Genomic DNA, 56,768 nt, shown 5'->3' on the forward strand with positions numbered 1-56,768 from the left:
GAGAAAGGATCGTTCGATTTTGCCCCACTTTGCTAATCCCAATATTTGCATCAGCGCTAGGTCAGGGCCGAAATTGGACAATATTCCCCCACAAAGGATCAAAATTTTGAATAATTATAACTTTTATAGAATGTGATGTAAGAGTCCGATTGCCTTCAAATTACACACATCACAATATTTTCATTAACCCATGGTCTGATGTGAAGATGGAATATATCGGTTCACTCCTTCTGGTACCTTCCCCACAAAGGATCAAAATTTGGAATAACCATGAGGCTCAGAAAACGCGAAATTTACATTTGATTCCATTCAGACTTTGTACATCTCAATATTTCCATCAACACAAGATCTGTTATAAAGATGGCAGAGATCGGACCTTTTAAGTTGTTTTAATAATCTTTACAGAGTCGATCAAATGATTCACCTAGGTGACGATGTTCCTCGGCAAAATAAGGAGAACAAATGTTTTGATTTTTGTGTTCAATCGAGTTTGCCTATTTTTATACCCTACACCACATAGTGGTGGGTGTATTATGTCTTTGTAAGTTAGTGAAGAAGGAAGCGAAATAGAACCACAGTTACTTTTAAGGATCTTCGTAGAATTACTTTCTGAGTCGATTTATACATGTCCGTCTGTTCGTACATGTATTCTTATGAACAAAATGCAGATCGCACTTATTATCCGATTGAGATGAAATTTTCCAAACCGCATTTGTTTGGCCCAAGGACGAACCCTATTGAAATTGGTGATAATCGGACCCGATTTAGATATAGCTCACATGTATATTAAACCGATTTCGGGTTAATTGTACAACAAATGTTCAATAAAAGTCTAAATTACAAGAATTTTAGCACATCCAACCGAATTCAGTCTAGAAGCAAGTGCATCAAATTTGGTGAAAAGCGGTTCAGATATAGCTGTAGCTCCCATATATATGTTTGATCCGATTTGGTGTTTAAGTCCCTCAAGATCAGTTCAGATTTGGATATAGTTCCCATATATGTCTTCAACCGATTTAGGGTTAATTGTGCAGCAAATGGCCAATATCACTCCAAAATTGAATTGAAATGAATTTTGGTACATCCAACCGAATTCAGTCTAGAAGCAAGTACAATGAATTCGGATAAAATCGGTTCCGATATAGCTATAGCTTCCACATATAGGTTTCATACGATTTGACTAATCCACATCCGTAATATGCACATCACAAGAATGATGTTTGGTATCGGATATTAGATACAGCCCAGAAATACCTCTGCTAAATTGTATCACGATCGGGAAAAAGACTCTACCATTGAAATCCCAAAAAGTGCAAGAACTTACACCGCTTCACTTGGCCGAAAGTGGTGAGCTGCCGAATTTGGTTTTCTCCGGTGAGAAAGCATTCGTTGTCCAGCAATTTGTAAAAAAAAAATGATCGTGTTTACTTCAGCTGAAAATGTGCACCCTCGGTTGGCCACCAGAACTCAAGCGCCGGCCCTGGTGTGGGCCGCCATAATAGGTCGCTCTCCGCTTGTATTACCCATGAATGGTTACAATATGAGGTTCCTTGATTCATTTCCAGCGCACAATGGCCACCAAATCTCCGGATACCAATCCGTTGGAGTACTGTGTCGAGTATTTTGGAAAGCAAGGTTGGTACTATAAAATACCAAAGTGTCGATCACCTCAAACAAGCGCTTCGCTGGGAATTTGCCAAAATGCCGCAGTGACCGTTTGAAGGCCATAATTCGTGACAAAGGTGACCGATTCAAACAAATCTGAAGTTATTCTATAATTTGATGCTGTTTCCGACATTTTTTGCTTTCATTCAATATCATTCGATATGGCTCATCGAAATGACGGGTTCATACTATAGGTCTCTGTGGACTAAATCCGTTTCAGGATATTTGGAGTCGATCTAACAATGTTCGTCCATCTGTCTGGCTGGCTGGGGCGCACGATAACTCTCGAAGGGAGTATCCGGTTTGGTACAACGTAATATTATTATCAACTTTAGATCGAGTTCGGAGATGTGCAATATCGGTCGAAATTTAACAGCACAACAAAAGGAAGGGTCATTCGATTTTTCTCTAACTTTGCACCAGGTTCGAAAATGGACAATATCGGGTCACTCCATCAAGTACCTCCCCCACAAGCTGTCAATATTTGTCCGATTGACTTCAAATTACACACATCGCAATATTTTATTTATTAACACAAAATCTGCTGTGAATATGGAATATATCGGTCCACTCTTTCCGATACCTCCCTCACAAAGGGTCAAAATCAGCTCATAAAACGCGAAATTAACATCTGATTCCATTTAGACTTGGTACATTTCAATTAATCAATCAACACAAGAAAATTTGGAGAAAATCGTTTGAGATATAGCTATGGGTCCCATATATTTTTGGTGTTAAGTCCCTCACATTCGTAATATGCATTCGACAGCAATGATATTTGGTGCCAGATATCTTATAGAGCTTGGAAATGCATTTGCCAAATTTTATTGAGAACGGCTAAAATTTGGATATAGCTCCCATGTATATCCCTAATCCGATTTCAGATTTTTTGTGCAAATAATGGCTAACATCAGCCCAAATGAAGGGATTTTAAGGCCGTGAAAATCGATTCAGAATTGAATATGCCTCCTATATATTAGTTCCCTCTGAAACCAAACTATAACTGCTCTAAAACCTAATGTTGATGTGTGGTTCAAATTCTAATAAATTATTTTATTACGGGAGCTCTATGCATAGTGGTGCAGGGTATTATATAGTCGGCCACGCCCGACTTTTGACTTTTCCTTACTGGTTTCACATGTATTTTGTCTGGTCCCATTTGGTCAACCCAATTTGGTCCGGGGCATTCACCCTTTTTAAAAATCACCCACACCCAACAATTTCAAAGGCAAAAAATACACTCGGAACTTGTTTATTTATTTGTAACACATTTCTTTCAATGTTTAAATGGACCAATGGCAACAGCAACAAAAAAAGCTTTTAACATGAAAATCTTACAGCAAAGTTACATCGGTTTACTTATATAAGTGTAAGTTTGTGTGTATGATCGTGCCATTGTAGCTCATAAACTGCATAAATGAACCGGCAAACATTTATTCATTCATTAATTTGTGAATTTGGGGCTTTTTATGTATTAATCCAATGTGGATTTTTCCGTACCACAACGAAGAGATTTTGTTATGTGGTAGTGGTTCCAGGGGCGGGGGCGGTGCGCTCGTAGGAAACAAGTGTTTGATCAACCCGATGGAATTAATATTTCCTTCGTTGTGGCTAATGTAGCAGCTATGGCTGAATGCTGGTGAATAATCCAAACATGCTCTCCGTTTGTGGCGTGGGCCCCTAGGATTTTGTAGAAAAATCCACTCAAATCTAAGCGAAAATTTGTTTTGAGCTTTTAAGATAAAGTAGTCATGTAAATACTACAAAAAAATGTTTTCATGCTCCATGAACGTGGATCTGTAGGTATGCACATACATACATACATACATATGTATCTATGCATGCATGTATGGTCGAAGAGCAGAAAATATAAACAACACAGACAGGTACAATTAAGAGACAACTCGGTCGGCGGAGATTAATATGACCAGCATTTTGTATCTCGCGCGAACGTGTCGACTCCATAAGTTTGCTGGCATTCGTCGAGCCACAGATCATTTGAAAACTTTGTGGCGTTTGAACGACTTAATAAAAAGAATGTTAGAATCGGTAAACGGTTGGTCGGACGGTCTGTGCTAAGCGTTGAGTACCAAAAATAAAAAACAAAAACAACAACTAAAACCCATTAATAGAAGTTAAATTGGAACGGTACACAAAAAAATTATAGTTAACAATTAAATACAACAATTACTGAATGAATGGTGTGCGAAATAAAAACAAAATTGGAGCGTTTTTTATTTTTTTCTAAAAAAAACCAAATCAAGGTAGACAATGAATGGTGAACTTTATTCGAATGTCTATGGCATAATTGCTAAATGATACAAAGGAACAAAAGTAAATGAGCTGCAAAAAATATGATCAGTGTTCGAGTAAATAACCCTGGATCGCAATGCAATTTATTTGGTGTTCAAAATAAAATAAAAGATCGAAAAAATGTTCCATGTGTCGCAAACTTTGTAAAACTCAAAATGTGTCGGCGATATTGTTTGTGAATTATGTGTTTCATAAATTCCTCCAGATACGGTGTCACAACATATTTCCTTCGTAAATTCTCTTGGCTCATGGACTTGTCCTTGTTCGGTATATTTCCAGTATTATGGTTCCGAAATTTTATTATTAATTGTCCCCTATGAGGGTGAATTGATGCATATTTTTTTGGCGAATTGGAAAATGCATTACACAGTTGACGTCGTCACAACTTGGGTCCTATGGCGAATTGTAATGCTACCAACGAAAAACTCACATCCTATCAACCCGGGAAATCAGTTTTGTGTCTGCCTCCATGCTTTGCGATTACATTTTTATACCCTACACCACATAGTGGTAAAGGTATTATGTCTTTGTGCATTTGTTTGTAACATAGAGAGGGAAGCGAGATAGACACATTGTAACAAAATGCAGGTCGCATTTTTTCATTCGATTGAGATGACATTTTCCAAAAAATATTTCTTTGGTCCAAGGACGAACCCTATTGTAATTGGTGATAATTGGATCAGATTTAGCTCCCATATATCTTCAACCGAGTTCGGGTTAAATTTGCACCAAGTGGCCAATATAAGTCCAAATGACCAGGATTTTGGCACATCCAACCTAATTCAGTCTAGAAGCTAGTACATGATATTTGGAAAAAATCGGTTGAGATATAACTATAGCTACCATATATATGTTTCTTCCGATTTGGGGTTTGAAGTCCCTCACATTCGTAATATGCATTCGACAACAAGGATATTTGGTACCAGATATCTTATAGAGCTCGGAAATACCTTTGCCAAATTTTGTTAAGATCGGCTAAGATTTGGACATAGCTTCCATAAATATCCATAATCCGATTTCAGTATTGTTCAAATAATGGCTATTATCAGCCCAAATGGAGTGAATTTTGAGACGTATGTTTCCATTTTGTGGAACTCGGCTCCGATATATATTTTTATACTCTCCACCATAGTATGGAGGGTATATTAAGTTTGTCATTCTGTTTGTAACACCTCGAAATATACATTTTAGACCCCACAAAGTATATATATATTCTTAATCAGCATAAAATTCTATGTCGATTTAGCAATGTCCGTCCGTCTATCCGTCTGTGGAAATCACTCTAGCTTCCGAACGAATTGAAGTAGCTTGATAAAATTTTACTCAAACGTGCAGGACTTTTGGCATTGAAAATCGGTCATGTAGGCCCACGTTTTGGTATAGCCCCCATATAATGGTACCTCTCTCTTTTTCGGTATTTTGGAGATTTTAGCGAAATTATTCATCGGAATTTTTTCAAATTTGGTATTTGAAATTTGTAATGGATAGTACAGCCTAAGACAGAAATATTCTAATGGCTTTAGAATACGTCGTCGTATAGATCCGAATATAACGGCTACATTGGGTATTTTTAAGATTTTAAAAGAAATTTTAACGGATTTTATTTTTTTGAAAATTGTCAAATTCTTTCCCAATGGTGGAGGGTATTCAAAGACAGGCCTGGCCGAACTTACAGATTTTTTACTTGCTATAAATACAAAATCTAAAGTGAAGACTATAGATATCTGCCTAGCTCTTCTGGAACCTGCCACACAAAGCATAACTATTTTTATACCCTCCACCATACACGGTATGGAGGGTATATTAAGTTCGTCATTCCGTTTGTTACTCATCGAAATAATAACAGTCCGTTCGTCTGTTATAATCACGCTAGAGTCAAAACGAATTAAGATAGGAAGCTAAAATTGTGCACAGATCAGTCTTTTGTGTGCAGACAGGTCAAGTTCGAAGATAGCATTTTAGGCACATTTTCCAATGGAATTGTCTGAAATTGTACACAAGAAGTCCTTCTTGGGTACTTTACCGCTTGGAAGAGAATAGTCTATATAGGTCCACGAAATCGTATATCCCAGATATAAGGGTACGTCTCGATATTCGGTATTTTGATGATTGTAGCCATATTTTTCAATAAAATTGTCTGAAAATCCTAACAAGTAGGTACTTCTGCGTACTTTACCCCCTGTAAGAGAATTTGCTATATCGTATTTTGATGATTTTAGCGACATTTTTGACCGGAAATGTTTCCAATTTGATAATGTGATATGAAAATGTTCACCTCCAATCATTTGACCTATTTAAAGGATATTGTAAAATTCCATTCAATTTATTTCGATTCGCTAAATAACCGGTCGAAAATGCCTCATTAAACACAAGCCAGAACATTTATCTATAATGTATTTTCCAGATTTTGTTAAGTATGACAAAAAAACCGGACGTTATTATTGTTGTTTTTATTTATGTTGTATTGAAATTATTTACAAAAATAAATTCATTGACATTTATGGCTTATCTGGGCAATCTTGTGACCGCATTCAATGGTACAATTTATCATAGAGAGCCACAAAATCTCAATTCGTGTCATTGACTTTGTGTGCGTGTTTTTGCCTTTTTTGTATTTAAACCGAAAACAAGATATCGAATTTGACTTTTTGGTTTCTTATCTCTGGAAATATTTATTTTTTGTTGTTGTATAGTTAAAAGAAATGAAAAAACAGAGTTCTTAGATTGTAAGATTTTCCATGAAGCTTAAAGAAAAAATTCAAGAAATACACGTAAACGGATTTTCTTAACCAGCAGAGGAATTATCTTAATAGTTTTGTGAGTTACTGACAAAAATCTGTATAATCAAAATGCTCATAATTTCGGTAATTAACGAAATTTTTCGACAAGGTAGCGATGAGAACAGTGCTGCGAATTTTAATTTAGAGTTTTTTCATAATTTTGAGTTTTAGCTTTACTGTCATTTGTCGTTAATTCAAAAATACGCTAGAGAAATGAATGTCTTGAAATCCATAAAATTTGGGGCTTGATCAGATGTCTAAATCTGTAAAAAAGTCAAAAATCTTCAAAATATCGAAATTAGGGTTCGCCTCCTGGACGTCTTTATAAAAAGTCTTTGGTTAGAAAATTTCCCGATAATATTACTCCCAATATTCCCAATGCAAATATCAATACCAATTGTTCCGCTGATAACTCTATCACTGTCTTTACACGGTGCAATTTTTAGCTGGCATTTTTATCAATTCTCTTTTAAAATTTCTGCGTAAATCTTCGCGCCTTTACACGGTGGCATTTTACGATAATAGTGCTTGCCATTTTTTCTGACATTTTATTTTATTCAGTATTTCGTATAGAGCTAATTGTTTGTAACAGATATTTATAAAGAAGTGATTTAAAATTAAATGTGTGAAACTAAAGAAGAAATGATGGAAAAAGTTATTGAGGTGTTAAATATAGCATTATTAACTTTTATTTTAACTTTCTTTTTTTACTTGTTAATACTTCCGATTAATTTTCATATAATTCACTATACAATTCAATCACTAAAAACATCACATCACAATAAAAGAAAGGCATCAAAAATATGAAATGTCAAAATCATAAAAAATTCAGAAGAAGCAAAAAGAGAAATGCAAAGAAAATGGCATGTAACCCTGTGCGGTGGCTTATCGTGCCATTTTTTCTTCTATCCTTGTCTCTCTACACCTTTTACCAACAAAAAAAATGGCATGGTTAAAAAATGTCACCGTGTAAAGGCAGTGTATCACACCTCATTGTGGAGTTTCATAGATTCATACATACCATACATATGCATAAACAATTTGCATTGCCACTGCTTTCCAGATAACGATAATGATGATGATGCCCATCAACATCGTCATCGGAGAGTATCAAATATAAACATTGGTTCCGCTGTAATTGAATTGTGCCTGGCACGAAATGTGCGACTTTTCAGTCACTTTGCGTCGCACCCCATGCCATCAATTGTTGATGCTGTCCATGACAGCTGACTATCGGTCGGTTGTTATTGTATGGTTTGACTTAACGTCACTACTGAACACTACTACTACTACTAATACGATAAAAATTAATGATCATTGATTGCAAAAAATGCACTGAGAAAAACAATGTGCGAGAAAAGAAAAATAGTGAAGATAGAGATATGTTTATGATAAAAATTGAAATTAGACACGGTCTCCACTTGACATTCTAAAACACCTGGATTGTCATACGCACGTTAAAATATGTAATTTTGGTTCGATATCAAAATCAAAACCGTGACTCATATGTCCTTTTCCAAGAATCTACAAGATTTTCCGATATTATAAGGGAAAAATCGTTTATCGTAGTAAAAGGTTTTACTTTCTTGCAGTTCTGGAACAGACCTTTAATGATTGGTCTGTTCAAAAATTTCAAGAATGTAAAACTTTTTACTAGGATACTCGATTTTCTGTTTATGATGTCGAAAAAAGAAAACAAGTAAGCAAAGGCTATAGTCGTGCGGGGTCGACTATGTCATACCATACAACACTACAATATGTTAGAAGCCTCCTTATGTCCAAATCCATATTGGAAGATTTCGCTTTTGAAATCAAGATTTTGACTAGGGACATTCGCCCAATATTTCTGCACTCCGTCGGGCTATTAGTTGTTGTAGTCCATTTTACAGCTAAATATAATCCAATGGTCATCCAAAATGCTAGAATTCTTCCTTGTCCTTAACTCTTTTCACAGGCGTGTCGATTGGCTTCAATTGTGTGATCGGAGAAACATTTATGTTTTTGGTTAATTTGAACCCCTAAATATTTTGCAATCATCTCCAAAAGCAAGAAGCAAGTATCTCCAAATTTAGACTCATCTATATGATTAGCTTGTCTACGATATTTGGTCTATTTCACCAGCTAAATATTACCCGATGACCATCAAAATTGGAAGACTTCTGCCCAGTCCTGAGCTCTAGCCCCATGCTAACTTCCGCTCTGATTGGTCTATAATTGCGACCTGTAGAGAAACTGCAAAATCAGGAATTTTTTCAGTTTTTGGTCCATTTCAACCCCTAAATATCATGCAATCATCTCCAAAAGAAATAGGGTTCTATTCTGGCCCTACCCCCACTTCCATTCTAAATTTCGTGAAGATCGGACCATAAACCAATATTTCGTGGTGTTACATAATTTTTGGCCCAATCAAACTTATAATACCCCCAACACATAGTGTTGTAGGGTATAACTAGAACACATCAGATATTATTATTATTATTTTCGTTCAATACGAAGTGCCAAGTTACAAACTAGAACCTGAAATGCCAACTGAGCTACAAAATCCAATCGACAGTGTCTACATATATGGAAATCTGGACTTACATTAAATATATATTTGGAGGAGATCTTGTTCCCCTTTTTAAGTTACGAACCCATTATTTGGTAATGAGTTATTTTCCTAGGTCCTTTCTTTATGTATAAAAGAGCAGTGTAATAACTGCTGAGTAACTGTTCAACAATCAACGCCCAGACGAAAAGGGCTGAAGCTAGAATTTGACATTTTGCACGAGGATCAGTCTTGGTGCGTAGGCGTGTGACAAGGCTGGGTTTTTCGAAATTTGTACAATTCGGTATTGGTTGAAGTGACAGTTCTTGAAATCTGAAATTTGATACTAGGGTCGCTTATCATGTATAGCCTCGACACATGAATGTTCTTTCGAAAATGTACACTATATTTGTGCGAAAAGTACTAAATTTGGTATTGGGGTGAAGGGATAGAGATATAATTCCAAATTTTGGTATGAGAATCAAAGTTGGAAAGCACGTTTGAAGTTGATTTTGGAAATGTGTTCAAAGTGTAAGAACTGTACTAAATAGTACTAAATTTGGCACAATTTCAATTTGGGTGAACGGGTGAAGCTGGAATTTTGAAATTTCGTATTGGGGTCCCTGTTGATGGTAGGTTTGCGTTTAAAAGGTTGTTTTGGAAACGGGATCTACAAGTGCACGAAAAGTACTAAATAGTACTATATTTGGCACAATTTGGTATTGGGTAAACGGATAGTGGTTTCGGAAATGTGTACCATAGTTGTACGAAACTACTGAATGAGACTATATGGTGGTGTTGGGTGAAGGTATAGAGATAAAATTCTGAAATTTTATGTTTAGATTACTGATGGTATCTGTGTTTCTGATTTGGCGGTTGTTTGGAGATGTGCCTTATATTTGTACGAAGTACTAGTACTAAATTTGGTATTGGGTGAAGGGATAGGGCTGGAATCCTCAAATTTGATATGGATGTCACAGTTGGTGTCTGTGGTTGAGAGAAGGAGCTGGTTTTAGATATGCGTACTATGTTTGTACTAAATGGTACCAAATTTGGTAATGGGGAAATTACAGAGCAGAAATCATAAAATTTGATATAGATGTCACAGTTGGTGTCTGCGGCTAAGACTTGGAGGTGGTTTTGAAAATGTGTACTATAATTGTTCGAAAAGTACTAAGTGGTACTAAATTAGATATTGAGAAAGGGAAATTTTTACGAAATTTTATTTTTAGATTTCTGATGATATCTGTGTTTGAGATTTGGTGGTGATTTGGAAATGCATACTATATATTGGTACGAAAAGTTCTAAATGGTACTAAATTTCGTATTGAGTGAATGGATAGGGCTGGAATCCTAAAATTTTATATTGAGGTCTTTGTTTGTATTTGGAATTGAGATATGGGTACGGTTTTGGAAGTGTATACTATAATTGTACGAAATGTACTAAATAGTACTCAATTTAGTATTGGGTGAAGCGATAGAAATAAAATTCCGAAAAATATTTAGATTACTGATGAGATCTGTATGAGATTTAGAAATGCGTACGATATTTGTACGAAAGGTACTAAATGGTACTGAATTTGGTTTTGAGTGAAGGGATAGAGCTGGAATCCTCAAATTTGATATTAAGGTCTCTGTTGGTATCTGATATTTAAAATATGGAGGTTGATAATTGATATTAAGGTCTCTGCTGGTATCTGAGATTGAAATATGGAGGTGGTTTTGGATTTTTTTTGGTATTGAGTGAAGGAATAGAGTTGGAATCCCGAAATTTGTTATTAAGGTCTTTGTTGGTATCTGGGATTGAAATGTAGAGGTGGTTTTGTAAGTGTGTATTGTAGTTACACGAGAAGTACTAAATTGTACTAATTTCGGATCGCTGATAATGTCTAGGATGGCGAGATGTAGGCTGTTTTGGAGATTTGTACTAAATGTTATAAAATTTGGTGTTAGGTGAAGGGAGAGCAGAAATTCAGAAATTTGATATTTAAATCACTGTTGGTTTCTAAGGTTTACGGAGATGTTGAAATAGTTTTGGACAGAAAAGTTGGATGTGGATCCATTGCGCAATTGGTTTTACTAATATCCTCCTCGGTAAACTTCAAAATCAAAGATTTTGAGGTCCTTTTGGTGTAAAAAGTAAACATTTTTTTATTATTCTTTTAGAAAAGGAGAGAACTTGAATAATATATAAAACCTTTAAAGTCCGAAAAATTAGTACAATGTATGAAGCACTACAAAGGCCTAGCGCGAACTTTTGAAACTAATCTGAATATTTAAGGTGGAATTTCGTGGAATGAAGTACCGGGACTTGCTAGTTTTGTATATTTTCTTCAGCAGTTTTCCAACTAATGTCAAAAACTAAAAGTCAGAATCACCTGAACACAGTGAGATGTATACAACAACACTTCATTTTCAAAATTCAAAATCCAAATAAGGTCAATAAAAATCTTTCAGTGTACCCCTATACATATGTGTGTTTCCCTCTACAATGTATTACGTTCGTGCATACAATTAAATTGCCAAATAGTGTAACGAATCGCCTGCCTTCCTCCGTCCCCTACGTCTGAAGCTAATCATTGTTTTGTCTACCTCAATAGACAAACATTACTTCGCTGTATTTTAAAATAGAAATGGCAGCGAAGAAAATACGCGAAAAAATATGGAAACATGAAACGTAGACAATAATGAAGCCATTGTCATAGCTTTAATCTTTTTGAATGCAAAAATTTATGTTTTCATTTCATGTCTTTTGCATTTTCATCATCATGACGTTGATGGTTTATTTATTTCTTTTGTTGTTGTTGTGGTGGCTGTTTGTGTGCATAGCAATGGAAGAAAGTATGAAAATAATATTCCGACATCTCATGCCAGTACGAAGGAAAGATCATTGAGCAGCCGGCGTTAACGTCACAGTCAAGTACACATGTTATTGCTTACAATTGAAAGTCTTTTCCGATCATCGGTTGGGTTATAAATGGATGCGCAATCATATGAGTTGATAGGGTGGGACATCAGTGGTGTTACACAAATTGAGGCTTAGATGTGTTTTCTATAATCGAGAAAAGGCTAGTTTACACATAATGTTTTTTGAAATGTGCTTTTTCAAATGTTTATTTAGCATTTTTAGAGCAAATGAAACCACTTCTTAAAGCTGATTTACAAATCAAGTAGAAGTCATATGTAAATAGACTAGTTCTACATTTATCTTTAGCATTTTTATAGCATATATTTAGGCTCTCTCTCCACAATAATAAATTGAATTAACAGCCAGTTGCAGTTTAGCAACTGTAGATCAACATCAACATTTGATAAATCCAAAAAGTGTCTCATCAAAAAAGCGATTTTGGACCCTGGGTCGCTTTGGACTAAATGCATTTCGGGACATTTGGCGACGAATTAGGGGTGTCCGTCCAAACATCTGGCAACTGCGCATGATAACTCTCGTAGGGAGTATCTGATTTGGTGCAAACTTGGTACATCGCAATATTATTATCAAACTAAGATCGAGTTCGGAAATGGGCAATATCGATCCATTCCTTTGGTACCTCCCTAACAAAAGGTCAACATTTTTATAGAAAATAATTTACCTAATAGATCAAGAAAAAATCATCCAAATTCGTCAAACCTTGTAAATCCCAATATTGGTATCTGCGCTAGGTCATGTGCGAAAATGGACAATATTGGTCCATTTCCTCAAGTACCTACCCCCACTAAAGATCAACATTTTTAACCATTTCTTCTGGTAACTCCCACACAACGGGTCAAAATTTTGAAGAACTATCTATTATAATGCCAAATAAATTCTCGAAAATTCTCTTTAAATTTCACACATTCCAAAAGATATGGTCTGTCGATGGGATGTTTCGGTCTACTCGGATCAAATTTTTGATTAGTTATATATCTCATAAAAAGTCAACGATTTCATGGTGCGTCTTAATATTTTTCTCAACTAGAGATCTGATGTGAATATAGAATTTATCGAAAATCTCCTTCTTGACCTCATGAAAATACCTTTCCCAATATATTTTAATTGGGCGCCATAATATATAGAAATTATGTCCAACGGTTTCGAAATTATGCCCAACGTTTATTTTTTCACGGCCTGTAAAATTTTATATATGGCTTTAATTTATTATTATTGTCATGCCCAATAGCTTACCCTTTCTTGCGGCTTTTTCCACTGATTATGCATTTGAGTTATTTGTGATCGGCGACCTCCAGTTGTAAGCGCCAGAGATGTCGCCGCAGTCTTTATAGCCATCATTGAGAAATGCAATGCGCCGCTTATCAGCTGAACTTCAGCCTTTTTTTCTCCCAATTCTTGTTTTGTTTTCGTTGACAATGTGATGTGCACACACATACAGACATAGAGATGCGCGAATTATTATTATGGGCTTAATACCCTACACAAATCGCAAATATTGACTTGGTAATGGTAGCTTGTGAAGATTCCAGCAACTATTGATGTAAACCTAAAGCATGTGGGAGGTTATTATTATTATTATTATTATTATTATTATTATTATTATTATTATTATTATTATTATTATTATTATTATTATTATTATTATTATTATTATATTATTATTATTATTTTATTATTATTGTTATTATTATTATTATTATTATTATTATTATTATTATTATTATTATTATTATTATTATTATTATTATTATTATAATTAGTACTATATTATTATTATTATTATTATAATTATTACTATTATTATTATTATTATTATTATTATTATTATTATTATTATTATTATTATTATTATTATTATTATTATTATTATTATTATTATTATTATTAGTATTATTATTATTATATTATTATTATTATTATTATTATTATTATTATTATTATTATTATTATTATTATTATTATTATTATTATTATTATTATTATAATTAGTACTATATTATTATTATTATTATTATTATTATTATTATTATTATTATTATTATTATTATTATTATTAGTATTATTATTATTATAATTATTATTATTATTATTATTATTATTATTATTATTATTATTATTATTATTATTATTATTATTATTATTATTATAATTAGTACTATATTATTATTATTATTATAATTATTATTATTATTATTATTATTATTATTATTATTATTATTATTATTATTATTATTATTATTATTATTATTATTATTATTATTATTATTATTATTATTATTATTATTATTATTATTATTATAATTAGTACTATATTATTATTATTATTATAATTATTATTATTATTATTATTATTATTATTATTATTATTATTATTATTATTATTATTATTATTATTATTATTATTATTATTATTATTATTATTATTATTATTATTATTATTATTATTATAATTAGTATATATTATTATTATTATTATTATTATATTATTATTATTATTATTATTATATTATTATTATTATTATTATTATTATTATTATTATTATTATTATTATTAGTATTATTATTATTATTATTATTATTATTATTATTATTATTATTATTATTATTATTATTATTATTATTATTATTATTATTATTATTATTATAATTAGTACTATATTATTATTATTATTATAATTATTATTATTATTATTATTATTATTATTATTATTATTATTATTATTATTATTATTATTATTATTATTATTATTATTATTATTATTATTATTATTATTATTATTATTATTATAATTAGTACTATATTATTATTATTATAATTATTATTATTATTATTATTATTATTATTATTATATTATTATTATTATTATTATTATTATTATATTATTATTATTATTATTATTATTATTATTATATTATTATTATTATTATTATTATTATTATTATTATTATTATTATTATTATTATTATTATTATTATTAGTATTATTATTATTATTATTATTATTATTATTATTATTATTATTGTTATTATTATTATTATAATTAGTACTATATTATTATTATTATTATTATAATTATTACTATTATTATTATTATTATTATTATTATTATTATTTGTACTATTTAGGCTATTAGATGATCAAAATATCGGATGAATAAAGAAAAATGACATACAGCCGCAACATCAACAATAACATAAAACAATTTCAGGTCAACAATGTGTAATAATATTATATTTATTATCGCTATTATTATTTTTATTATTATTATGTTTTGGAAGACAATTTTGTAAGACCTCGAAACGTGGATCGTAAAATGCATTTAAATATATCACAATTTGAAACTATATTCAAGCATGATAGGGGAAATCTAATGGAACTGGACGAACGAAAAAACTAGTTTGTTCTGGAAAGACAGTAGTCTACATTTCATTGTCTTGAACCTTTATTTAAAGATTAATTTGATCTGTCGTAATTTAGAAATTAGTCTACGTCCCTGAAATGAATAATAGAAACATTTACACCAAAAATTTTTCAAAACCTTTAATTCGATTTTTATTATTTGTTTCTTTGAAGATGAGGATATTTGTATAACCATTGCACAATGGACCTAAATCCAATTGTTCTGTCCAAAACCATTTCAATGGCTCCATATGTAAACCCTAGAAACCAACAGTGATGTCAACATCAAATTTTAGGATTCCAGCCTTATCACTTCACCCAATACCCAATTTGTTACCACTTTTTTGTAGTTTTCGTACAATTATATACCTATTTCCAGAGACACCTCCACGTCTCAATTGCAGATAACAGCAGAAAACTTGATATGAAATTTGAGAATTTATGTTCAATCACATCACCCAATTAAGTATCATTTAGTACTTTTCGCACAACTATAGTACGCATTTCCAGAACCACCTTCACATCGCAATCCCAGATAACAACAGAGAACTTAATATGAAATTTCAGGATTCCAGCACAATCCCTTCACCGCATACCCACTTTAGTACCATTTAGTATTTTTCAAAGAAATAAAGGACGGATCTCCATCCCACAGGCAAATCTTAAACACAGATGCCATCAGTAATGGAAATATCGAATTTCAGAATTTTGTCTTTATCCCTTCTCTCAATACCAAATATAGTACCATTCAGTACTTTCGTACAATTAAGGTACATATTTCCAAAACCACCTCCAAATCTCAGACCCAGATACCAACATAGACCTCAATATTAAATTTCAGTATTTCAGCTCAATCCCTTCACCCAATACCCAATTTAGTACCATTTAGTTCTTTTCGAACGACTGTTTTACGCAATTCCAAGACAGCTCCAAACCTCAGACACAGATAAAATCATTAATCTAAATATCAAATATAAAATTTTAAAATTTTATCTTTATCCCTTCACCCAAACATCTTAAATACCACCAGTAATCTAAATATCAAATTTCAGAATTTTCTCCCTATTCCTTCACTCAATATCAAATAAAGTACAATTCAGTACCTTTTGTATAATTATGGTACACATGAACAGCGTCTAAATTAAAAATTAAATAATACTAAATTTCAGATTTTAAGCCCTTTCTGTTGATCCAATACTAAAATGTACCAAATATAGTACTACCTAGTACTTTTCGTGCACTTGTGAAAACCATCACTTTATCACAAACCTACCACCAACAGAGACCAAAATACCAACATTTCAAATGACCACCTTCTTCCGGAATTATACCAAATTTAGTACCATTTGGTACATTTCTCAGACTTAGTACACATTTCCAACACTACCACCTTACATCAGGCCCATTTTAAAGAATTTATTCTCATACCAAATTTCAGGATTTTACTACTATCCGTTCCCATAATTCCAAATGGTACCAAATTTAGAGTATTTTCGTACAGGTATTGTTGGAATTTCAAAAAACCTTTTGGTGTGTCTATCCTACACAACATCAAAGAATCTCACTCTAAATTTCAGATTTCCAGTATGTGTTCACGCAATACCAAATTTAGTACCTTTTGCACTTTTAAGTACGAATTTCCAAATCCTCCACCAGATATAAATTTAACCCGCATAAAAGTTGATCCCAATGCCAAATTTTAGACTTCCAACTCAATCCCTTCCCTCAATCCCCAATACCGAATTGTGTACCATTAAGAACTTTTTAGTACGTATTTCCAAAACCCTCGCCATGTATCAACAGATTGTGACTTTACCCAAATACCAAATTTAGAACCATTTGGTACGCATTTCCAAAATCGCCTCCAAATCTCGATCCTATACACTGAAAGTGATCCTAATTCCAAATTTCAGATTTTAAACCGTATCCGTTAACGCGATTCCAAATGTAGTACCTTTCGTACGCATTTCCACGTCCAACTATTTATATTAACCCTACCCACCAGCAGCGACCCCAATACCAATATTTTTAATTTCCAGATCAATCCTTTCCAAATCAAAACCAAATTGTACCGAATTTAGTACCAATTAGTACAGCTATTACTACTTAAATCTCTACTACTTCCTAATTTATAGGAGTATACAAATAGACAAGATTTTACCGGCATTCGTTCACCAAAAGGTACGAAAGGTACGAAACTTAAGCACTTAAAGTACACTTCTAGTCCGAATTTCCAAAAACCCAACCTTATCTCAACCCTACCCACCATAACATGCAAAATTTGAAGATTCTTCAGCCGTTTCGCCTGGGAGTTGACGAATCTGCCAGTCAGTCACTCCTTTAATACTCTGTTATGCCTAAGTAGAGATAAACTAAGTTCACCATACCGCACCAAAAATCCCTTCCTAATATTTGTTTTCTTCTTTTTTGTTTTGTATTGCGTTCACTTGCCATTTCTTACCATTCATAAGAAGAAACAACAAAGTGAGCGATTTTTATTTGTTTTGCAAATTTTTACGAATGCCGACTATAGCTGCAGTAGCTTTGTGTTGTGGCTGTTGTTGTTGTGATCGTGGCTGAGGCGGCTTTGTTGATGGTGGCTGGCTGACTGACTGGCTGGGTGGTTGATATTGTTTGAATATTTTGATTTGATTACTTGTTTCATTTCGTTTTGAAAATTCATAGTGGAAACAAGTTTTGCGCAAAAACCACAAAAAAAAAGAAAAAAAAAAACACTTCTCCAAAAAAATAAATAAAGCAAACGTATCTGCTTAAAATCGCCGTTCACTTTGTGCAAATATTGAACAAAAAGACGTAATAAAAATAAAAATAAAAAATAAAAAAAAAACAAACACACACTCACTCAAAAATTTTGAACAAAAACAAAAATTTTTGTCATAAATAAATTGCGTTGTGATTCTAAATAACGAGACAAACGACGTTTTTTTACAAAATAACAACAAAATTATCGTCGAAAAAATTCGTCTTAAAAAAATACAAAATTTATTTTTTAGAGACCGCAAGCACCACAGAATTGTAATTCGTTTGTTTGTCATTTCTCACACATTAGCCGCAGCGACGACAAGAACAACTACAACAACACCACCACCAACAAGATTATCTGAAACATCGTTTATTTGCTTCATTGCAAAAAAACTTTGATTGTTTCACTCCAAACTATACCGCAGAACAATTAACACATCAAACCCGAGCGTCAGTCAAGCTTTGTTAACGCCGAGCAGCCAACCAACCAACCCTTGGAGTTTTTGTTATGTTGCCATAATCAATCAAAAATTTCGGAAAATTTATTTCGCACTCTACCCGGTCTCCATAGAAACATTGGAAAAACAACATTGCTGCCAATTATTTGCATACACCTGCCTTTTCGTTGGCTCATCGTCATTCTAGCCGAATAACGTTTGAATCAAGTTTCGGTGGACAAGCATTTTCGTCGTGCCACTGGTCTTCCAAATTTGCTGCACATCTCCGAGTCTAGCTGTCATCATCATCAGCTACGTCCGCAGCCGTTTGTTGTGTCACAGCCATTGCTGATTTGTTTTTGGATTTCTGGTAATACCTGAACGCCGCTTGACCATGTCATTTTTTCGCAAATGGAAAACCCACTACAAACACAAAAGTAAGTACCAAAAAAGTTGAACTCTTAACAAGTATGAGCCGCCTTAAAATGCGTCATCCACTGAAGTGTGAATAAACTGGAAAATGTAACCCCTTCGGTTTAGTGAAAATTCTTAAGAAGGTCTTGTTTATAAAAAATATGCAAATTTAATGGGAGACTTTGTATAGATGAGGTACCAGTTTACAATTGCTGTCAGGGATGGAAGGAAAAATTTTGGGTATACGTCACATAGTAAGAAGTTTTGAATAAAAACGCAAAATACTGGCATTCCTCAATGAAAACTATCGCTTAATGGGAAATTTTATTGCTATTCTGACAAATGTTTGGAGAAGCTGCAAATGCAAGCGAGCATTATATTTTAATAATAAACTCTAGATAAACGACACACATAATTGAAAACTGACGGTTCGCATGGCACGTGATTTGGTTTATTCGTTGTTCGGCCCTTAATTATAAAATAATTTCGTAAAAAATCAAAATACTGTCCGAACATCGAAGAAATATGTCCCATCCCTCAAAATTAGAAGTATTTATCGAAAAAGTAAAAGTGAAAAAGCAGTAAGTTCGCCCGGGTCGAACTTTAAATACCCTCCACTATTCGGAACGAATTTGGAAATTTTCAAAAAATAATAATAAATAAATAAATTTAAACAAAAAAATAAATTATTAATTCTGTTAAAATCTAAAAAATAACGTATATAGGGATTTACGTTAATTTTGGGGTCTATTCTAAGACGTAGACCTGCAATTTTCAGTCACAGGCTGTAGTACCCATTACGAAGTGCAAATACTAATTTTTAATAATTCCGGTGAATAACGTAGCTAAAATCGTCAAAATACCGAATATAGGGAGGTTCCGATATTTTGGGGCTATACGAAGACCTGCCTAGACAATTTTCTGTCACTGGCTGTAGTTCTCATTAGAAACTTTAAATATGAAATTTGAAACAATTCCGGTGAATAAAGTCGCTAAAATCATCAAAATACCGAATATAAGGAGGTACCGTTATATGGGGGCTCTACGAAGACGTGGACCTGCATAGACAATTTTCCGTCACAGGCAGTACCCATTACGAACTATCATAATGAAATTTGAAACAATTCCGGTGAACAATGTCGTCAAAAACATTAATATACCGAATATAGGGAGGAACAGTTATATGGGGCCTATACCTAAACGTGGACCATTGTCAATATCAAAAGTCCTGCAGACAAAACACACATTTGAGTAAAATTTTATTAATCTGCTTCAATTCGTTCGGAAGCTAAAGTGGTTTCCACAGCCGCACGGATGGCTATCGTTAAAATTAATTTTTCGAGATGTTACAAACGGAATGACAAACTTAATATACCCTCCATACTATGGTGGAGGGTAACAGTTTGCAATTGTTGTCAGGGATGGGAGGAAAAAATTTCGGTAATGTCATATACGTAACAAACTAAAAAGTTTTGAATAAAAACGTAAAATACTGACATTCGTCAATGAAAACTACCGCTTAATAGGAAATTTTAATGCTATTCTGACAAATATTTGGAGAAGCTGCAAATGACAACCATTATATTTTGATAATAAACTCTAGATAAACGACACACATAATTGAAAACTGACGGTAATACCAAGTTCGCAAGGCACGTGAAATATGTCCAATCCCTTAAAATTAGAAGTATTTATCGAAAAAAGTAAAAGTGAAAAAACAGTAAGTTAAATACCCTCCACAATTCGGAACGAATTTGGAAATTTTCAGAAAAAAAAAATAAATAAATAAATAAATAAATTAAAATAAAATAAAAAATAAATTATAAATTCTGTTAAAATCTAAAAAATAACGTATATAGGGATTTATCGTTATTTTGGGGTCTATTCGAAGACGTAGACCGGCAATTTTCAGTCACAGGCTGTAGTACCCATTACGAAGTGCAAATACTAATTTTTAATAATTCCGGTGAATAACGTAGCTAAAATCGTCAAAATACCGAATATAGGGAGGTTCCGATATTTTGGGAAGACAATTTTCTGTCACTGGCTGTAGTTCTCATTTGGAACTTTAAATACGAAATTTGATACAATTCCGGTGAATAAAGTCGCTAAAATCATCAAAATACCGAATATAGGGAGGTACCGTTATATGGGGACTATAGGAAAACGTGGACCTGTATAGCCAATTACCAGTACCAATTACTAGTACCAGGCTGTAGTACCCATTACGAACTATCATAACGAAATTTGAAACAATTCTGGCGAACAATGTCGCCAAAAACATCAAAATACCGATTTTAGAGAGGTACATTTATACGGGGGCTGTATAAAAAATCAGAACCATTAAAGAAAGTCTTCAAGTCGGGCGGGGCCGACTTTATGATACCCTACACCACTTTGCTAATTAAGTAGAGCTCCACATAACAATCAAAAGTTTTTATGGGAGAATTCGGTTCAGATTTGAATATAGCTCCCATATATAACTTCGACCGATTTACCTTGGATTGTGCACCAAACGTCTAATATGTCCAAATGGGATGGAATTTGGCACATACGACCGAATTGAGTCTAGAAGCTAGTATGTCAAATTTGGTGAAGATCGGTTTAGATATAGCTATAGCCTCCATATATATTACTCATTCGATTTGTTATATTTGTTACCCACAGCCGTAATATGCACTCCGTAACAACGATATTCAGGGAAATATATCAAATACAGCTCAGAAATATCTTTGCCAAATTTTATCGAGATCGGTTCAGATTTGGATATAGCTCCCATATATATATTTATCCGATTTCAAATTAATTGTGCACCAATTGGGCAAAACAAGTCCGAATTTAAAAGATACAAATGCATCGGCATATTTAGTCCTTTGAACTTTAAATTATAATTATAATCATAGCGTGTATGATTGAATTCTCCTATAAAAACTTTTAATTGCTATGCGGAGCTCTACAAAATCAGCAAAGTGGTGTAGGGTATCATAAAGTCGGCCCCGCCCGATTTTAAGACTTTCTTTACTGGTTTCTGAGCTGCATTTGATATATTTCCCCAAATATTGTTGTTACAGAGTGCATATTACGGCTGCGGAGGACAAAAATAACAAATCGGATGAACAATATATATGGGAGCTATAGCTATATCTGAACCGATTTCGATCAAATTTAGCACACATATTTTCAGGCCTAATTTGGGTGTATATGCAAAATTCCATACTGTTTGGGCTGAAATTACGCGTTTGGTGCGCAATAAAAGGCAAATCGGACGAAGATATATATGGGAGCTATATCTAAATTGTGACCGATTATCTCCAATTTCAATAGGGTTCGTCCTTGGGCCAAACAAAAGATCTTTGCAAAATTTCATCTGGATCGGGCAATAAATGCGACCTGTACTTTGTTTACAAAAATACATGGACAGACGGACGGACGGACAGACGGATGGACATGCATAAATCGACTCAGAATGTGATTCTATGCATATCATCAAAAGGAACTATGGGTCTATCTCGTTTCCTTCTGCCTGTTACAAACAAATGCACAAAGACATAATACCCTGACCACCTTGTGGTGTAGGGTATAAAAAAATGCACAAAGACATAATACCCTGACCACCCTGTGGTGTAGGGTATAAAAATAAAAAAGGGATAAATGTTATGGACTTAAAGAACAATAATATCTTAAAAATATGAAACGTATTTTTTATCTTAAGAAGAAGAAGACGATATAGACCTATAGCCACTTTTGAGAATCCTCATAGAATAAAGTGGATGTACATAAACAGCTTGAAGTATTCGCATGGCATATTTTGTGACATCACAGGGATGCCAGAGCAGCATTCGAATTCGATCGTCGTTTCCCTTTATAATTTGACATTAATATGCCTAGCCATGATGCCAATCTATTTATGTACTCTCACCCGTACTTTCTATGTAGACTTATAAATGTCCGTAAATCCGTTACATATAAAGTCAGATTTAGACAAAAAATTACACAGGTCATTTGTTTGACCCAAGGACGGACCCTAAATTGGTGATAATCGGATGAGATTTAGATACAGCTCCAATGTACAGTGCCTTCCGATTTCATAAGTATTGTTCACGAAAGGCGCAATATCTGTCCGAATCGGATGAATTTAAAACCTGAAACATGTGTTCTAATTTTGGTGAATATCGGTTTAAATTTAGATACATCTCCAATATATATGTTTCATTCGATTTGGTGATTAAGTCTCAGCTCACCTCTGAAACGAGATCGGTTCATATTTGGATATGTATTTGGATTTTGGAATGTATGACCGAATACGGCCTAGAAGCGAGTGCTTCAAATTTGGTAAAAATGGGTTCAAGTATGTCTATAGCTCCCATAAATATGTTTCATCCAATATGGTGTTAAAGTCCCTCACTTTCGTAAAATGCATTCTACAACAATGATATTTGGTAATCCAAAATTGTCCAATTTTTTTTGGAGATCGGTACAGATTTAAATTTAGGTCTTTTGCCGAATTTACGTTTATTTTACATCAAACATAAAATATCAGTCCAAACTGGAGGAATTTTTGAACATTCAACAGAATTTTTTCATTTGGCGAAACTCGGTTCCCATATATCTAGTGCTGTGATACATATTTTTTAAAATAATCCTTCACGAAGTCATAACATTTACTCTATAGCAATGTTATTTGGTACGGGAAGTGCAAATGGCTCCATCAGTTTGGTGGAAATCGATTCAGAGTTGAACATATCTTCCATATATTAGTTCTCTCTGATTGCAGATTATGTTTTATATCAGCGAATCTGTAATCAGCTGTTTTGTGTCAGATGTGATGCTACAATTAAGCAGGTAACCTTGTGCAATAATATGTTTACAAAGTTTCCTAGGCAGTTTAATTTGACAAGTGTTCTATCCCAGGTTTTAAGGTGAGAATACATAAAACGCTTTTTTGACTGGCCAATGACTTAGGCTGGCTTTAGTTTCGTTGTGTTTCCAATTGGATAAAATACTTTTTTTTGGATTTTTGTTTTTGATACATCATTTTTGGCTATTTTTTGCATTCTCTTTTGGTTGTGTATGTATACGTAAACAAACATCAGCTGAGCGGAATTTATATTCTCCTAAGGGTGTATCCATGGTAGAAGAATACAAGTAGTCGCATCGACACAGCTGCTGGGATAATGAATTGTCAAACCGATTTTGGAATTGAAAATGTTGAAAGAAAAATTATTTAAATTTGTAAAAATTGTTGAAATATGTATTGTAATCCTCCTCCTCCGAATGACGTCGTATAAGAAAACATATAAATACATATAATCTACTTATATTTGAAAAAAAAAAAAAAAAAAACATTTAAATTTTTTGACATATCAATGCTCCCAAGATTTGATGCATCTACCTGTATTCTTCTGCCATGGGTGTATCTAAGCACACGAGATTAACCCACTGGGTTTATTAGACCCAGTGGGTCAATCTTCAAAAGTATTAATGCGCTAATACACCAATCAGACGAAATGTCAAAATATGTTTACGTCATGGCATAAGAATACAGGTTGTCGCATCGACACAGCTGATGGGACAAGGAACTGTCAAACCAATTTTGGAATTGAGAATACTGAATGAAAATTTATTTAAATTTGTAAAAATTTTTTAAATCCATATCTTGACAACCTCTGATAGGCGTCGTATTAGAAAACATATAAAAATCTTCTTATTTTTCAAAAATCATTTAAAAAATTTTGACATATAAATGTTGCCAAGCATTGAAACATCTTCCTATATTCTTCTACCATGGTTTACGTTTTGTCTACTGTTTATCTTTCGTTCTGTGATTCAAATTACCATAAGTGTTTTGACAACTAATCTAGATTATCAGATGCGGTAAATCCAGCAGCTAGTGATTGTGTCATGATGGTTGGTACCTTAAAACATACTGGAAGAAATTTGGTAACAATTTCCATTCGATAGTTTATGTAAAATTAACTCTAAACCAATATGTAATAGAGTTCGATAAAAATCACTCAAAAACGTCGACGCTGTGTGTGAGGTAATAAAGCAAGACAAACATGTGATAGATATGTATGTGATGTGTTTCCCCATAAAAATGAAGAGTTTACCGACAAACAAATCAAATTACCTTCGAAAATAAAAATGATGCTGTTTGGGAACACGACTAGAATTTAATAGTATTTGTAACTTTTTTTTCAATCGTAATTTGCAAACACATCACACATTGAAATAAGCAAAATAGATATACAGATTTATCATTGCGCTGTTCGACAAAAATAAATACGTAATTGTTTTTGTCTTGTTTTTTCATTTTGTTTATTCGGGGCGTATGGCAATTAATCAAATCAATTGTTTCGCAACAGCAACAACAACACTAATAATAATCAGAAAAGTAATTTAATTTATTAATTTAATGACATCAAATATAGAGAGATTGCAATGCAATTGTTATAACAAATGGCACGAGAGTCAATTGAGGTTATGTTGGTTAGCATAAGATGTTGATTTTTGATCTGCACTCGTATTGGGATATAGACGCAAGGGGCTAAGTGATCAAATTGCATTAAATTATATGAAATGTAGATTCGAATAAATGAGCCGAGTAAACCATGTTCTGCTTGAAAATATAAGATTTTTTAATGAAATCAGAAGGTTAACCGAAATTTTTTATAAAACCATGATGACCACAAATGAAATAACCAAAAATTAGAGACTACGACAGCATCATTCTTAAACCAGTAAGGGAAGGTCAAAAGTCGGGTGGGGCCGACTATACGATACCCTATACCTTCTCCTGTAACTAACAAGTAAAAAAACTGTAAGTTCGGCCGGGCCGAACTTTAAATACCCTCCACCATTTGGTAAAAATTTAACAATTTTTTAAAAAATTAAATTCGGTAAAAATTCTGTTAAAATCTTAAAAATACCGAATGTAGCCGTATATTAGGGTCTATACGACGACGTGGACCTGCATAGGCAACTTTTGTCACAAGCCATTACAATATTCAAATGCGAAACTTGAAAAAAATCAGTTTATCATCAAAATACCGAATATAGGGAGGCACCATGGGGGTTATAAAACGTGGACCTACACAGACAATTTTCTGTCATAGGCTGTAGTATCCATTACGAACTTCAAATACAAAATTTTAAATAATTCCGGTAAATAATGTCGCTAAAATCATCAAAATACCGAATATCGGGGGTTCCGTTATATGGGGGCTATACGAAGACGTGGACCTGCACAGACAATTTTCTGTCGTAGGCTGTCATAGGCTGTAGTATCCATTAGGAACTTTAAATACCAAATTTGAAATAGTTCCGGTTAATAACGTCGCTAAAATCATAAAAATACCGAATATCGGGGGGTACCGTTATATGGGGGCTATACGAAGACGTGGACCTACGTGGCTCATTTTCTGTCCTTGGATGTGGTATCCATTACGAACTTCAAATACGAAAATTGAAACAATTCCGGTAAATAATGTCGCTAATATAATCAAAATACCGAATATCGGGGGGTACCGTTATATGGGGGCTATACGAAGACGTTGACCTACATGGCCCATTTTCAATACCAAAAGTCTTGCAGACATAATACACATTTGAGTAAAATTTTATCTACCTACTTCATTTCGTTCGGAAGCTAGAGTGATTTCCACAGACGGATAGACGGACAGAGGGACGAACATTGATAAATCGACATAGAATTGTATGCTGATCAAGAATATATATACTTTGTGTGGTCTAAAATGTATATTTCGAGGTGTTACAAATGGAATGACAAATTTAATATACCCTCCATATTATGGTGGAAGGTAAAATTTATTTTTTGGGGCAATAGATATACCGGACTGAGTTTCACCAAATGGTAAATGTAAATGGTAAATTCAGTCGGAATTGCAAAAATTCAGTACTTTTGGGCTGATATTAGCCAAATGGGTGCACAATAAACCTGATATCGGATAAGAATAGATATGGGAGCTATATTCTAATCTGATCCGATCTCCATTAAATGTGGCATACGTATTTTCGAGCAGTACCTGATGCCCGGAACCAAATTTTTTTCTTGTGAAGTGCATATTACACCTTTGAGGGGCGTAAAGCCCAAAATCGAATGAAATATATATATATATATATATATATATATATATATATATATATATATATATATATATATATATATATATATATATATATATATATATATATGGGAGTTATAGCTATATCCGAACCGATATTTGAACAGATTCTCACCAATTTCAATAGGGTTCGTCCTTGGGCCAAACAAATGTTGTTTGGAAAATTTCATCTCAATCGGATAATAAATGCGACCTGCATTTTGTTTACAAAAGTACATGGACAGACGGATGGGTGGACGGACAGACATGCATAAATCAACTCAGAAAGTGATTCTATGCAGATCCTCAAAAGTAACAAAGGCACAAAGACATAATACCCTTACCACTATGTAGTGTAGGGTATAAAAATGTGTTCGTTTGTATTTTATAGAGGTCTAGAAAAGTGGTAGGATTCAAAACAAAATTTGTTTTTTTTTTTCTTTTTTGTTTCTCAAGATATTCGTCTACTCTTTTTTTTCTATCCGCAAATAAACTTCAATCTGTATGTAAATACAATTTTTAAACCATAACATAGAATTTATATGCGTCATATGAGCTCCATATAGTCTTCCGTAGATGCTCCTTATCTTAAAAAAGAATGAAAACAAAAAAGTTTTTATTTTCAAGATAAGAATTGTTTATTTAAATAATTTTGAGAAATTACCGCATGAATAACAATCCGGAAACATGTCAAAAGAAAAGAATGCTTCTTTTCCACTTCTAATTCGCTTCAAAGCTATTTTAATTATCATTACAATGTAAACAATCTAAACGTGGACAAACAATGTTCGCTGTCTATTCCCTTCACTTTCACGATGCACAAAGGTTTTGATACGTTCACTGGAATTACCACTTCAGCGTAAGGTGGGAATTTCCTACATTTTTTGATTGGCTGTTAATTGCAAAATAACCAGGCTATGACTTGTTTCAATAAGAAGCTGCTAAAAAAAAAGTAATGATTGGAAGAAGCCAGTGATTCGAAATCATTTCTACTTTTGTTTATTTGGAATTAAAATATAAAGAAAAAATGAAGAAGAAGCTATTACAGAGTTCTTGAGTTTATTGCATCAATTGTTTGAAAAAAGTACGTTGCGGGAGCGCATTAAAGCAGTTCAATTAAAAAAATCCGATCTTTTAAGCTTAAGAAACTGATGAAAAAAAAATAAATAATAAGAACAAATTGCTGTATCTAATAGGATTGCATTTTAGTATTGTTACGAGGCTGGTTCACCTCCTTATTGTATCAGGGTTTAAATCGATTTGTGAAGTTGAAAATTCAACAGAGACTTCATTTTGTTCATTCTTGGACCTTATTTAGAATTTTCATGATAAGGAACTTCTCAAAATAATATTTTATTCTCTAAATCATTAATTTGTTCTTTCAAAACTATGCTAGTTTTCCTCTACCTTCGCCGTGTAGATTTTAAACAGGCGGTGTCTGCTTCTCGGTTGAGACCATTAGAACTCCACAATTGGCGTTACCGTGTAAGTAGTATGACATCAATATTTCTGCAGCACTGATGATAGCTTCTTCCTCCCTGGTCTATCGAACTAGAAACCTTTTCTGAACATTAGTTGGAGGACTGTTACATCTTCTCATCTAAGAAAAAATTCTTAGGGTGGAATTAAATTTTGGGTATTTGTAAAATGGTCTTCAATTAAAAAACCAGTAAGGAAAAGTCAAAAGTAGGGCGGAGCCGACTATATAATACCCTACACCACTATGCATATTTAGTAGAGCTCCCGTAACAAAATAATTTATTTGAAGTAGGTCTTATCACCTATCAACCTTTGTCTTTAGAGGAGTTTTGGTTTCAGAGGGAACTAATACATGGGAGGCATATCCAATTCTGAATCGATTTTCACTACATTTGAAGGATACATTTTAATCTTTTATACCAAATAAAGTTGCTATAGAGTGCATGAGGAGGATTATATTAAACAAGTTAAAAAACAGTAAGTTCGAGGACGAACTTTGAATACCCTCCACCATTTAGTACAAATTTGGCAATTTTCAAAAAAAATAAAATCCGTTAAAAATTCTGTTAAAATCTTAAAAATACCGAATGTAGCCGTATATCAGGGTCTACACTACGACGTGGACCTGCATAGGCGACTTTTGTCACAAGCTATTACAATATTCAAATGCGAAACTTGAAAAAAAATCTGTTTATAATGCAGCTAAAGTCATAAAAATACCGAATATAGGGAGGTACCATGGGGTTTTTAAAAAGTGGACCTGCACAGACAATTTTCTGGTATAGGCTGTAGTATCCATTACAAACTTCAAATACAAAATTTGAAATAATTCTGGTAAATAATGTCGCTAAAATCATGAAAATACAGAATAGAGGGGGGGGGGGGGGACCGTTCTATGGGAGCTATATGATATCGTGAACCTCTAAGGGATTAAAGTACTCACAAGGATCTCATTGTGTGGATTTTCAGACAATACCATTGAAAAATGTGGCTAAAATCATCAAAATCCTGAATATCGGGGTTACCATTATATGGGGCATATACGATATTGTGGACCTATATAGACAATTCCCTTTCAGGAGGTAAAGTGCTTACAAAGAACTCCTTGTGTGGATTTTCAGACCATTCCATTGGAAAATGTGGCTAAAATCATCAAAATACCGAATATCGGGGGTACCGTTATATGGGGGATGTACGATATTGCGAACCTGTGCTCATAAAGAACTCCTTTCAGACAATTCGATTGAAAAGTGTGGCTGAAATCATCAAAATACCGAATATCGGGGGGTACCGTTATAAGGGGGCTATAGGATATCGCGGACCGATATTGCCCATCTTCGAGCTTGACCTGCCTGCAGACAAAAGAGAGATCTGCGCAAAATTTTAGCACCATGTCTTAAATTGTCTTGACGTGATTACAACAGACGGACAGACGGACGGACGGAAAGGTCTAAATCATCTTAGAATTTATATACTTAGTTGGGTCTAAAATGATTATCTCGATGAGTTACAAACGGGTTAATATACCCTTCATACTATGTATTATGGAGGGTATAAAAATAATTAATAATTCACAAAATGGAAACGTAAGTCCGGAAATTCACTCATTTGGGCTGATATTAGCCTTTATTTGCACAATAAACCTGAAATCGCATTAACGATATTTAGGAGCTATATCCAAATCATAGCCGATCTCGATAACGAATTTGAGAGACATAAACACAAAATCGGATGAAACTTATATATGGGAGCTATAGCTATATCTGAACCGATTTTGTACTTCTAGACTGAGTGCGGTCGGATATACCAAAATTCAGGACTTTTGGGCAGATATTGGCTAACCCGAAATCAATTGAAGATATATGGGGTCTATATCCAAATCTGAACCGATCTTGATACAATTTGGCAGAGGTATTTCTGGGCTTTATCTGATATCTGGTACTAAATATCATTGTTGTCGAATGGATATAACGAATGTGGGGGACTTAAACACCAAATTGGATGAAATATATATATGGGAGCTATAGCTATATCTCAATCGATTTTCACCAAATTTAATGTGCTTGCTGAAAGCGGTCAGATATGCCAGGCTATTTGGACTGATATTGGCTATTTGGTGCACAATTAAATCGAAATCAGATATATATATATGGGTGCTATATCTAAATTTGATCCGATTCTCACCAATTTCAATGTATGTCGTTCTTGGGCGAAACAATTATTGTTTGGAAAATTGCATCTCAATCGGATAATAAATGCGACCTGCATTTTGATACAAAAATACATGGACATACAGACGGACGTACTGATATGCATAAAACGACTCAGAAAGCGATTCTATGAAGATCCTCAAAAGTAACTATAGGTCTATTTCACTCCCTTCTCCATGCGCCACTGTGAATTTTGTTTATAGTATTCATGGTAGAAGAATACAAGTAGATGCATCAACGCTTGAGAGCATTGAAATGTCAAAAAAATTTAAATGTTTTTTTAAATATAAGTAGATTTTTATATGTTTTCTTATACGACGTCATTCGGAGGTTCTTATAATTCGTGTTTTTCAACAATTTTTACAATTTTAAATAATTTTTCATTCAACATTTTCAAATCCAAAATTGGTTTGACAGTTCATTGTCTCAGCAGCTGCGTCGATGCGTCTACCTATATTATTCTACCATGATAGTATTACTAGTTTTCGTTTTCTCTTTCTTCATGAGAGTGATGATGATGAGAGTTAAATATCAATGGGTTTTATTCTTGTAATGATTAACCCTTTAGGAATCCCATTTATTTTGGTATTACTTTGATAGACAATAATTGAACACACCCTTCATCCCTGCAACCATATTCCTCAAAACTTTAGAAATTCCCATCAAATTCCCATTTTACACACGTCTGGCTAACAAACTACGCCACAAAATGATTATTTTTAGAACGCAAATAAATCATTTGTCGTGTGCAGCCTTGTGCCCTTTGTTAGTTAGTCTATGATTTGTCTAATGTAATTTTCCATCCCTCTAAGTGGCGCGCGATAATTACGCTGCGATTTATGTTATCAGTAATGGTGTTATTTCGTAATGAAAACAATTAAACGGAAAATACATTTTTTATTTTTCTTTCTCTTCCTATTTACAGAATTCACTTCAGACGATGTCATAGACGGTGAGGACTGGGGTCTGGGTGGCGATAAGACGATCAAAGAATCTGGTGGCGGCAAAAAAGATGCTGACGATATTAAATTCAACTTTGAAGGTTCCCTTGAAGCCGATGGCGAAGAAGATAACAAGCCGATCTTCCAAACGTATGAACTGAAATATCTGGGCTGCACACCGATTGAGAATAAACGTTCCGAGAAAATAACATCGGAGGCTATAAAAACTGTGATTGCAAATGCCAAAGCGGGTGGTCGTAAGATCAAGACCCAGAAACGTGTGAAAGTCATTATCACAGAGGAGGGCATTGAGGTGACGGATCATGTCAGTGATGAATCTTTGATGCGTTTCTCGATCTATAAAATTTCCTATTGTTCTGTGGATGCGGCCCATGATCATGCCTTTTCGTTTGTTGGCTCGGAACCGGATCCACTGTCGGATAAGGAGAAAATGTCTTGTCATGTATTTTTGTGTCCCAAACGAAAGATTGCCCATGAAATTACACTACTGGTGGCCCGTTGCTTTGAGAATGCCTATCAAAATTGGCGTGATACTGTGGTGCATCAGGTGAAGAATCCCATCAATGGTGGTATGACTGTTACCACCACCACAATTGGTAATAATAACAACAAGAATGAAAGCAATAATATACTGAAGGAACAAAATGGTAATGCCGTCTTCCAATCCAAAGCCGATGTTCACATCACCAATCATTTGGAGGAGAAGAAAAGTGATAATCCTCTGATAGATTTGGCCGCCACCGATAGTGATGTGCGAAAATATTTACAAAATACATGGGTATCATTCGATGATGAACCGGAGGGTTTTCATTTGGTGGCATGTTAAGGTGGCTAGTGGTGGTAAAATATTTAAGATATCTCAATGCTTTGTCACATCAAATTTCCAAAAAAAAAAATCTATAATGTTTAAAACTACAATTTTCTGAATGGGACTTTTTGGCGAAGATAAGGAAGATCAATTTTTATCAAATTTAAGCTCATTGTAAACGAATTATTTGCTTGACCTTTCCAGAAAACCTATATCCACACTACTCAATTAATCTCCCAATGTGTTTATTACAATCACAAAAATTTAGAAACGTCCGGAATTTCCATTCACCACAACCTAACTACTTTCTAAATATAATTTAGCATAATCTTTTTTTTTTAAAACAATTATTATATTCAAATATCCAAAAATGTGTAAATATATATGTCTGTATCCTTAATCTACTTATATGTAATATTAATTGTTTTTATATACTTATGTGTGTTAATTTTTGTTTTATATATTTTAATAAATAAAAGTTCATATTATTTTAGCAAAATATATTTCAATTTTTTTGGGAACAGTTTTTATATCAGTTTATATATCTATCATCACATCTCGAGGAGGTGTTCCCTAATGTCCGTCTATCTATGGTGAATTGTAATCAATCACATTCCGGTGCCTACAAAATTGTATGTGCAGTCAGGGCTAGAGTCAGAACAAAAGGCTATAGTTTTTTGAGTATAATTGCAAAATTCTTGGGGGATAAACTGGTCGCGGATTTTTATAGAATAATGTAGTTTAGGTCAGAGAAGAAGTCCTTAATTTTGGACGATGATCTTTTAATATTTAGCGTTTGAACTGGACCATAACTGTTGTGTATAGAAATAAAAAGACATTAACTTCGGCCTTTTAATAGTCTCCACTATTAGGTAATGAAAACATTTTTATACAAAAGCATCTGGATTCAAACGTATTCCACTTTAAACTACAAACTCCAGTAAGATAGGTAGGAGAATGCAGTTAGAGTTTCAAAAAACCATATAGTGGTTGGAGCCGTTATATGGGGGCCACAAAAAATGTTCAATGTTCTACCACCGGAGCTAGAACCCATTACAAACATCTATTTTTAAACAAATCCGTGGAAAAAAGTTGGTAAAATCAAAATACCGGGACCTATATAACCAATATTATGCCATAGAGGCTGGAACCCATTACTAACAACAAATACCATTTTTTAGACAAATCCGTGGAAAAATGTGGCAAAAATCATCGAAATACCGAATATCCTTATATGGGGGCTATACTAAAACCTGGACCTATATATAAAATGTTCCGCCACTGGAGCTAAAACCCACCACGAACTACAAATACCAATTTTTAGGCAAATTGCTGGATTGACTAAAACCATTAAAATACCGGATATCGGGATATACGATTATATATGTGCTATTTCCAAACGTGGACCGATATATCTCATTTTCAATTCCAACCATCCAAGACACAATGCAAACTACTGTGCCAAATTTTAAAGTTCTACATAAAATAATATGGGCTGTATCGTGATTTCAACATACAGACAGACGGAGACACAGACGGACATCGTTAAGTCGACTTAGCATTTTATGCTGATTATGAATATATATACTTTATGGGGTCTATGAGAAATACTTAGGGATGCTACGAACGGAATTACAAATTTAATATATCCTCCTTTCCAAAGTGGATGGTATAAAAAAAAAACAAAATTTCCATTTAACCGCGAATATTTAGCTGCTGAAAGTAACTTCCCGGCAAAACTAATATATACATGAAAAGTCTACTCCCGACCTAACATTTTTTTTGCGAATTTTATTGAGAGTATAGTTGGATATCGGAGATGTATCTATTTGTATATATTAACTACTGAGAATCTACGTCCAAACCAAACAGCTGAATCTTGAAATTTTGCACGAGGGTCAGACGTGGAGTGTAGGCGCGTGATAAGACTAGGTTTTTGGAAATTCTTACTAAAAGGGTACAAATAGTACTAAAATGTACTAAAAATAGAACAGTGTTGGCTTGTTTGTTCGGGATACCGTAGTATTTTGTTGCTGCAAAATGGTCAGGCTTTATCCCTTTATTGTTGTTTTTATAAAAACAACGTTTGACAAAAAACAAGGGAACTGATGAGGATTGGTGGTTCTTTTCGAAACCTAGGTATTCCCTGCCTTACCCCCAGGGACACATTAACATCGTTCTCCACTAATAAACAAACGTTGTTTTTATAAAAACAACAATAAAGGGATAAAGCCTGACCATTTGCAAGAACATGTACTAAAAATTTAATACTTTTGTGTGGGACAAACGGAATGAGCTAAAATTCTGAAATTTGGAATGTGAGTCACTGATAGAGTTCAGGATAGATGCACCCACGGTACAATATAAAGGTACGGTAGAGCTACCAGGTGATTACTATTTTTTTCTAAGTGTGACCGAATTCTGTCAATTTTGTTTATGTATTTATTGTTTTGAAAAATAAAAATGTGTACTATAATTCTACGAAAAGTACTAGGTAGTTCCAAATTGGGTATTGGGTGAAGGTATAGATCTAAAATTCAGATTTGGGAATGCGTACTATATTTGTACGAAAAGTACTAAATGGTGCTAAATTTGATATTGGGCGAAGGAAAATAGCTGAAATCCTGAAATTTGATATTTAGGTCGCTGTTGGTGTTTGGAATTGACATATGGTGAAGACTTTGGATATGTGTGCTGCATTTGTACGGAAGTACAAAATAGTACTAAATTTAGTATTTGGCGAAAGAATAGAGCTAAAATCGTGAAATTTGATGTGTTGATGTTGGTTGGTGTGTGGTTAAGATTTGGACGTGGTTTTGGAAATGTGTACTATAATTAACGAAATTACTAAATAGGACCAAATTTGGTATTGGGTGAAGGGATAGAGTAAAAATTCTGAAATTTGATAGTTAGATCACTGATGGTAACTGTGTTTAAATATTAGTAGAGAAGGAACTTTAGATATTCGTACTATAAAAATGTACTAAATTCGGTATCTGATGTTGAGATATGGAAATTATTTTGAATTGAAGTCTTGAAATAATTCTGGTAAAAAAGTGTGCTTAAAATCTTCAAAATACCGAATATAGGGAGTTACTGTTGTATGTGAGCAACACGAAGATGTGGACCTGTCTAGGCAATTTTCTGTCATAAGAGGTAATACCCATTACAAACTCCAAATACCAAATTTGAAAAAATTCCGGCGAAAAGTGTACACCAATCTTTAAAATATCGAATCTCTGGAGGTACAGTTATATGGGATCTATACCAAAACTTGGACTTATAGAGATATTCCGCTGTAAGGATGATTCCTACATACTGAGAACACATACTCCCAATTTACAGCAAATTCGGTTTGACCTTAAAACCTTAAATAATAATTTTAGACCCAACAAAATATATATATTCCTGATCAGCGTTAAATTTTAAGACGTCTGTCCGTCTATTGTAATCACGCTACAGTCCAATATCACGATATTGTAGCTAATTTTTTCAATGAAATGGTCTGAAAATCCACAAATGGAGTTCCTTCTAAGAACTTTACCGCTTAGAAGAGTATTGCCTATATAGGTCCCAATATCGTATAGTACCCTCGCATATTCCGTTTATTGATGACATTTTTCAATGGAATTGCCTTAAAATCCACAAAAGGAGTTCCATGTGAGTATATTACCCCCTGGAAGAAAATTTTCTGTATAGGTCCACGATAGAATATATCCCTTATCTAGCGGTTCCTCCCGATATTCGGTATTTTGATGATTTTAGCCACATTTTTTAACGGAATTGTCTGAAAATCAAATTTCTTAATGGAATGGAAGAAAATTTTCTGTATAGGTCCCCGATATCGTATACCCCCATATAACGGTACCCCCCCAAATATTCGGTATTTTAATGATTTCAGCCAAATTTCTTAATGGAATGGTCTTAAAATCCACAAAAGTGGTTCCTTCTGAGTATTTTACCTCCTAGAAAAAAATTATCTAAATAGCTCCACGTTTTAGTATAGCGTCCATATAAGGGTATACCCAAAAATTCGGTATTTTCGTGTGTTTTGTGACATTATTCACCGGATATGGTTCAAATTTCGTATATACATTTCGGAACAGTTACTACAGCCTATGACACAAATTACTTATGAAGGATCACGTCTTCGTATAGCCCTCATATAACGGTTTTCATTTGAGCGCATTTTCAGACGGCATTTTTTTTTTTTTTTTTTTTTGAAAATTTTCAAGTTTCTTTCACAAATTTTTTATTTGTTAATACTAAAAATCCTACAGACCTAATATACATCTGAGTAAAATTGTATCAATTTCCTTAATTTCGTTCGGTAGCTAGAGTGATTTCCACAGACAGACAGACGAACGGACATAGCTAAATCGACATAGCATTTTATGTTAATCAAGAATATTTAGTGTATAAAACGAATATTTCGAGATGCTACAAACGGAATGGCAAACTTAAATATGGTATAAAAACTAGGTATTTATTACCAAAAAGACATCTGTTAATAAAACTCCAAAATATCTAAATCCTTCTAATGACACAAAATTAAAAGAAACCAGTAAAGAAAGTCTTAAAGTCGGGCGAGACCGACTTTATGATACCCTACACCACTTTTCTAATTTAGTAGAGCTCCACATAACAATTAAAAGTTTTTATGGGAGAATTCAATCATACACGCTATGATTATAATTATAATTTAAAATTCAAAGGACTAAATATGCCAAAGCATTTGTATCTTTTAAATTCGGACTTGTATTGCCCATTTGGTGCACAATTAGTTTGAAATCGGATAAAGATATATATGGGAGCTATATCCAAATCTGAACCGATCTCGATAAAATTTGGCAAAGATATTTCTGGACTGTATTTGATATATTTCCCTGAATATCGTTGTTACGGAGTGCGTATTACGGTTGTGGATAACAAATATAATAAATCGGATGAACAATATGTATGGGAGCTATAGCTATATCTGAACCGATCTTCACCAAATTTGACATAATAGCTTCTAGACTCAATTCGGCCCATTCCATTTGGACAAATATTAGACGTTTGGAGCACAATAAAACGTAAATCGGACGAAATTATATATGGGAGCTATATCCAAATCAGAACCGTTCTCGAATAAATTTAGCAAAGGTATTTCTGACCTGTATTTGCTATATTTCCCCAAATATTGTTGTTACAGGGTGCATATTACGGCTTCGGAGGACAAAAATAACAAATCGGATGAATAATATATATGGGAGCTATAGCTATATCTGAACCGATTTCGATCAAATTTGGCACATTTATTTTCAGGCCTTATATGGTTTTATGTGCAAAATTCCATACTGTTTGGGCTGATATTACACGTTTGGTGCGCAATAAAAGGCAAATCGGACGAAGATATATATGGGAGCTATATCTAATTTTTTACCGATTATCTCCAATTTCAATAGGGTTCGTCCTTGGGCCAAACAAATGATTTGTGAAAAATTTCATCTAGATAGGGCAATAAATGCGAACTGTACATTGTTTAAAAAAATACATGGACAGACGGACGGACATGCATAAATCAACTCAGAAAGTGACTCTATGCAGATCATCAAAAGGAACTATGGGTTTATCTCGTTTCCTTTTGCCTGTTACAAACAAATACACAAAGACATAATACTCTGACCACCTTGTGGTGTGGGGTATAAAAACTAGGCATTTATTGCCAAAAAGACATCTGTTCACAAAACCCCAAAATATCTAAATCCTTCTAATGACGCAAAATTAAAAGCAAAAAAATTTAAGGTTTTACATTGACCTTGAACTTCTCAGGAACCATTTGGATTTTCATAGAAAAACTTATTCAAAACATTCTTTCTGTACATGGACGTGATTGCTTTGAAGAGGAAAAATTGATGTCCATGATTCATATACACTTTTAAATCTCGAAAATTAACCATCTATTGGAGATCTGAAATGTCTTATATTTATAGAATATTTGCAGGGAATTTGAAATCTTAAGACATTATCCACAAACAATTGTTGAATGTTGCTCTATATCACCAAAACTTCAGTTTAACTTATTTTTAATATGAAAAAAATGTATATTTTATTTCCAACCAAAATTAAAGTTTCTTTTTGAAGACAATCTATTAAAATTAAGTAGCTGTTGTTGGTATATTGACTTCGCGAACATTGTTCATATCTTCAACAACAAATGGCCGGGGAACACCTTCCTGGGATTCCCTTTTTGGGGTGTCATATTTAAATGATGAAAAACTAACACAAATTTTTGCCGCAGTACGTAAAGCTGGCAAGGAACGGGGTGCAATTGGAGTACCCAGACGATTGCCGCCCGATCGGGCCGAGTTGGAACCATTTGTTTTCATGTGCGTCTCCTTGGGCGCCACCGTCATGGCGTCACGACAAGCCTGTTCATGGAATTGTTTGACACGTTCCCGCATTGCCGTTTCACGACGTACTTCACGATCGATTTCATTGCGTCGTTTAATTTCATAACGTTCCAGAGCCTTTTCATCACGTTCCTTGTTGCGTTGCACCACCTGATCGGAAACTTCCAAACGTTTCTGCAACAACTCCTCTTTGCTCAATTTTTTAAAGATTTCCGGCCAAATACCTTTGGTCTTCTTGATTAACACAATTCGCGCCTCATTCTTAAAGATGCGACAAAAGCTGGCCACTTCATCGATTTCCTGTACCAAATGCCGTTCAAAGAATATCGGTGGGTTGTTAAATTTCAGATATGTCGGCAGCAGGACAATGTCCGGTTTACGGGTTATCAGGCGATTCAATTCAATTGTGATTTTGATTTCTTCTTCGGTTTGGGTTATTTGCACCATTATCGCACTAGAACACGCTACACGATGCTCACTCCCAACAAGGTTGACGACCTGGATGCCTTGGCGAAGTCTTTTGTTTGTTTCTTTGCAATTTTGTTTTGTTGAAAATACTTTTTTTTTGGTGTTACTGATAAGTCAATGTAAACTAATTATTTTTATATTCAAAGTGAAGAAGAAATAATATTTTTTTCGGGATTCCGCTCCGAAAAAGTTGACTTTTGACACCGGTGAATGTTCTTTTGCAATGTGAATGTTCGGCTTCGGATAAGTCATCAATAGGTCGCATTGTTTTGTTTTTTCCAATTTCCTTTTTCCGTTTCCATACCATTCGATTGTTGTTCGATTTATTGTTTATTCGTGTTTACAAATAAATATTAAAGTGCCTATCTGTCACAGTTACAGCCGGTATTTAACTTTTTTTGTATTGTCTCTTTAATGTTGGGGTCGTCTGCCTTGGCAACCATCATTCACACGTTTTTTGCTTCTTGGCAACCGCATAACACATGCCTAATCGAATTGTATTTGGTGTTTGAACTGTAGAATAAAAATGCGATTGAGGTGTGTAAATAAGGATGGATGATCCGTAAAGTAGAAATGATTTCAAATTGATCCACCCAGTGTTTCGGAATAATTTACTTCCTGGTCACGACCCTATAACTTTTGCCAGATAACATGTAAGCCATGGTAAAATTAAGAAGGTAAAATTCATTTCAAATGAGCATACCCATCTCTGTATTTTCTGTATTTTCTGTAATTTACATTGTCATGTAATTTCGTCCGGCCGAACTTTGAATACCCTCCACAATTTGAACGAATTTGGCAATTTTCAAAAAAATAAAATCCTTAAAAAATTCTGTTAAAATTTTGAAAATACCGAATATAGCCGTCATATTATGGTGTAAACCACGACGTGGACCTGCATATGCAACTTCTCTCATAAGCCATTACAATATTCAAATGCGAAACTTGAAAAAAAAAAAATCGGTGAATTATGTAGCTAAATGGGGTCTATACCAAAAATGTGGACATACACAGACAATTTTCTGCCTTAGGCTGCAGTATACCTTACAAACTTCAACTACCAAATTTGAAACAATTCCAGTGAATAATGTCGCTAAAATCCTAAAAATACCGAATATCGGGTGATATCGTTATATGGGGGCTATACCAAAACGTGGACCTAGATTGTCCATTCTCAATAGCAAAAGTCCTTCAGATATAATATACATTTAAGTAACATTTTATCAATCTACTTCATTTCGTTCGGAAGCTAGAGAGATTGAGAGATTTCCACAGACGGTGTAGATTGCTAAATCTACAGAGAATATATATATACTTTGTGGGGTCTAAACCATGGTACAATAAGGAGGTAGAACAGCTTCGTAAAACTACAGAAATACAGCTCTAAGGCTGGAAATACATAAAGAGCATATTTAGATGGCTTAAGTCATCGGCTGGCTCCTTCGTAGATGAACAAAGGAGGTTTAGGTTGACTTAGTTCGATTTTGGCCCTAGGCTCCTTTGTTCATTTCCGAAGAAGCCAGCCGATGACTTAAGCCATCTAAATATGCTCTTTATGTATTTCCAGCCTAAGGCTATGCCCGCTTCCTGTCAGAATTATTTAAAATTATAGACAACAAGTTGTTTTCATTTATTTAGTATTTTTTGATCATTTCTAAAATGAGTCAAATATTCCGAAAGATGAATGAAATGCCTGGACGTTCTTTCAAAAATATGATCCTACGTGTTCAATCTTTCAATTCCATGGCAAATCTGGTTAATATTATTAATGAGCGACCTACAATTTAAGTTTCTTCCAATCATTGATTTTCAAAATGTTTCGTTTTTATACCCTCCACCTTGGTAAGGAGGGTATATTAACTTTGTCATTCCGTTTGTAACATCCTTAAATATTCATCGTAGACCCCATAAAGTATATATATTCATAATCAGCATAAAATTCTAAGTCGATTCAACGATGTCCGTATGTCTGTCTGTCTGTTGAAATCATATACAGCCCACAGTATTTGACGTAGAGCGCCAAAATTGCAGAGCAATTCGCATTGTGTCTAGGATGGTTGGTATTGAAAATGAGATATATCGGTCCACGTTCTGGTATAGTCCCCATATAACGGTACCTCCCGATATTCGGTATTTTGATGATTTTAGAGACATTAATCACGGGAATTGTTTCAAATTTGGTATTTGAAGTTCGTTATGGGAACTACAGTCTTTGACAGAAAATTGTCTGTGCGGGTCCAGGTCTTCGTATAGGCCCCATATATCAGTACCTCCCTATATTCGGTATTTTGACGATTTTAGGTACAATACCCACCGAAATTGTTTGAGATGTGGTATTTGAAGTTCGTAACCGTTTATTTCAATTGAAAATTGGTATTTGTAGGTCATAGCGGGTCCCTGTGCGTGTGGCAAAACATTGCATGTATGGGTCCACGTTTTGGTATAGCCCCCATATAACGGTACCTCCCGAAATTAGGTAATTTGATGATTTTTGGCACATTTTTTCACGGATTTGTCCGAAAATTGGTATTTGTTGGTCATAATGGATTCCAGCTCCGGTGGCGTAACATTGCATGTATGGGTCCATGATTTGATATAGCCCCGATATTCCCGATATTCGGTATTTTGATGGTTTTTGCCACATTTTTTCACTGATTTGTCTAAAAATTTGTATTTGTGGATTATAATGGGTCCTAGTTCGTGTGGCGAAACATTGTATTTATAGGTCCACGTTTTGGTGTAGCCCCCATATAACGGTACCTCCCGATATTCGGAATTTTAATGGTTTTTGTCACATTTCTTCTAATTTTTCTTTTACCCTAAGGTGGAGGGTATTAAAAGTTTGGCCCGGCCGAACTTAATGTTTTATTAGTTGTTATTTTTCAAAACAACAAATACATACACAAAATTGAAAATAGAAAAAAATTGTAATCAGCTGGAATATACTTAATATACCCTCCATACTATGATGGGGGCTATAAAAAGTGTATACCTAATATACCTATACCTAATATCCATGGTAGAATTTAGAAGGTACTCATGCAATCATATGTTAACATTTTTTTTTTTTTTTTCAAAATTATTCATTTGAAAACATCTTATTGTCAAAATTTTTATTTGCAAAATCCATTGTATACACAAAATGTTTTTTATTCAGTGAAATTTGACAAGTTAAATTACAGAAAATGCAGAGATGGATATGCTTATGACTTTACCTTCATAATTTTACAATGTGGATATACACATGTAAAATAACAGGCTCGAATGAACTTTAAAGGTGAGAATACATAAACCGCATTCTTGACTGACTTAAGTCATTGGCTGGCTTTTTAATAAAATAACAAAGAATCGTAAATTTAACGATTATAAATTATGACCAAAATCGAACTAAGTCAACCTAATGCTCCTTTGTTCTTTTACGAAGAAGCCAGTCGAAAAAGCGCTTTGTGTACTCTCACCATTTGGAAGGAATTTACAAAATGTGAAAAAAATCCATTTAAAATTTTGCAGTAATATGGGGCTATACCAAAACGTGAACCTCTGTGGTTAATTATCTGCCAGAGAAGGCGGCATTTAATTTAATTATTTTAATTCTGTCAAAAAATGTAGCTAAAATCATCAAAATACCGAGGTAAAGTTATATGACTGCTATATGCCATAGTACTTTTCATATTATTTCCAAATCCACTTCCATATATCAACTTTTTAGAACGTATTTCGAAAACTAGCTTAAAATCTCAACCCTTCGTTGAACTCTATACCGCGTTAACCTACCTTATTCAAATCCTTTGGGATAACATTTTAAATCAAGATTCTAGCTTTAGCTGTTTTTCATGGCCACTGATGAATCAGTCAGTCATTTCGTCATCACATCATTTTTTTATTCATCATTCTTTTTATACCGTCAGCCATATGACTACAGACGGTATATATCTTTTGATGCGGCCCAAAGTACCTCATCGAAATCAGTTTTAAACCCTAGTTCTCTTTGGCCCAAATCCGTTTCAGCACATTTGGAGTCGATCTAGGAGTGTCCCTCCGTCTGTCTGTCTGCCTGGTGCGCGCGAAGGGAGTATCCGATTTGGTCCGAACTTGCTACTAGCGTTCGAAAATAAACAATATGGTACTGTGCCGTAGTGTTCCGTACCGTTCCGAGGTGGACTAGTACACTTAGATAGGATAGGACAGATACATCAGAATCTCTACAAATTTCACACATCCCAATATTTTTCCCCTTACAAGATCTGGTCTGAATATGGGATATACCAACCCACTCCTTCTGATAACTCCTCCACAAAAGTGTTAAAATTTTGAATAACATAATGGCTCATAAAATGCGAAATAAGTTTCGAATTCTCTTAAAATTTTAATAAATAAATTTTAAATAAAAAGTCTGGTATGAAGAACAGATAGAACAGACACTTCTTCTAGTACTCCACCCACAATGGACCAACATTTTGAATAACTCATCCGAATATTTTGATCAACACAAGATCTGGTGTGAATATGGTATATACCGACACACTCCTTCCGATATCTCCCCCACAAAGGAGTTAAAATTTTGAATAAACAAGTTAAAAAGCAGTAAGTTCGGCCGGGCCGAACTTTTAATACCCTCCACCATTTGCAACGAATTTGGAAATTTTAAAAAAATAAAATGGACATACATAGGCATTGTTTGTCATAAGCCATTACCATATTCAAATTCGAAACTTGAAATAAACGGTTACGAACTTCAAATACCACATCTCAAACAATTTCGGTGGGTATTGTACCTAAAATCGTCAAAATACCGAATATAGGGAGGTACTGATATATGGGGCCTATACGAAGACCTGGACCCGCACAGACAATTTTCTGTCAAAGACTGTAGTTCCCATAACGAACTTCAAATACCAAATTTGAAACAATTCCCGTGATTAATGTCTCTAAAATCATCAAAATACCGAATATAGGGAGGTACTGTTATAAGGGGGCTATATGAAAACGTGGACCTACATGGCCCATTTACGAACTTAAGCTGCCTACTGGAAAAATAAACATGTGTGCAAAATTTTAGCCATCTATCTCAATTCATTCGAAAGATTACGTGATTACAACAGACAGACAGACAGACGGACATCGCTAAATCGACTTAGAATTTTACACTGATCAAGAACATATATACTTTGTTGGGTCTGATATGAGTATTTCGAGGAGTTACAAACGGAATGACAAAGTTAATATACCCTCCATAGTATGGTGGAGGGTATAAAAACGCTTATAAAATGCGAAATAAGCTTTGGATTCTCTTCGAATGTTTTTCATTCCATTATTTCAAGATCAAAACAAGATCTTGTCTGACGATGATAGATATTGGCCAACTCCTTCTATTGTCTCTCTCACAAAGGGTCACAATTTTCAATACTTGTATCTCTCATAACTTGCGAAAAAAAAGTCAGTGGTTCTTTTCATACTTGGTTTCTTTTAACCAGAGTTCTGAGTTCTTCTGGAAATAAATGTTCGATTTTCTTTACGTCCCAATTAGTATTAGATTAAGTGGGATATTTCGGTCCGCTTTATGTGGTACCTGAGACACATTTCAACATTTTCCAGAAATTATCACATATCTCATATAAAGTGACGGAAATAGGGTAAGTGTGCCTAAGTTCGGCATGTCCCAGTAGTCGGCACTTTTTATTTTTAAGCCCAAATAAATGAAACTATTATAACTAAATGTATTTTGTTTACTTCAAATATATTGTCAGCTATCTTTGTGTACAATTTCGCTAAGAAAAGATGATTTATTCTAAAAAAAAAAATAAATTTTTGTCTGTGAAGGTCCTCAACTATCCATATTCTTAAGAAAAATACAATAGAAACGTCGAATCAGTTTAACTAAACAAAAATATTATATTTTAATGAATTAATTTATTATTATTATTAATTATTCTTACAAAAAAATTGGTATGCCGACTGTTAGATCATGCCATACCGACAATTGGAAAGTGGTGCCGACTACTGGAAAAAAGCATTGTTTTAATAAAACTACAAATTTATGAAATTTAATAAAAAGTTATTAAAACTTTATTTATTGTTGCAAAAACTATACAAAATTTCGAATCTGAATAAATTAACTTTGTAATAATTGAAAAGTTCCACTCAGAATGGTGAGCGATTAAAAACGCGAAAATCCTAAAAGTGCCGACTACTGGTACACTTACCCTATATGCTCTGTTCCACTACCTGCTAATAATCTACAAGTTTTTCAATTTTCAAAATCGGTCATCGTAGTAAAAACTTTTACATTCTTGCAGTTCTGGAACAGACCAATATTCCATATGTGGTACGTTGTAATATTTTTTGTCAGACTTTGGTTAAATAGACATTAAAACATTCAACAGTTGGTTTTATTTATTTTACATGTTTTCATAAAATTCTAATATTGTGGTAAAATCACAAAACTTAAATGGACTCTTGGGGCTGATTGCTGAGGAATATGAGATCAAAATGCAGCTTTTGCATTTTTTTCTGAAATTGTGCAATACATTGAAGGCTATTTATTATTATTATTACTATTACGAGTAGACCTGCTGAATATAAATAGAGGTGAAGAGTATCATATATTCGGCGCAATCGACTTGTGTCCTTTTTTCATTGGCTTTGCATTGATATAGTCGGTATTGGTTTAATACATTATCTAAGATATTATGGATGACCCAAAATATAGGCACAAACCTATACCTTCGCTCATGGGCTTCCTTTGCAAATAATAATTCGATTCGTATTAAATTTCAATTATTTCTATTTATCTTTATGTATTTATGCTTAATATTCTCTTTTGCCATAAATTATGTTATCTATCAATTTATTTTAATGCCATTTCTTATTAGTCCAATGAGACGTCTTTACAAAGCTATTGGAGATTGCATGTTGAGTTAAAGTTTTGCTTTGTATCATTCATGTCATTTATTGTTATGATGTTCAATTTAATGCTCGACGTCCAAATTATTCTGCCAATATCAAGCAAATCAAAGCCACATACACATACATACTCAACAAGAGGTTGGGGTGGAGGTCATAATCGATGGCTAAATTATGAAGTAATGACTTCCGAATTTGCAGAGAAAGATTTTTTTCTAGCTATTATAACTTCATGTGTCCCAAAAATGTCATATTTCTTTCCATTTTTTTATTGGCTCTTCGTGTCACTTATTTGTATTTGAATAAGTTGCGATTCATTTACGAGCTGTCGATTACATAGATTGTATTTATTCATAAAAGACAATTATGACAGACAATTGTTTGAGACAATTTGCAAAGTTTTCCACATGTATGGAAACCGGTGGCATTATCAAGGCTATAGAGAATATAAAAAAGGGTAAAAATTGTATCTTCAAGGATATTGACAAAATGTTGGACATTTAACACGGAAATTTAATTGTTCAATGATTTATATATTTATATATGTATATTGGACAAAAACACGCCTTTTTTATTATACGACATATTCCTCATTTTAGTACGTAAATCAAAAAATCATGGTAATTATGAAAAAGTTGTAAAAATATGATTTCATGACTTTACCTTCTTTAATTGACATATTAAATGTAAAAAAATGAAAGTTCTTAAGATCTGCTGGGACTTTTTATACCTTCCACCATCAAAAGGTCATATTTTAGCCAAGTTGATTGAGTTTTTATGAGCTAATAATTAAAAATATTAGCCAAACCTGTTTACGTAGGGACTTCAAAATACCAACAAATATATTTTCTGTTGAATTTCCAGGTGAAATAATTTTAAAAATTCTCATTGTATTAACGGAGCTCATCGATAATGGATGTTATCGATGTGAAATGTACTAAAGCGCCATCTACATGTGGAATCACTTAGGGATATCAAATCATGCAGTCAGCAGAAGCAATTGAATTAAATACAAAGACATTTTCTTTATTCATACAATTTCCAAGATCTCATCAACAAAATCTCAGAGATATTCTATAAACATTCAATTTATAATTTAATTGCACATCAAATTAAATTTCTCCGCAATTTAAAAACAGTACAATTCGTACTGAGAAAAGTCCACCACCAACATATCGATAACTCGATTTTCCATCAAACAATAAATCGTCATTGACATTTCGCTATTTAAACGATTGGTCGTAAGTGGACTTCTTGATCCCTACTCTGGCATACACAATTATTTTTGCGAGTCTCTGGAATATTTTTATGAAAAAACTGTGAAAAATCCAAAAAATAACAACTCGATCTGTAAAAAAACTTGGGCAATGCAAGAAGGTGAAGTGGATAATGTTGGTGAAAGTGAAAGATCGTTGGGAAATGAACGGGAAAGTGGTGATTTTAGTACGACCCAAGAAACAGACGCCTCCTCGTCAATACAGCAACAACAACAACAGCAGCAGTCTATGAATGAAGCGGCTATGTTGGCGGCGACATCAGATACAATGACATCGCAAGCAATGCTGCTGACGTCTGCAGGTGCAGCTGCAGCAACAACGAGCGCAGCACAAAATTCGATTGCTGCTGGTAGTGGCGTTGCAGTTGTCGGAGGTGGCAATGGTGTTAGCTTGGATGCATCTGCAGCTGGAACTGTGGTGGACGCTGATATTGTTGCCGACAAGGGTGATGACAGCGATGTGGCCGATGATGATGCCGACGATGAGGTGAGTGGAAATCGTAAAAACGTGCGTGTTTTGCTATTTTATGTTATTTGTTTTGCTTTGCTCATTCTAGGCAAAAGATAATTACGAGGGTTTCAATGGCACGGGACGCAATATAACCCTACAAACATTGATGAGCGCCAATGTTTTACAGCCGGGCAAATCGGTTATGACCATAGAATATTTGGGCCAGAAATTCGTTGGTGATCTTTTGCCCGATGGCAAAATAAAGTCACAGGAAACGGAGACGGTTTTCCTAACGCCCAGTGCATGGGCCATGAATTGCAAACGTATCATTAATCCCGAAAAGAAAAGCGGTTGTGGTTGGGCCTCGGTAAGGTATAAAGGCAAGAAATTGGATGCATTCAAGAATAGTTGGTTGCGGAAATGTGCCCAGCATAAGGATTCCATATCGGAGGATATTGAGGGTAAGTAGAAGTAAATTGTTAATTTGTAATTGAATGAATTATTATTTTAAGTTAGTAAGACATTTTGGAGAAACAAGTTTGGTCGATTTTCATGTATTTCTTGGACGAGAGTGAAGTTCCCCCAATACTTGAGTTGTTTTTTTAGTCCCGATCAAGAAAATAGTGATATTGGTTTTATATTTTAGTTTATTTTACTCTGAAAAAGACTCTTTAGGATGAAAAGATTGATGCCAATGTTATAAATATATAGTATTGGGATAAATCTATTAATTATAGATATTTAAGCAGGGGCCATTAATTCAGTCGGCAGAAGTTCATTCATTAAATTATGTTTTTCGGTTTACAATAAGGAACTTATTTCACCAATCTCAAAAATCTTTATATTCGAATTCTTATCAATTTGCAAGAGCTCGACCTCTATCATAGTAGTAACTTCCATATATATCCCCTCTAATTGCATATATCCAATACATCAAACAAAGCCAAATTAAATCTACAAAGATTAATATATTCATTGAGATTTCATATATTTGTTCATGTGATATATTTTTTTTGATCCTATTTTTATTTCCATTGAACTTTAAAAATGCTATTTTCTTCTTCCAGATGTTGATAAAAAATGTGAATCTCCACAGCCGGTGGTGAAAAGGACAGTATTCCAACACAATACCATTACCAATCGTAATGTTATGCAGTGAGTTTTGAAAACTTGAACAACTTTAACTAAACGATCAACCAATAACTTCCATTCCATTATTTTTAGTGATGCAAATATGCTTATAGAAGCAGTGCCGTTTACAACACTTGGTAAATTGCAACCATTTCTATTGACAATAAATTCATCAGCTTTATTGTTGGCTGATTTCCATTGCCATTTGACAATGCATGAGGTCTGTGGCTATTTGGGAGGAACCTGGGATATAACTTCACACAGTAAGTTTCAAATGCAACTTCATTTTAAAAGTTGTTTTTACAATTTTTAATTTCCTTTCAGCTTTGGCAATTACAAAAGCCTATCCATGTCGCAATACCCGTTTTGATCGAGGCAAGGCCGCCGATATTGAACGTGATATACAAAAGAATATGTCAAAAGATCAACTATTATTGGTTGGTTGGTACCATTCTCATCCGAAATTTCAAGCAGAGCCAACATTGAGAGATTGTGATGCTCAATTGGATTGTCAAATTAAAATGCGTGGAGCCTCAGATGCCACATATACACCCTGTGTTTCTTTGATTATATGTAAGTGTTATTGCTTTTCTAAAGGCTATAGTTTATTAATTGTTCATATTCCCTAGCTCCCTATTTCGACGAAAATCCCACACTGGAATCTGTGGTAAAATCCATATGGGTTATGCCACCAAATGAAAACAAACAGGCCTTGGAATATGGTCGCCCAATGTTAATGCAATATTCGGTATTACCCGATAAAGAAATTCCCGAAGAAGTACGTTCTGAAATCCAATCATGTGTAGATTATTATACACAGTTTCGCAACGAGGTTGTACGTTTTCAAAATATCTACAACGATGATGTAACGTTTATTGAAAAACTAAAAAACACATTATATCCAAAATTCCCCCTAAAACAAAATGATAAAGCATTATGGAATTGGATATGTGCTGTATTGGGTTGTGAGCAAGAGGATGATTTTATTCCTCCAAAGACAATAAAAATAATTGATATAAAGGACGATGCAGCGCCGAAAGTGGTGGGCACAGATGAAAAATTGGAAGTGAAACCAGAGGAAGAATTAAAAGCTGACTCTGAGACATTGGCCCAAAAAATTACTGCAGCAGAAGAAGCTTTACGCGCAGCTGAGGAACAATCACAGGCTGAACAGAAGGCCAGCGAACTGAAGGTCCTCTCGTTGCAGGAACAATTGTGTCTACCATCGGGGCTAAATATGAACCCGGTACGTATGTTATCTCCATTGGCTACACCAAACCCCACTGCTGGGGTGGCAGCTACAACAACCAGTGCTTCGGGAATTGCTCCAATTATAACACCACTCACACAACCACCAGCACCTGTGACAGCAGTACCATCTTCTGTACTTTTACCGCCTATGCCGCCTGCTATACCCACGTTACCACCTGCAGCTGTTGCAAATTTGCCTTCTGCCTCGCCCCGTGACAGTCCCATTACAATACCCTCAAACTCTGCTTCACCGGCTAAATTTGAATTGCCTGTGAGGGCATCTCCCTCACCAGCAAAATCAGATACATCATCGCATACATCAAGGACTCGAAATTCACCCGCTCCCAGTCCTGGCAAATTTAGTATTAGTGACATAGCCCGCAACAGTCCCAGCATAACACCGACCAATAAATTTGATCCATCATCCGTTGGGGGGTTGGTACCACCATCGGCATCTGCCTCGGTTGGCCATAATTTACCCACAGCCAACGATTTAATGGCGGCAAGCCTAGCACAACTGGCTGGCCAATTGCCACCGAACTTTTTGCAAGGAGATTTGGCTGCTCTATTCCAACAACGCAAAGAATATGGTAATACATCGCTCAATCAATTGGCTGCAGCCGCTGCCAAAGTTGGAGGTGGTAATCAATCGAATCAAAATAAAGCTCAAAATTCCTCATCTGTTTCGTCGTCGTCAGTACCATCAGCTGCCTCGGGTTTGCCTGACTTTTCGGATCCAAATGTAGCTGCTGCAGTGGCTGCATATTCGCAGCAATTCAATATGCCACGTTTACAGGATATGTTGCCACAGGCTCCTGCACCAGCTCCAGCGCCTGCTCCCACTAAATCAAAATCCGAAAGATCTTCAAAATCATCTTCGTCCTCATCCTCTTCATCTTCCTCGTCGAACAGTTCGAATTCATATAAAACAAAATTGATGAAGGAATTGGATGAGTTCAAAAATGATCCCTTGAAAATGTCTGAGCTAATACGTTCTCCGGAATATGCTGCTCTGCTACTGCAGCAGGCAGAGGCACTGGGAGCTACCACATTGGGAACTTTGGGCTTCGGTGCTGATTTCAGTTATCTTACCGCTGGCTTGCAACCACCTCCTTCACAGGGCAGTAAAAATAAGAATTCTTCAGCTGCAGCAGCGGCCGCCAATGCTGCTGCTGCCGCCTCCGCAGCAGCCCTGTCGGCGGACTATAACAATCTGTTGCAATCGTATTCCTACTTGCAACAACAGTCCAAGACAAATGATCTAAACGCATTCCTGCAACAACAAATGACAGCTGCTGCGGCAGCTGCAGCCATTAGTGTACCGCCAGCTGTATCACCTAGCACTTCGAAGAAACAGCAACAACAGCATCAGCAGCAACAACAACAGCAACAAATGCATGCCGACTATACAACATTGCTGCAGACCTATTCCAAGTTATTCGATCCCACAAATCAGTTCTCAGCTCTAACCGGTAAAGGTGGGCCAACACCTCATGAGTTGTCAGCTCTTCTTACAGCTGGCATAACGGGCGGAGCTGGTGGTGGTGTTCCCTCTTCCTCGGGAGGTTCCTCGTCTTCGGCTAAACAAAAACACAAGGAAGCCCAACAACAGCAGCAACAACAACTTGCCCAACAAACAGATATGCTCAATCAGCTGTTACAGTCCGAAAAGCAACAATCGGATTTAAACGCTTTGCTTTATCATCAAAATAAGGCTGCTGCCGATTTGAATGCTCTCTTTGCCCAGCCCACATCGGCACCACCCTCCTCGAATACACCTTCATCTTCGAAATCAGGCGGTGGTTCAGGACCCAATTCAACAGGAGCACCATCGCCGCTAACCGATCCCGCTGCCGCCTATTATAATGCATTGGCTCAAGAGAAAATGCAAGACTATGCTGCATTCTTCCAACAACACCAACAGCAAGCTGGAAAATTTGGTATACCCGATCCATTGGCCAAGTCTACATTGGCTGCCAATAATCTCTTTATGTCTCCATCGGCTTTGTTGAAGATTCAACAGGAATCTCTAAATGCCATGATGATGAAACCACCCAAATCCACCAGTTCATCATCGCGTAATCGTGAGTCTTCAGCTTCGCCAGCTTTGGAGCGTCTGACACCCACCAAATCTGGGGTAACAGGTGGCTCCTCCACACCAGGTGGTGGAAAATATAATTTCAGTGCTGTAGATTTGGCCATATCCAGTGTGCCCTCCAACACACCATCACCGGCACCATCCGACGGTAGTAACTCTTCTGCGCATCGACGTCCCTCGAATACACCGCCTGTTGATTTGACACGACTCTATGGTGAATTGGCACCACATGGTTCACTGGCAGCATTGAGTGCTGGTTTGGGTGCTGCAGCTGCTGCCGGTCTCGGTGGTGTTGGCACCAAGAAACGCATGGAATTCTCGTCTATAGCTGATTTAGCTGCCCCACCCCCAGCTAAAATACCCAAGACTGGCGATGATGTTCTAAATCTATCGAATGAATAAAATACTTTTAGAAGGATGAGTTCGTAAGCACAAGATTTTTTCTGTAAAAGAAAATTTTAAATTAGTATTATATGAATAAGAAAGAAAGAAATTCTCCTTTGATTAAAATGAGAAGAAAAATGGAAAAGATCACTTCTCGAATTCACAAACATTTTACTTTTAGATGAAACAAACTTCACAAAAATCGAAACAGAAGGGACTATTCTGAAACCATTTTGGGACAAAACATCGATTCTTAAGTTTATCAATATCTACAATTTCTAAACTTACATCATATGGTTTACCCCGAAAATGGTTCCAGAATCATCCCCACCAAGTATTCTTAAATAGTTGTAGTAATTATATATTTTTTGTTTTTATGTTCATCTTTGTTTCCTTTGTTTTCTTCTTTGTCCATTCCCACCCACCTACCACCTTCATATCCCGCATTTAGCTTTTAAAGCTATTATCTATAATGTCTGCAGCTCAGTATCAAGATTAAGTATTCTTTTTTTATTTAACAGTAATATTTTTGGCAATTATTTTTAAGTAGTAACCTTAACCGGCAAAAAATCTCGCATCGATATTTTAAAAATTTTGTATTTTCTTTAAAAAAAGTATTTTACAACATTAAGTAGGGATGACTCTCTAATGACCTTTTTAAGTATATTATTTTGTGTGTGTGTTTGTGTATTATCAGTAAGAAAAATCCTCTTTTAATCTCTTTAACATTAATGTAAACGTAATTGAGAGCAATGAACTATAAAGAAATATATACTTTACTCTTACACAAAATATTAACAAAAATAAATGCATTGTTATTATTCGATTAGAATTTCATGTTGAAGAGCGTTAGCCTTAAGGGCCGGTTTGAATGGGAGGAAATACTAATTGAACGGTTGACTTAATGATTTCTTTTTGTGGAATTTCTTGTAATACTAATGTTCAATAAATTGCCTACTTGTGTAGGATAATTGTTCGAGGTGCAACGCCATAATTGTGAGCAATTGTGTGCAATTATGTTACTAAATTTTAACAAAATATTCCTGCGGAATTCACTTCTCTTAAGAGAAAGTCATGATTAATTGGGTACAAATAATTGTGAATATATTGTGCAATTTTTTTATTCAAATTCGGTGGGAAAATATTAAATCACTCTGCAAATTACCTTAAGAGTATGTAATCGAGTTTTTCGCTGGAGAAAGACACAACTTTGAGAGCTTATGTTGTAAAAACATACTTTCAGGATATATTAAGATTGTCATTTAGCTTGTAACACCTCGAAATAGACATGTTTTGTGGGAGCAAAAAAATTGTGGAAAATTTGAAACACTCAGGTGAATTAACTACCGAATATCGGTATCTGTTAGCCAATTTTCTATTAAAGGTTGTAGTACCCATTGCGAACTGGCTAGAACCCATTATACCAATTTTTATCAAAATATCACATATTGGGAGCTACCGTTATATGGGACTACACAACAACGTGGATACATACAATGTTTCGCCACTGGAGCTAGAACCTATTAGGACCCACAAATACCAATGTTTAGACAAATCCGTGGAAAAAAAGTGGCAAAAATCATCAAAATACCGAATATCGGAAGGTACCGTTATATGGGATCTATACCAAAGCGTGGACCTATACATACAATGTATCGCCACCGGATCAAGAACCCATTACACCCTACAAATGCCAATTTTTAGACAAATCTGTGAAAAATGTGACAAAAATCGTCAAAATACCGAATATCGGGAGGTACCGTTATATGGAGGCTATACCATAACGTATATACAATTTTTCGCCACACGAGCTAGAACCCATTATGACTTACAAATACCATTTTTTAGACAAAGTTAATATAAACCATTTTGGTGAGAATTTTTCAGGTAAAAAGTTATTCGTGATGGAATTCAAGCGTGATAGTGTGATTTCTTTATATTTGGCTGGAAAACCACAAGTGGCTATCGTTAGATCACTCCAGCATTTAAGTGTGAATAAATCTTTGTGTCTCGTACCATCGCTCGTTACCGTGATACTGGTAGCGTAGTCCGACGTCAAGGAAGTGGACGGAAGAAAACAGCAACATCAGCAGAAATGGTTCGAAAAGTAGATAAGCGACTTGATCGAAACCCGCGTCGCAGTGGCCAAAAAATGGCTCGTGAGCTGAACATGTCGCAATACTCCATTCGGCAAATATTGAAAAATAAGCTCAGGGTAAAGTCATTGAAATTCCAAAAAGTGCAAGAACTTACACCCCAACAGAAAGAAAATAGACTCAAAAGAGCTTAAGAGTTGCTTCGCTTGGCCGAAAGTGGAGAATTGCCGAATTTGGTTTTCTCCGATGAGAAAACATTCGTTGTCCAGCAGTTTGTAAACAAACAAAATGATCGTGTTTACTTGCCAAAGAGGTCAGCTGAAAATGTGCACCTTCGGTTGGCCACCAGAACTTAAGGGCGGGCCATGGTGACGGTGTGAGCCGCTATAATGATGGTGAGGTCGCTCTCCGCTCGTATTAATCGACTGTGGCATCAGAATAATTGCCGAATATTATTGCGAAAATATTCTGGAGGGCAAGCAAATGTTTTGGCCGCAGACCTTGGACATTCCAACAGGACTCAGCACCATCGGTTACAAAATGAGGCTCCTCGCTTCCTTTCAGCGCAAAATGTCCACCAAAATCTCCGGATACCAATCCGTTGGACTTTCGTGTCTGGAGTATTTTGGAAAGCAAGGTTGGCACTAAAAAAATACCAAAGCGCTTGACCGGGAATGGGACAAAATACCGCAGAACAACATTCGGGCAGCGTGAGACGGTTTCATTGGCCGTTTTAAGGCCATAATTCGTGTCAAAGGTGACCAATTCGAACAAATCTAAACTTATTCTAAAATTTGATGCTATTTCCGACATTTTTCGCTTTCAATAAAATTAAAAAAAAAATGCATTTGACATTGTTGCAATTTTTTTATCTCACCCTGTATACGAAGACGTGGACCTGTCTAGGCAATTTTCTGTTATAAGAAATAGTACCCTTTACGAAGTTGAAATTCTAAATTTGAAAAGCTTCTGTAAGGGTGTTTCCTGCATACTAGAAACTAGGTCCGCCATCTTTGCCTATTTATCGGCATGTTGACGTTTTTCCTACCCTCCACGACCACGACTTGAAACAACTTGAAAAATACAAAATTTGAAACAACTCCGGTGAATAATTTCGATGATTTTAGCGAAATTATTCACCGGAGTTGTTTCAAATTTTGTATTTTTTCAAGTTTCGTATTTGAAAGTTGTAATGCCTTATGACAAAAGTTGCCTATGCAGTCTTCGTATAGACCCCAATATAACGGCTTTATTCGGTATTTTTAAGATTTTAACAGATATTTAGCGGATGTTATTTATTTTTTTTTTTTTTTGAAAATTTCCAAATTGTGGAGGGTTTCAACGTTCGACCCGGCCGAACTTACTGCTTTACTTACAGAACTGATTGCTTTTTTACTTATGTGGCGTTTCCACTGCACTTGATTCGCTCTCTATTCGTTGTTTGACCCTTAACTATGAAAAAACTACATTATTCTTCACACAAAATTTCCTGAGCGAACACTCAT

At 34.6% G+C, this 56,768-nt stretch overlaps 3 protein-coding genes across 11 annotated transcripts; 2 read left to right on the plus strand and 1 right to left on the minus strand.

Moving 5' to 3' along the window:
* Positions 1–3,679: 3,679 nt before the first annotated feature.
* Positions 3,680–33,147, plus strand: LOC101901418 (low density lipoprotein receptor adapter protein 1-A). Of its 9 annotated transcripts, none has more exons than XM_059124587.1 (3): positions 3,680–3,813; positions 18,685–19,251; positions 31,966–33,147. In XM_059124587.1, exons 2-3 carry the CDS (start codon positions 19,209–19,211, stop codon positions 32,826–32,828), a joined length of 906 nt encoding a protein of 301 aa, XP_058980570.1. In that variant the 5' UTR covers positions 3,680–3,813; positions 18,685–19,208; the 3' UTR covers positions 32,829–33,147. The 9 variants fall into 9 exon arrangements, with proteins under 9 accessions (XP_058980570.1, XP_058980569.1, XP_058980565.1 ...); XM_059124586.1 differs by having other exon boundaries at positions 3,786–3,929; XM_059124582.1 differs by having other exon boundaries at positions 3,797–3,813; positions 18,629–19,251.
* A 5,725-nt stretch (positions 33,148–38,872) lies between these two features.
* Positions 38,873–40,070, minus strand: LOC101887900 (dynein axonemal assembly factor 4). Its single transcript, XM_005182863.4, has one exon. It carries the CDS (start codon positions 39,650–39,652, stop codon positions 38,951–38,953), a length of 702 nt encoding a protein of 233 aa, XP_005182920.1. The 5' UTR covers positions 39,653–40,070; the 3' UTR covers positions 38,873–38,950.
* A 7,740-nt stretch (positions 40,071–47,810) lies between these two features.
* LOC101887400 (MPN domain-containing protein CG4751) lies at positions 47,811–53,975 on the plus strand. The gene is made up of 6 exons (XM_005182860.4): positions 47,811–48,339; positions 48,410–48,764; positions 49,371–49,458; positions 49,528–49,697; positions 49,759–50,007; positions 50,064–53,975. The coding sequence occupies exons 1-6, from the start codon at positions 47,944–47,946 to the stop codon at positions 53,183–53,185; spliced, it is 4,380 nt and encodes a 1,459-aa protein (XP_005182917.2). The 5' UTR covers positions 47,811–47,943; the 3' UTR covers positions 53,186–53,975.
* The last annotated feature ends 2,793 nt before the right edge of the window (positions 53,976–56,768 follow it).

Source organism: Musca domestica, unplaced genomic scaffold, assembly GCF_030504385.1.
Source record: "Musca domestica strain aabys unplaced genomic scaffold, Musca_domestica.polishedcontigs.V.1.1 3, whole genome shotgun sequence".
NCBI classification, from domain to species: Eukaryota; Metazoa; Arthropoda; class Insecta; order Diptera; family Muscidae; genus Musca; species Musca domestica.

Coding starts and splice junctions, on each gene's coding strand:
- LOC101887900 (XM_005182863.4), bottom strand. CDS start 39,652: ATGGTGCAAATAACCCAAACCGAAGAAGAAATCAAAATCACAATTGAA.
- LOC101887400 (XM_005182860.4), top strand. CDS start 47,944: ATGCAAGAAGGTGAAGTGGATAATGTTGGTGAAAGTGAAAGATCGTTG. Junction 48,340..48,409: donor ATGATGATGCCGACGATGAG/GTGAGTGGAAAT, acceptor TGCTCATTCTAG/GCAAAAGATAATTACGAGGG. Junction 49,698..49,758: donor CTGGGATATAACTTCACACA/GTAAGTTTCAAA, acceptor ATTTCCTTTCAG/CTTTGGCAATTACAAAAGCC.
- LOC101901418 (XM_059124587.1), top strand. CDS start 19,209: ATGTCATTTTTTCGCAAATGGAAAACCCACTACAAACACAAAA. Junction 19,252..31,965: donor AACCCACTACAAACACAAAA/GTAAGTACCAAA, acceptor TCCTATTTACAG/AATTCACTTCAGACGATGTC.